At 38.6% G+C, this 61306-nt stretch overlaps 2 protein-coding genes across 7 annotated transcripts in view; one reads left to right on the top strand and one right to left on the bottom strand.

Annotated features, from left to right (window-relative positions):
• Window positions 1-4492: 4492 nt before the first annotated feature.
• Window positions 4493-44515, bottom strand: SLC26A2 (solute carrier family 26 member 2). Of its 6 annotated transcripts, none has more exons than XM_072630694.1 (4): window positions 43985-44107; window positions 18251-18328; window positions 15452-16106; window positions 4493-12602 (listed from the first exon to the last, which is right to left on the bottom strand). In XM_072630694.1, exons 3-4 carry the CDS (start codon window positions 16079-16081, stop codon window positions 11082-11084), a joined length of 2151 nt encoding a protein of 716 aa, XP_072486795.1. In that variant the 5' UTR covers window positions 16082-16106; window positions 18251-18328; window positions 43985-44107; the 3' UTR covers window positions 4493-11081. The 6 variants fall into 6 exon arrangements, with proteins under 6 accessions (XP_072486795.1, XP_072486793.1, XP_072486794.1 ...); XM_072630692.1 differs by lacking the exon at window positions 18251-18328 and adding an exon at window positions 40435-40649 and having other exon boundaries at window positions 43985-44072; XM_072630693.1 differs by lacking the exons at window positions 18251-18328; window positions 43985-44107 and adding exons at window positions 40435-40649; window positions 43892-43960.
• A 16126-nt stretch (window positions 44516-60641) lies between these two features.
• Window positions 60642-61306, top strand: part of PDE6A (phosphodiesterase 6A) — a 95414-nt gene continuing 94749 nt past the window's right edge. Inside the window, exon 1 of the mRNA XM_072630689.1 lies at window positions 60642-61115. Coding sequence (XP_072486790.1) covers window positions 60642-61115 — 474 coding nt within the window. The remainder of the gene's footprint in view (window positions 61116-61306) is intronic.

Genomic DNA, 61306 nt, shown 5'->3' with positions numbered 1-61306 from the left:
TTTTTCCCATTACAATTTTGGACCTTTTGTGAACAGGGATTTCCTGGCTGAGTCCCTTCCCCTATTCCTCAAACCTCAGTCTTCAGTTGTAATCATGATCCTGCCTATGGTATCCTAAAACTGAACTGGGAAAAGGAAGTCATTAGGAACTGGAAGGAAACAGTATAGAAATTATGGCTATCTAATTAATCTAGGGTATTTAAGGAGAATAAATAAGTATGTAGATGATGGGGAACTAGCAAAGTTTATTAGATTTTTTTTTAACTGTAAATGGATGTAATACATTTAGATTTCCAAAATGTCTCCAATATAGTTCCAGTAACAAAAAATTAAAATTTATTTGTTGGGGATTAAGGAGATAGCAATTTTTGTCATTGATAGTGAACTGATTTGGAAATAAGGAAACTTGATAGAGCTGAATGGACATTTCTCCAGGTGGAGAATCATAAAAGGCAGAATTCCTGAAGGCATAATCTGGCCTACACTTATTTTACAGTGGCAGCTCCCACCCCCAACCATCTAGACTGCTGACCTGTGTAATATCTACAGGATGGTTCCGATGTTCTGGGATATTGGCATTTCACGAATATAATTCCAGAAAGAGGGCTAGAAACTCATGCATAAAAAGTAATGGTAGTGCAAGCAATTTGCTTTCCCCTGCTTGAACCAGGAAGCAAAATATTTTTGTTTTCCAGCCTCAACTTAAATGGGCAGTAAGCCCTCATACTAAGCCCTTGGAAAACAACCACAAGGTGGCATGAGTAGAAAGCAGATGGCTAGGATCACTAGCATCAAAAGCATTTATGGCAGATTTAGGAGTTGGAGAGGTGGGGAAAGATGGACCCAGCATGTGATAAAATCAGAAAAGACCTCAAAACGGAAAGTTCTGATTATTCCTAGCAGCTATTTCAAACATTTGCCTCTTAAACCTCCAACTCTTAACTGCCCTGTCCTCCTACCTCCACTTTACCAAAAAGATGAGAGTACAACTGTCAGAATCTTCAGCTGTGTACTTCCACATTTCTCTCATCTGTTTTCTCCAATGCTTCTTTTTTTGGAAAAAAATATTGGCTCTCTTTCCATGAAGGCTAACCTTTCCAATCAGTCTATCCATCATTACTTGATTCTTTCTCTCTGCCTGTTGAGCTTACTTGTCAGTGCCACTCCAAGTCTTAGCCCTAAATTTCTTCTCCTTCACTGTTTTAACTTGTAGAAATGTGCCTATACTGATTGACTACCTCCACTGCCTTCAACCTCCTATCTGGTTTTCTTTTCAGTTTATCGAATCTGCTGTTTCCAAGGTTTGAGAATTCTTAAATGCTGGTCTTTTTCCAGGCTACATCCTTTTTAACTTGAATATAACATTTGACACCATAACCCTCTTGATAATCTTATAATCAAAATCTAAGAAGGGAGAGCAGAAGCAATATAATCTAACCTGTAGCTGAACGTTTATTATCCTTTCTAATAGTATTACTGATGAGCGATCGTTACAAAGACTACCTACCTATCTACTTGATGGATTGATAGAAATCTCCCTGTTCTCTAAAGGAGTCCTTTACTATTTGGCACATTGCTCGTTGTTCTTCCAAAAACTGAGCCTAATTCTGTCTTCAATAACTTCTACCCTTTGAACTTTAAAGCCAAACAAAATTAATCTAATCCCTTTTCTATATGACAGCCTTTTATAGACTTGAAGACAGCTATCACTCCTGCCTTGTCCCATCCTTCCCCACCCCCCAGTCTTATTTTCTTTACCAGGTTTATAACTTCAGTTCTTCCATGACCCCTAAGTAAAAGGCCGGAAGGGAGTTGGTGGTGAGTACTGCCACACCCATGTGATTTCATGCAGGCCATTGTGTGCTATTCTTTTCTGCCATTTGAAATTTTTCTAGGCCTAGCTATAGTGTTAGCTCTTCTGTGAAGAATTCCCTGATCCCATCATCTGTTTCAGTTTTTCATAACACTTTGTGTAGACTAATTTGTTATCCTTACCACAAACTACCTTGTACTCTACCTTTGTTCCTCTGACTTATCCCACTTCATTGTAAGGTCCTTAAAAATTGACTATCTTTTTTTTCCCTGTCTTTTTAACTTCAGCATCTAGCACACAGGTCCCCAGCATATAGTGGGCACTTAATAAATGTTGGTTAAATTAAACTGAATATGGTCATTGTGCTTACAGATGAGGAGTTGACTTGGTACTGGGCTGTCTGGTTAAAGAGATTTTCCCCATCTTTCTAGAGGGAATTAAGTGAAAAGAAGTGTCAAAATTGACCCCCAGCTTTGTATGTCATCTCTAGCATTTGCAAAGAATAGACTCGTTCTCCAGAAATGCAGGAGCAACATCACATATTTCTCCATTTTACACCTGCTGCATATCTGTCACCACTTTGTAACTAACTGGGAAAAGAGAAGTTCCAGCCAGGGGAAGGGAACATATGGACCTCGTGGCCCACTTTCTAGGTTCTGGGGTGTGGCCTTTTGACTGAGTCCAAGTTTTACAGAATGAATACTTTTATTAAAGGGATTTGTTCTGGGAAGTTTAGATTCAGTCAAAGGACCCACACTTGAGGGCCTAGACGGCCACATGTGGCCTTGAAGCCAAAGGTTCCCCACCCATGCTAGACCCTGAATGTTCTACATGCCCCAGGCTCCTTATGGAAAGGCTTTATCTATGAATGTAAAAGGAGAAGAGGAAGCACATGGTACTTAGTAAGTTCCTATAACCTTAGCCCTCTGCTTAAAAAACATCACCACCAAGAAAGAAAAGTTTAAAATACTATTCGTAATTAAGAGGTTATGAGTAGATCTACATGGATACCAACTGTTACTGAAAGCAAAATTTAACATCATCCTCTCTTCCAATGGCATTCATTTCTTAGTTTCTTCATTCCAGAAGACAGATGAGGTTTTTTCCTGTTTCAAAGCCTTCTGCTTTAGTAAACATTTAGAATGCCACATAGAGTTGCTTGAATAATGGTAAAATGTATTCTACATTGTGACTATGAATTTATAGTTTCTGGGGGCAGCATACTTTATAGTGAAAAGTTGAAAGATTGAGACCTGAATACTTGTCTCTCTGATATACATTCTTGATATATTACAAGCTTCTAGAGAAAAAACAGCAGACATCATCTTTAAAGGTCTCTTATCTACCATCTCTTGATGGTAGTTGACTTCTAAGAAGTGAAATAATATTAATAAAAAGACTCAACTTTAATTCATACTGAAAAAAAACTACTTGGTTCCAAGTGTATTTTTAACGTACTTTCCAAATAACATGAACATTTCAATATGCAAAGATGAAAAAGGATTGTATTGTGAAACTTTGTACTTCTATTACATAGTTTTTAAAATGTAATTTTAAACTCAATATAGTAGTAACAAAACTATACTGCTTGTCTGTGTCATTTTCTGAACTGCCTTCTCTCTTTTTCCAAGTGTATTTCACAGTTTTAGGGAAAATATTCCCAAAAGGGAATGTTTTGCTGAATTTCATATTATACATTTTTGGGTCATATGTTTATGTGAAAACTGCTTCAAGTTGGAAATAAAATTTGTTGTCTCTGTATCTTGACAAGCAAAAGCCAGCGGACTACATTGAATCATCTTTCTACTAAGGAAGGCTTTCTATCTGAAACTTTATAGCTAGCAAAACAAATCTCATTGGCATATATAGATGTGAGAAAGAATAATCATTGAAACATAACTTATGAGCTATACAACATAATTTGGTTGACCTTGAATCTCTAACAAAGGAGTTTAATTCATGATGTTTAGGAAGTATCTTGTTATATATAAGGCACTTTCATCTTCACAGTCATCTTTCTGAAAGCTGGTATCTGTGTAGGATTATTGTAGTCTCTTTCACCCCTGCATGACCCTTCCTCCCACCCACCCCAATCCTGGGCATAGTGTTAGTATCAAGTTCTGATTTAGGCTTATATGTAAGATATCTGTGTACAAGTGTTAAATATTTTTTTGCTTTGTTCCAGAGTTTCAGAATTTAATGTTTTACTTTGCATTTTATGCAACTATTAAATGCTTGCTTTTCTCCTTAAAGATCTGTAGCAGAAGTTGTCAACAAAAGAATGTCTGTAAATAGGTCTTATCAAGTCATATCATCCCCTCAAAATACTCCCCTTTTCCCCCAACCTAAATTCCACTGAGTGCCAGTTCTTGGGTTTCATTTGATCGTTGTTCTTTGTCCTTCATTCTCCAAGAGGGCCATGATATCAGGGAGGTAATGCCATGACATGCAAGTGAATTGGATTTAAGTGAGGGAAGGCTTTGCAAAGTCACCAGCCTCATTTGATTCATATCATGGAAACACAGTGGCTGGGACTTCTTTTATTGTGATGCTAATCCATAAAATGTTGCAACATGTAAATTCACACACACACACACACACACACACACATACATACACATACATACACAATTGTTCTTGTCCATTAAAAAAAATGTAGTATTACCATATCAACCAAGATTTACCTAAGCAGTGATTTTTTTATTTTATCCTAATGCATCTGGGTGTGAGTTTTAGCCTTAAAAATATAATAAAATTTTATTTTCAAAATAAACAGACCAAAGGCAATATCAAAAGTAATAAGCGTATGCTAAAAAAAAAAAAACAACCCTCTAAAAATATAGTACTGAACTCTGCTTAATATAAGTATACACTTAAAATCACGAGCTAATATTGTATACAACGGAAATATTAAAAGCATTCCCACTAAAAACAAGAACAAGAATAAATCAAATACTTTCATTCCTCCTAGAAATATTAGCCACAGTAATAAGGCATAAAAAAAGGAAATATGCATTGTCAGTAAAGAAATATACTTGCAAGTGACATGATTACATACCTAGAAAACTAAAAACCTTCAACAAAAACTGTGAAATAATTACTTTAGCAAAAATCATTTGCATTTATATACCACCAACAAAAACAAAGGAGAGAAACTACAGAGAAATATCGTTGATTATAAAGACAAAAATATACCAAATGTTTAGGCACTAACCTGCTATATAAGAGACATAAAGACAACTTCAAAGTGATTTTGACAGAAACCAAAGAACTGAGTGGAGCAAATAGAGTTTAAAAATCATTAATTCCCAAATCAAATTATGCATTCAATACAATTAATCAAAATACCAATAGTTACTATTTTGATAGTTGATTGCTCAATAGAATTTACTTCATAAAACTGATGTGATAACATGAATATCAAGTACTATGCAAAATGGATGAAGGGCCAGCATATTTTAAAATACGCATTGTATATATGAGGCAGCTTTCCATAATGAATAGCGAGCCAATCTTAGGAAGATCTGGGTTCAAGTTTCACTTCTGACTCACACTGACTTTGTGACCCTCAGGTAAGTCACTTAACCTTTAATACCTCAAGCAACTCTAAGACTGTTGTTGTTTTTTCAGTCATGTTAGACTTCATGACCCCACTTGAGGTTTTCTTAGCAAAGATACTGGAGTGGTTTACCGTCTCCTCCACCTCATTTTACAGATGAGGAAACTAAGGCAAACAGGGTTAAGTGACTTGACCAGGGTCACACAGCTAGTGTCTGAGATCAGATTTGAACTAAGGAAGATGAGTCTTCCTGACTCCAGTCTGGAACTCTATCTACTGTGCCACCTAGCTGCCCCAATGAAATTATAGGTTTAGTTTAAAAAAAAAATCCAGTATTTACAAAAATTGGCACTGGAAATAAAAATATGTGTGCATGCATCACACGTGTGCACAGACACTCGGAGTGGAAGAGAACCCAGAAATGCAATCTAATGTACAAGAGTTAGTGTGTGGGAAATCTATTAAAAAACAGTAGGGATGGAAGCATCATTCAGTAAAAACTGTAGGGAAAACTAGATAAATGGTGGAAAATGAGTTTTAGATCCATGCCTCACATCTTGCATCCAGTTAAGTTTATGGTAGTATAATCAATGTTGAGCACTAAAAAGAAGTTTCCATATTCCAACAGTATAGCAAGTTTATCAGATCTGTAGATATCATAAAGCTGATGTCTAGATAACATAATTGGGATCCAAACAGATTAAAGGCTAGAATGGATTGACAAGATGAAATTTAACAGGAATAAAAAGCCCTGGGGGGGAAGAGGGTGTGTGTGGTAATGTGCAAGGATAGGATGAGAAGACCTAAAAGCAGTTCAAGTGGAAAGAGTAGGAATTTTAGTAGACTTTAAGACTTTACTAGTCAACAGTGCATTGCTTTCTAAAGCAATGGTGATATTAAACTTCATTTAGTGTTATCCCAGATGACAGTAATGACTCTCCTTCCTTTGAAATGTCATAACCAGTCACGTTCAGCATTGATTCAATGCTTCCTATTTTCTCAGCACTGTGCTAAGTAATCCCCAGGGATACAAAGGAAGGCAAAAACTGACCCTTCGATCAGGGAGCTCACATTCTAACAGGGGAGAGAACATGCAAACAACTACATACATAGGGTAAAAGTAGAGTAAATGGAAGGTAACCTCAGAAAGCAGTAGCATTCAGTAGGGACCAGAGAAAACTTCTCTCAGAAGGTAGGATTTTAGCTGAGACGAGGGAAGCCAGGAAGACTAGGAGATGAAGATGAGGAGAATGTTCCAGATGTGGAGGACGGCCAGTGAGAATTGACTTGGAAGCTGGAGTGTCTTGTGCAGAGAACAGCAAGCAGTCTGGTGTGACTGAGTTGTAGAGTATATAGTGTAAGGTTTAAGACTGAAATGAGAGGAAGGAGCTAGGTTGTGAAGGGTTTTAAAAGCTGAGCAGATGATTTTATATCTGACTCTGAAAAGTAACAGGAAGCCACTAAAGTTTATTGAATAGGAGGGTGACATGGTCACAGAGCTGTGTTTGAAGTAGGATTTGAAACTAGATTTCCGTAATTTACTTTTTTTCTTTTTTGTTTCCTTGCTCTTATACCATAGAAAACTCTTCCCTGTAGAAGCTTATTCTGCCCCTGGACTTCACACACTAGAAGTACCCTCCCCCTCAGAGCTTTCCCTCTGATTATGGTTTCTCCCAGAATCTCCATTTTAAGAAGGGTGGCCTCTCCAGGCTATCCTCCAGACTCTTATGATTTTCTTTACCACACTGGATATCTTCCTCTCTTACCCCATCCCTATACATTACTTTTATGTTTTGAATATCAATACCTTGAGAGCAGAGACTGCTTTTCTTTCTGCTAGCATTTGTACTTCAGGGACTTAGCACAGTGCCTGGCATATAGTTAAGTGCTGGATAACTGTTGACTGACTAGACATGCTGCTATACATGCATAAATATGCATCAAGCTCTACTGTCCTGGGTTTGTGGTAATAAGAAATCAGCTTGAGTTCTTTGTAACCATTATCTACTCTCAGTTCCACCTCCAATTAGATAGCATGGGATCAGTGGGAGTCACCCTTTACTTGGGTTTGAGGGGCACAAGGGCTAAGAGTTTATTTTCTTTATGTTAAATTAGAAGGTTAAACATTAGCAACAACTAACAATGCAAACTAAAATTGTATCACAACACATAGTGGGTTTACTATATTCTGAACAATAATATTTAAACATATTTCAATAAATTTGAGAATTCATTGAAACATCAACTTCTATGAAATCTTTGCTGATAAATGGGGCTATGTACCAGATTACTTACCAATTGCCACTCTCCATAAGTGAGGGAGCTGCCACATTGGGAATTCCCTGTACTGATGAAATCACAGGGCTGGGCTGATTTTGATAAATTGTCCTAAACTTGTAAAGGAGAAATTAACTAACTTGATTGTTTTTTCCCTTTGAAGGATGCATAAATTCAAATGCATGAGAACTGAATGGGACAAAGGAACCATGAGTTAATATGTGCTAATGACTGTTATATCTTTCAAACACCTTTGTCTCATTGACTCTACTTAACTCATATAGCTCTTTAAGAAATGTAAGATCCAAGCTCACTTTTTATCGTGACTGACACAAAAAGGACTCAATAAATACACTTAAATTCATTCATTAGATCATAAATCCATTTTATAATCCCAGGATACACAGTATCCGATTATATTTATGGTGCTACAAGTATAAGCAACTAAGTACAATATTACAATCTTAACAGCCATTAAGATGTGGTTAAATTTTAAAATCTAGGACCCCATAAACTTGCATTAAGAGCTGAGTTAAAAATACATTTTTGCCATTTTTCCCTGATTAAAAAGGACTTGTTACAGTGTGTTCTTTCTAGACCACCCACTTCAGGATCCTTACTGCATTCATGCCCATCAGAGGAATAATTTAGTTAAGACATGCTTTTCTTCCTTTGCCATTTACATTTTTTTATTTCCTCACTAGTAACAAAATAAGTGTTCAAACGTTTTGCTACTCATAGTCCACACTTCTTATGGAAAAATGACTGAGTACAGTCTAAGGAAAGTCATAGAGAAAAGCTATGAGAAGAAAAACACCCTTTTCTAGGTTAATAACATTCTGAAAACTGTTATCGTTCAGTTTGTTAAATCAAGATATTTAAAAAGATAACTATTAAAATTCGGTGTACTGTTTAATTAAGTCATGATGTGGACCTGAACCACTGACATTCAATTTTTTTAAAAAAAAATTGAAATTTAACCTGTAATATTGGGAAAAACACTAGAGATAGTAACCAGGAAACAGATATTTTTCCCCCTTCAGTGAAGTCATACCAATCCATTACATTAAGGTAATTTGAGACATTTTCTAATTACTTCCCCAAAACTCCATTGGAAAAACTACCGAATCTTTTCTTTTTTAAGTGTGCTTTTAAAATACATCATCCCACTCTTTGTAAGGAAGTATTTGGCCTTTGCACACACAAAAAAATGGAACCAACCAAACGTGCTCCCTCTAGGTTCATCTGTTTAAGAAGTAACTATATTGGAAGGTTTCACTCTCATAAAGAAAACGGGCTATTCCTGAAATGTAGAATCTTCTATTTACCCAGCAAAAGTGGGTCAAACACAGAGCTACACATTTTTTTAAAAAGGCTCTTGCCTTCAAAAGGGAATAAATCCTCAATTTATATCTTTTAATCTTGGTAACAAAACTAACATAATGTTGTTTAATATAGTGCCGTAACCACATTTAAGAGATCTTCCCAATAAAGAGCAATTGTGGTCGTCATGAATTTATGAGGTTCCCACAGGGTAGATGCAAGTTCCCACAAAGCACTGTATTAGTTCATGCCCAAATACTTATAAATTCATTAGTGACATCATTAAGGGACTGCATATTTTTTCCCCAAAGCATACAACACAGTTAGCTATATGGTAGTTACTACTTGAAAGTATGACTTTTATCAAAGAAAGATACCTGTATGGCTCTTTTGCTTAAATACTATGAAAATTAATTCCAAAGAAGACCCAGCAAACATTCCCTTCTGCAAACTAATCTTACTTACTCACTAAAAGCCAACTTAAGGTGACAAACCAAAACATTAAGGCTGTCTTCATTTAACACACTGAAGGGTAATTTTCAGAAGAATACTAACATTATAGAAATGTTTAAAACTAAAACTTCAGGGTATATTTTTTTTTCCCTCAAAGCCTGAATCAGCATCACACCGTAGAAGGGTGGGGAGGGATGGGGAGAGAAATGAGCACCACATGTGACAGGCACTTAAATACTTGTTGGAATGGACTCAGGATTGTACCCTGTGGTCTAGACTTTTTTTTAAAGCTGTGTTACCAGATAACTAGAGGAAGATCATAGGATTTAGGACCAGAAGGGATCTTAGAGGTCTTGTAGGCTAACAGAGGCGAACATTCAGGCCCAGAAAGGTCTAGTGACTTGGCCTGCAGTTAGTAGTAGTAGGCAGGACAACTGAGACACAAACCCAGCTCTAACTCTAAATCTTGTGCTTCTCCCACAATATCATCCTCATCTGAAGAGATTCCTTGGAATCTAAAGTAGACAAAAAATTGTGAAAAAATATTCAGTGGTGATGAATTCCTAGGAATAAGCATGGATGACATGCCCACAAAAAAGAAGAGGTAGAAAATAGATTCCCTCACATCATTCTTGCTGATTTTGAAGACCCATATACTTAATCTAAACAAATAAGAAATCATCAAATCATACCACACACTAGGTTGTGTCTATATTTAGCCAGGCTCTTTGGATGCACTGGTTTTCCAAAAATGCCTTGTGTTAACCTAAGTTCCTGTGATATGTTAGCCCTAAATGAAAATTATTTCATTTAGTGGGAGGCATTTTCCTCCCAAGATGTATTTCCCAGAGTCCTGATCAAGATACAACCTCCTGAGAATCCCCACCTAAAAAAAGAGTGCTACTACTTTTTCAAAATTCTAGAGGTCATACCACTAAGGTTCTGGGGAGGTAGATAGAAAAGCAAGGCACAAGAAAAAGAACCAGTCCTAGGAAACCCTGGAAATCCCCAAACCCCTCAGCTCTTTGGTAGGAAGGAAAAATATAGACCTATGTAAAAGCAACTGTTGTATAAACCCCCCCCCCCACCATGTTTTTCCATTACCACAAAGTTCTGCTATAAATTTCAAGGTCATTACCCATAAGGTCAAAGAATTTTAAAGCTGAAGAGACCTCACAGGTCATCTGGTCCACCACCACTCCCCCATGCAAATGAGTAAACTGAGGCTCACAGAGTTTATGACTTGTCCAAGTTCACATAAATTGGTTGGCAGTAGTGGAACTGGAGCCCAGGTCTCTTGATACCTGTCAGTTCTTTCTACTATACAACACTGTCCTTTCTGGTATTTTTTTTAATTCCCCCTGGTGTAGCACCCTTGTTTTCAAAATAGGAAAAGTCCAAATATATTTAACCATTTAAACCAAAAAACTACTTCATAAGTATATCCCAAATGTTTTTATACTTTCATCTGCACCAAATGGGAGTAATTATTATTTTCCCCTAATTTTAGCTAATTACAAGCCCTGATATACCTGTGTGCCTCTCTCCTGTCATATATGAGAATCTCACTGACTTTATACAGTAATAGGAAATAATGTACACAGGAGAGAGAAAACCTGTTGCCTTTTCTCCCTCCAGCCCACTTTTCCCCAGTAATCAGTCAATAGAAGTGCTTAAGCCATTGGAAGCACCCAATGCTTTCTGTTTTTGCGAGTCCAGGGCAAAACATAATGCTTGGTGAATGCTGTAGAAGAAAAGGGTTTCTTCTTCCTTTGTGCAGTAATCTCCACGGTACAGAGAACTCCTCACAGAGGGATTGCATTGAGCCAGTAGAACCTGGATACCGATGTCTGCATAATCTTTGCGAACTTCCTTGAGTGTCTGGATTCCTGCTGTGTCTAAAAATTGCAAGGCACTGCAGTCAATCACTATGGTATGGAGCTCTGAGGGTTCGTAAGAGAGGTTCATGGAAACTTCATCTTGACAGCCACTGAAAGTCACCATTTTCTCTTTGAGTTTTTGCTTTGCTGCCTTCTTCCGTGCTGCCTTCACTAAGAGCGGGCTGACAGTCTTCTTATACAAGGCAGATTTAAAAGATTCTTTGTTGATGTAATAGAGGGGAGCTACAAAACGGAAAATCTTAATTCCTGCTTCCGTCTGAAGGTTCCTGTAGGCAGACATGGATTCATAGATTTCAGACTCTTCCACGTTGCCAAGTATAGAAATATCTGGCTTCTGAGTACGAAGGATGACACAAAACATAGAAAAGCAGACCCCAATAAGCAGACCAATTTCAGTACTTATCAGTGCAGAGGACAGCATAGTAACAAACCAAATAACTGTATCTATTTTGCTCAGCCTCCACATCTTGGGCAGATCACCAAACTTTCGAAGAGCTCCCCGAAGATTTACAATGGTTATCACTCCAAGGACACATTTTTGGAGAGAGTAGAATAAAGGTGCTATTACAAGGAGGACCAGTAAAAGAACCAATGCTGTTATCACACTAGAAACTTGAGTCTGACAGCCTGTCGACTCTTTGACTAAGGTCTTGGCAAGAGCTGCACTGGTTGTGAAGCAGTGAAAGAACGCAGGAATGATATTACAAAAACCAATGGCATACATTTCCTGATTGGCCTTGACTATGTAGCCATGCTTCTTGGCAAACATCTCTGACAGGGACACAGTGATAGCAAAACCAATGATAGAAATAGCTATGGCATCAACTGCCACATTAGGAATCAAGTTCCAATCTGGTGCTTTGGGGGGCAGGAACCCAGTAGGAATGTGTCCAGCTACACTGGAGCCATAATTCTCATTCAGTTTTCCAAAATGAGATGCCAGTGTAGCTGCCACAACTACTACCAATTCAGTGGGAATTGGTGCCTTAAGCTTGGATTTGAAGTGTTCGTTGAGTTCTTTGGTTGGCACAAGGACAAGAAGGCACAGAAGGCTAGTAATGAGGTCGCAGAGATTGGTCTTATGAATGTTTTTGAAGATGTATATCCAGGTAGTGATGAAAGAGCCCACACCACTACTTCGAGGGATGTTTAGTCCTAGAAGATATTTGGCCTGAGAAGTAAGGATAGTAAAGGAGGTACCAGTGACAAATCCACTCAGCAAGGCATCAGATAGATAGACGGAGACAAAGCCCACTTGAAATAGGCCCATCGCAATCTGAAAGGAATCACATAAAAGGTTAAAATGTGTAAACCTTTCTCAAATGGAAAGAAATGCTTGTAAATATTATAATTCTGCCTTCTCTTCTGTCATTTGTCTAGATATCCTTCTTCAGTACTTGAGGATTTATAGTTTTGTTGATAGGGGAACTTCCTTCACAGCAGAGATTGCAACTTAGTAAATTGTCCTTGAAAGTTAAGGAAAAAAGGAAAAAAAATCAGCTGTCATCTACCTGTTAATGAATTTTTCTGAACTTAAGCTAGGCTCCCAAAGACAGAAAATAGGCCACTGCAGGACCTGGACTAGAAACTTTTCTAGCCTTGATATGACCTGGCAGAGTCTGTATTTTTCTGCTGGAACAGTTTATGAAACACAGGGTATCAGCACAGAATTTAAACAGAAGTCCTACTAATTTTCAAAATTAATTGGGCTTTGTCACTTCTGAAGTTTTCTTATTTTTATTCTTTCTTTTTTCTCTCCTTATAACTTTGTTCTCTTCATAGAGATAACCCTGTTGAGATGGACACCAAGGGAAGGCAGAAACAGACCATGGGACTTGCCACCCCCACCCCCACCCCCCACCTTTGGTTCTTTCCCAGCACCAAACAAAACAAGTTACTTATACTATCCTTTATAACTCACATTTATACAACTGGCTTTTTTTTTTAGCTTCTTAAGTGTTTTACTCACATTACTTTATGAGAAAATGGTGCAAGTATTACTACTCCCATTTTACAGATAAGGAAACTGAAGCTCAGTGAGTAGAAATGGCTTGATCACAATCACAGGGAAATGGGGGGAAATAAAAATTTATATAGTGTCTACTATGTGCTAGGCACTGTGCTAAGTGCTTTGTAAATATTATCTCACTTGATCCTCACAACAGCCTTGTGAGGTGGGTGCTGTTATTTTACAGCTTAGGAAACTGAGGAACACAGAAGTTAAGTGACTTGCCCAGGGTTACACAGCTAAGAAGCGTCTGGGTCAGATATGAACTCAGGTCTTCCTGATTCCAGCTCTAGTGCTCTCTCCACTGAGCTAGGAGGGCTAGTAAAAATAGTAAAGCTAGAATTCAAACTAGGTCTTTTCAATTCTAAATCTACTCTTCATTTCATTATACTGTCTCTCCTCTAACATCTCCAAATACTTGAGAGAAAAATCAAGATTTAGAGAATCCTTGCTATAAACTAACAAGGACATTATGATAATCAGGGGACTTCAAGAGAACCCTAAGAAATCAAGAAAAAAAATCCTTTTTGAGACAGCCAGGTGGTACACCAGCCATGGAATCAGGAGGTCCTGAGTTCAAATAGAACCTCATACATTTGCTAGCTGTGCAATACTGGGCAAGTCACTTAACCCCAATTGCCTTCCTTGCCAAAAAAAATTCCTCTTCTAATTCCCATCTAATTCCTTTGTTCTCAGATGGTTTCTTTGCCAGATGTCATCTACAAAGGTTAATCTACATTAATATAAATGCCAGTTTAAAATTAAATTTTGAATTGAAATTAACTTTTTAAAATTAGAAATCCATCTTAAGTTAAAATTTTAAGCCATCATTGTTCATGTGTAATAATCAAGTATTGTTAACAAAAGAAAATCAGTGATTTTTCAACCAGTATTGGAAGAGGATCTTGTGGGAAAATTATAATTATGCCTAACACATATACAATAAATTAATATAATGTGGCCTAAAAAACTCCCCATTTTAGTCTTTAAATAATTAAAAGGGAATCATGTGGAAGAGACATTCAAAATATTCTGTTTGGCTTCAGGGGGCAAAGGGAGGACCAACAGAAATACAGATTTTGGTACAATATAAAGAAAAGCTCAAAAGCAGCATGGGCTATCTTAAGGAAAGTGAATCCTCTGTCACTAGACTTTCCAAAGTTTGGACAATCACCTATCAGGGATTTTGTGGAGGGGATTAAAGATTCTGGTAAAGATTGGACTTTATCCCTGGTATCCCTTAAAACTATAAGATTTTATGATCCCATGAAGTGGAATTAAATGAGCTTTATGAGATCTTAGCATTTAAAGCTGGAAGAGACCTAAAAAAAATATAGTCCAACTGCCTCATTTTCCAAATGAGGAAAAGTAAGGAGTAAAGAGGGAAAGTAACATGCCAGTTAAATTGCAGAGATGTGATCTAAACACTGGTGTGCTAAATCATATTCTAAATCAAGTGACTTTTCTCACATTGTCACCTATGACATGTACTTTTAAAACGTGGTTTAAATGGGGTAGGGGTGAGGGGGAGGAAATTCAAGAAGTGTGATAACTGGTACTTTGGTGGGTATGTGATTTTGTTGGTGATGGCCCTCCCTTCAGCAGTACAAAAACTGCTAACCTCACACCTTTCATATGCAATTCCTGTCCATGTTTTCCCATAAATCCATCATATTGAATTTATCCAACATGCTGGAGGCCTTCTTCTTGTTCTTTTAATAATATCTCAGAGAAATACTGCACCATTTAAGCTTACCAACATGAGTGGCCCCACCACCTTTTCAAGTCTATACACTTATAGTGTTTTTTGTGCACCAAAATCATCAGTGGTAATATGCCTATTTACACACCCACTAAAACTTTCCACTTCAGGAACAATGATTTCTCCTATCTGCAAAGCTTTTGATACATCAGCATCTCCTCAAGATGATTAATTAGAGACCACAAGAGGGCTATGACAATGAACAATAAGTTAGATTCTGGCAAACACAAACCCATAAAGCAAAGGATTTTTTCAAATGACAGTAGCTTCATTTGTATAATGCTCTACAATTACAAAGAGTTTTCTAGACATAACGACTCACAGTAAAGAACCTGTTTGTTCTTCCACTTCTTACCTGATAAACTCCAGCTATGAAAGTTACCGTTGAGCCAACAGTAATTGCATAGCAGCTTCTATCACAGATTTGTCCTGAGGTCTGGTTCACAGCTGAAGCAATGACACTTTCATTTATGTGATTAAAAAGGCCAGGTTTAGCTGTATGTTCCATTCCATAGCCAGCTTTGTGTACCTCCCGTTCCACCACTTCACCAATCATGAGGCACAACACTCCAAAAATACCCACAGAGATGTGTCTGGATGTCCCAAATAAGAAATAAATTATTCCAGCAAAAAAAGAAGTGTACAGACCATAAACTGGCTCTTGGCCTGCCAGAAGAGAATATGCAATAGACTGTGGGACTAACAAGATGCCTACAATCAAACCAGACATTATATCTCCAAGGAGGTTTTTTTTCAGGTCATACTTAGGGAGCCACTGCAAGACTGGCATGAACCCCAAAATCCAGTTTTTGGCTTTGGCTGGGCTACAGCAGCAATTCTTCTTTACCTTTTTGACCATACATTCTTTAAAGTCAATTTTCTTTTTCTCCTGAGGCTCCAGAAGAATTCTACAGTAATGACGGTCGTCACCTTTAGCAAGGTCACTGGATGAGCTCACATAGTGATCTTCTTCTTTGTCTGACATTTCTGGAGATGAGTCCTTCTGGTTCCTAATACAAAAGGAATGGTAATATTAACCAAGAAAGCATTTATGCACAATTAAGTATTTCAATTCAATAGACCTTCACTAAGCACTTACTATGTGCAAAGCACTAAGTCAGGTACTGGACCTACAAAGACAAAAGCAAGACAGTCTCTACAGTCTGTTGGGGAGACAGGACACATGCACAAAAAGGAACTGAACAATACCGTGACCAAAAATAATCCCAAAAAAAGATTGGTGAACATCTCCCAAATGATTGCTAGAAGTAGAACAGAATGTGCATTTCCAGACATGACCACAACCTAAAATTTTGTTTAACTATGTTTTTCTTACAAGAGAAAGTTTTTATTTGGGGGTAGGGTAGAGTAGTCATACTGATTGGAAAGGGGGGAAGATGGAAAAAAAGAACACTAAGAAACATTTTTAAAGTGTATAGGAAAGAGAGTGGGGTTCATACATTAATAGGATATACTGGATATGGAATAAGTTATTGCTGTATAAAATTTAATGTATAGTAAAATATTAAAGGTGGATGTGATGAATTTGTGGTTTCATGTACAAGTTCCATTTTCTAGCCTTATTTATTTAAGTGTGGAATGTTCATGTTTGTGTCCACACCCTTTGACTCAGCAATACCACTACTAGATCTACACTGCCAAAAAAGAGTTGATTTGTATGAAAATGTTTATAGCAGCTCTTTTTGTATTGTCAAATAAACCTGAAACTAAGGGGTGTTTCCCAATTGAGGAATTGCTATGAAAACAATTATGGTTTATGGAAGTAATGGAATATGATTATGCTATTGGAAATGAAATGGCTAGTTTCACTGACACCTGGAAAGACTCATTTGGACTGAAGCAGAGTGAAATAAGCAGAACCAGTATTTATATAATAACAATAATATTATAAAAGAACTCTGATCAAGGCAATGAACAACCATGATTCTAGAAGGCTCATGATGAAAAATGATACCCACCTCTTGACAACTGCAGTCAATAAAAATTTATTATGTATTAGGTGCCTGCCATATGCAAGCTAATGGCAGTATTGATACAAAGAAAGGCAAAAGACTATCTGGACGGTTCCCGTCCAAATTCACAGTCTGATGTGGACACAGCATGCAGACAGCTGTGTTACAAACAAGCTATTTCAGGATAAATAGGAAATAATCAATAGAGGAAAAATACTAGAATTAAAAGGGATTGGGGAAAAGCTTCCTGTAGAAGGTGAGGTTTTAGCTGAACTTAGCCAGGGAAGCCAAGAGGAGGAGACGGGAAGAGAGAGTATTCCATACATGAGGGATAGCTAGTGATAACTCCAAGTTGGGAAATGGAATGTCTTGTTCAAGGAACATCAAAGAGACCAGTGTCCCTACATAAAGGAGTATGTTGGGGGGGGGGGGGTTTGTGGTGTAAGAAGACTGGAAATTTGAAGGGAGGGGTGCTAGGTTATAAAGGGCTTTGAATACCAAAGAATTTTATATTTGATCTTGGAGGTGACATGGAGTCACTGGAGTTTGTTAAGAAGAGGAATGACATGGTTGAACCTGTGCTTTAGGAAAATGGAGGGTTAGCACTTGGGGCATAGATTGAAACATCTATTTTCTGGATATGTCCAATGTAGGAATGAGTTTTGCCTGACTATGCATACTTGTATCAAAGGTTTTGTCTTTCTTTTTCAGTGGGGTGGGTAAGAGGCAGAAGAGAGAAAAACTATAATTTTTGTTAACTGAAAAAGATTTATTTAAAAGCAATGTCAAGTTTGTCAATGATTTTCTAGTTCACAATAATTACACACACAAACATATGCATACAGAAAGATTGGGAGATGGAAGAGAATGTTAATAACCAGAGAAGTCTTTCAGAAGAAGTGACATCTGAACTGTGCTTTGAAAGAAGATGTCATGAAAAGTTGGACATAACTGAAACGACTCAATAACAACAAGGATTCTGCAAGATGGAGGTGAGGAGGGAGAGCATTTCCAAGCATGGAATTGACCTATACAAAAGCAAGGAGAGGGAGCGGTAGGATATTATTGTATACAGAGAATAGTAAATAGGCCAGTTCAACAGAAACAATAGTAAATCAATCTGAAAAGATAGATTTGAGCCAAATAATGAATGAATAAAAATACATTTATTAAGAACTTACTATGTATCAAGAACTGTTCTAAGCAGTAAGAATATCAACGAAAAAGCAAGAGAGTCCTCTTCTCAAGGTGCTCACACTCTAATTGGAAGAAACAACACATAAACGAGTTCAGCTGCTGGGTAGATAGAGATGTCCAAGAGTTCTAAGGGTATATCAGACGGCAAGGCCTAAGGACCTTTAGGTTACATTACTACTAGAGGACTGCAGAGAGTAGAGACCGAGCAGATGGTAAGGAAAATTGTGGACTATTAATAACTGCCCCTGGTGAGAAGGGGTCTCCCTGCTAGATGAGTTCTGGTCCAGCCCTGAGTCAAGGGAAGGGAGAAAATGGGCAGGTCTTCCAGCTCCCCAATGGACTAAAATGCCAGAGTTGAGTTCATGTTTTATTCTAAAGGCAGTAAGCTCTAGAATAACTCCCATTAAAGCTTTTTTAGTGGGACAGTGGTATGGTCAGATCCATACTTTAGAGATAGCAATTTGGCAGCTGTGTGTCAGATAAACTGGAGAAGGGAAAAACTAGAATCTGGGAGGCCAATTAGGAGACTATTTCAATAGTCAAAGTAAGTATAATGGCTTGAATGAAGGTGGTGGTTGTGTTGGGTGAAGAGATGAGGGAAGATGTAAGAGATATTATGAAAGTAGAATTAACAAACTTGGCAATTGCTGATATGGAAAGAGGGAGAATTTCTCATCTTAATCCTCATGAAGACTGTAAGGAAAATGGGTAAATTTTATAGAAAATACTCCTATTTTTCCTGGTCATCATAAGAAATCAGAACAGGCCCCTTCCCTTGGCTCAGAACTGTCCCAGAACCCATTCAACAGGAAGACCCACTGTCCCCATGGGTGTCCTTCCCCCTATACGTTCCCTCCTCACCTCCTTCCCCACACAGAACCCAAGAAAGGTGTCTTTCCTTCTCTCTCTAGCCCCCAGCCCATGGACCTTGACATGCCTTTGGTAAGATGGGAGAGCCAACTTTATCCCTTAATGGTATTACAAAGGACCACCAGCCCTTACCTGCTATTGCACCCCACCCCCCCTTAAAATAAAAAAATAAAGTTTTATTGATACTTTATTTTTCCCTGGCTAAAACTTCTCCCAGTATCTCTGCCCTCTCTGCCCCTTCCCCAGAGGGCCATCCCATACAATGAGTATTTTTTAAAAGACAAAAACCAGCAAAACTAAAAAGTATTACCAAAAATGTCCGAAAACATATGCAGTATACCACCATGGACATACCACCTCTGAAGAACTATACAGTAGCAGTGTCTTCTCATCTCTTTTTTGAGATCGTTCTTTTTGATTTTCCATTACTCACTTTGGATTACTTGGTGGTCGTTTCTTCCATTCACACTTTATAGTCATTGTGCACACTATCGTCTTAGCTCAGCTTACTTCATATCGGTCTTTTCATGCTTCTTTTCTTCATCATATTCATTATTTCTCACAGCATAGTGATATTCCATTTCATTCATGTATTACAATTTGGTTAGCCATTCTCCAGCATCTACTTTATTTCTAACTCTTTGGCATCACAAAAAGTGCTGCTTTAAATATTTTGGTGTATATGGCGGCTTTCTTCTTACCAGTGGCCTCCTTAGGCTACAAACCTAGTATTGAATGTCTGATTCAAAGGGTATGAACATTTTAGTCACTTCATTTGCATAATTCCAAATAGCTCTCCAAAATGGTCATACAGATTCACAACTCCACTAACAATCTATCTTCTCTCAAATCCTCCAACATGGCTAGTCCTGTCTTGTTGCTTCAAAGCCAAGATTTGCTGAACTGAGTTTGGATTGGGGTGAAGGGGTGGTCTTTGGAATGAGGAATTTTGAGATACACCAGGGCTGGACAGGGCTTCACATTGGGGTGAGGGCAGCAGAGAAGGCTCTGGATACCCAAAAGGAAATATAAGGGCAGAGAGCAAGGGACAGGGATATGGGGGCCAGTAAGTAGGACACCAAAGACACCATTCTACTTGGCAGTTTGCTTTGGACTCTGGTGGGTGTGCCATTGGCAAATCATCTGCCAGTAAGCATTTAACAAATCTTTTTATGAGTCACCCTGACCTCCCTTCCTGAGGTTCAGGGGTTCCCAGATCATAGCCTTCCAGCAGTTCTAACCTGATCTTCACTAGGCACAAAAGGAGGTTCCTGATATGTTGACTGCAGAGCAACCACCCTGAAAACTATAGGAGCAAAGGGACTTTTCCTCAGTCTTAGGTCAAGCCCAAGTAAACTGGAAAAAACAATAAAATAAATGAATGCAGCAGTTAGGTACAAAGCACATGTTAGCAATAATTTCGGGGGCCTTGTGTGTTCTCTTCTGTGTGCCTTTGGTGTTTCTCTTCCTTATCCCCTTTTTACAACCCTATTGTACCTGACTCTTAGAGGTTCATCTTAGGTCCCTGGAACTACCTGGCTACTTACTCTTCCCCCCCAGGCAATTCTCCTTCCCTTCCACCACCTTTTTCCTTTTACAATGGAAATTGTAATGATTTTCTAAAATTTGATCTCCTTGTTTATGCAAGGTCTCCTGCCCATCCAGAGCCAGGCTGGCAGGTGGGTAAGCCAACATAAATAGATCATTAGCATCTAGGCACTAAAACAGAGTCTTTTAAATTTATTTCCCGACAAGCACCTGGGCTCTCTAGTGAACTAATCAGTTATATTGCCAAAGGCACAGCCATTTAATAATAGGAGGCACAGAATATGATAGAGGAAGCATCTCACTGGGGTTAGGGAGTGGGAGTACTAAAAACCCTACCACTAACTGGCTGTATGACCTTGGGCAAGTTTACTTCCTTGGGTTGTGGTTTCCTCATCTATAAAACAGAAGGGGAGGGAGAGGACAAGAATTATTTCTTGCTCTTAAATTCTGTGATTATATCACACAGAGAGTTCCACGTAAGGGCACCAAAGGCCAGGGCTCCCCCATCTTCCTGAAGGACAGGTGGTGCTGTTCCTTTGAGGTCTCTTCCAGCTCTAGAGCTAGGACTCTATGATCCTTCATAACATGGAGTCTTCATATCCTGGGGAGTAGAAAAGGACCTCAAGAGAGGTCCTGAATTGACAAGAGGCCAGAAAAAGTTCCCTCTCCTGAAAAATAATTCCATAGCACATTCCTTTGTCTTCTTTTAACATAAGCAGCATGATGAAGGAGATAGAATGCAGGACTTAGGGTCAGGAGACAGTTTCTAATCCTATTTCAAACTCAGCTGTGTCCACAGGCAAGTCACAAAAATCTCTCAAAACTTCTGTTTCTTCATTTGTAAAAGTATTATCGTGATGCTTATATTACCTACCTTACATGATTGTTGTGATGAAAGCACACTGCCATATTACACACCAATGGGAGTTTTAAAATCCAATTACTCTTAGTACGGAAAAGCTCTAACACTCATGTGCAACTTATTATGAATTTGTTATCAGATAACCTTGTTGCTTCAAACTTGAGACTTGCTGAAATTTTGATTGAAGGGTGGCTGGGAGAAGAAGCTAACCTATCGGTGGGAAGTTTGAGGTACAGCAGGGCTGAATAGGGCCCCACATTGGGGTAAGGGGAGCAGAAAATGCTCTGGAAACTCAAAAGGATCTACAAGGGCAGAGGGCAGGGACATGGGGACTAGTAGGGAGGAAGGCACCAAAGATACCTTGTTCTACTTGGCAGTTTGCTTTGGACTCTGATGGGTGTGCCACTAGGAAATCATCTGCCAGGGGGCAGTTACCACACCTGGTCTACTGCATAAACATTAAACTGGGCACAAAGTAAGTTGAGATATTGGTCATATTTTTTATCTGGGAGTAAAATGTTAAAAAGGTTCAACTAAGTCCTATTTGCTGGCCACGAGGGAGCTTATTATTTAGTTGGGCAGATAAGACATTAGTGTGAAGCAATTAAATAATAAAATATTATGTAATTTTTAAAAACTGCAATATAAACAGAAAATAAAAATAGGAGAATCTAGAAAAGGGGAACATCTACATGACTGGAAATCAGGAGAAATGATTTCCTAAATGAGATGGGGCTTGAGCTGGGCCTTAAAAGGGAAAACAGATTATCTGCTATTTTAGAGCATTCTCTGTTCTCCACATCAACAGAGAAAATACTAAACTAACTTCACATGAAAAATAAAAAATAGCAAGCCATATATGAAACACTGGATTACCAAATATAATGCTGGAAGGTTAAATGTTCTGATGGTTACCTATAGCTATGACCATTATAATACAAAAACAATTAAATAAAAAGGGCTCCAAACAGAGCAACTAGCCAAGAATGTAGTTTTCTTGGGGATAAAAGTCACAAAGCTGGTTTGTTAAATAATGAACACAAAATATACAGAATAAAAAAATCCAATTTTCTCTTACTGGCTAATATCCATCATAGAAATACAATATCTATGTGGTTAAAAAAAAAACTTTCAGGTGTGGCTATCTTTCTCTATAATACAATGCAATCAAACCAGTAGATAATGAAAGTTTGATTCAGTTATCAAGAATTCAGATAACATCATAAATATTTACAAAGTATCATTGGAGTACCTGATTGAATAAAAAGTTTCAAGAACCTCAGGATCTTTTGAATGGCATGTAATATGAAGGGAGATGGATAAATTCTATGTAATCATGATTTGAGTAATATTCCAAACAAAGTTCTGAGACAGTTTCTAAACACAAAGGAGTTAAGCTGGACTCTAACTGTATGTGGCTGACTCTTCTTTCTTCCCATTTTCTACACTTACCTGAGAAATAAAATTTATTAGGTAAGGAAGAAATCTGGGATTCTTGTATAGAATTTTCAGTTGTGCTCAGCCTTTAAAGATATGGATGATTCCTTGCCTAGGGACATGTAGGTAACTTCTTTTTCCCTACTACAAGGATAAAAAGAAAAGATCTAGAATTAAGATTTGTACTTTGTGGGTTTTTTTAAAAGATGATTTTCATTTTAAATCTTCATTTAATTTATATAGCAGAAACTATTACCTTTTGCTGGCTGATTTGGTCTGGATTTTCTACAATAAAATTCCAAATCAATTTTTTAAAAAAATCAAAGTGAAACAGTATAACTTGAATCCATTACTTGGAGAATTACAATTAAATATAGTCATATCGTTACTATAAATTTGTACAATTACTTGATCATTAATATTTTTAAACTGATTTTTCAGTGGACTAATTTCATCTGAATACCTTTCATCAGTCTCACCTAGAAAACAGAACGATGGATAGCACTTGAATTACAAAATACTTGGTTCCACTGATCTGGTCTGAATATACCCAGTACAGGATCCTTAAACTTCAAATTCTCAATCAAGATTTGTATGTAGTTCTTAACCTTGGCTCCACTTGTGATTCTTAACCTCAAATGTATGCCTTTTCTTCTACCAATAAGTACAGTCCAGTGAATCCTCAGCTACCTAAAGAATAGACTTCCAAACTACTTCGGTAAATCCCTTTCCCCTCTGGACCTCATTCTTCTCATTTCCAAAAAGAAAGATTTAAACTAGACAATCTCAAAGTCCCACTTACAGGACTATAATTAAAAGTATTGGGAGGAGAGGTGCTAGACTTTGGTACTGATCTGTTACCTGGGAAAACTTCAAAGAGCTGAAGAGTCAGAAAGGACACTTGATATCGTATGACTGGTCAGTTTTCCATAGAGAGGCAAAGAATCACCTTTGATGATGGGGATAACCTTTCATTTCCAAAAAATAGAAGGGAAAAATGAAAGGAAACAGAAGTGGTGAAAAGCTGAGAGATGTGGAAATTAGAAATCTGGAGTGTAGTAGTAAATATCAATACAGATGAAAACCAGTGATCACAACAAGGTATATGAAGGAGTAACTGCTCTATACTCTGAACCAAGAGCAAAGCACATCAACAGTTAAGGGAGGAGTGGGGATGAATTGGATTTAAATGAGGTAGGGCTGGGCAAAGTCACCAGCTTCACTTTTCTTTCTCCTCTGGAGCCATCTGGGACCAGTGACAAGATATAGATCGGGACAACTAGAGATGGTTCTGGATGCACCTTTTTAAGCTAAGACCTTTAACAGGTCTCAGTCTGACTTCAGCAATGCCCATTCAGTGATTAAGGCTTGATAAAAAAAAAAAAATGAGGCAGAAAATGACCTCTTTTACCTAGCTAAAAAAAGTCAATCTGGGAGGGGAAGACTTTCAGTGTTTCTGACCAAAAAAGAAATAATTGCTATTTACATTCACACTGAGCCAATCAGGGCCTAAACAATGACGGAGTGAGGCTAGGCCTGGGACCCATTGTTGTCCAATCAGTGAGAGCCAGAGTTATCTGAGTTTAAGGCTTATCTACCACCATACCACCCTGAACACCCACTGTCATCTCATCTTGGAAGCTAAGCAAGGTCTGGCCTGGTTAGTGGGGGGTGGTAGGGAGGTAGTAAATGGTTGATGAATGCTCCCTCCAGGTAATTATGGGGTAGACTGGAGCCAGGGGTCATACAGGTTGGGTAAAGTGAAGAACCTGATGGTGGATGCTTGAAGAAGATGAGTTAGCGTAGCAGAGATAGGTGGGCACTGAACTTTCTGGAAGGAAATGTCAGCAACAAGATCCAGACAAGATGGAGAAAATTTTAAAGGAGTATACAAGATTCCTGAGTGACTGGGACAGAGATTCAGAAGTGGCACTGGAGAAACTGACCATGCCAACCTCTCCTTCTAGCCCTGTTCATTGACGGCATGAGAGAAGGAACAGCCAGGCTTGGGGAAGGGGCCAGGAGACATGATGTCCTCAGGAGAAGGCTAGGCTTCGTTGAATACCAGAAGATGAAAAGATTAATAGAGGAAAGAGATTTAAGATGAAATGGAGTTTAACAGTGGACTTCAGAGGGCACTATAGAAAGAGGGGGCAGAAGAGGACAGGATCTAGGAAGGGACGGGAATGTGGGTGGCATCTGGGTACACTTAAAGTCCTGTTGAACATCCCTAGGCCAAGAAGTGCATCAGGGAAATCTGATACCTTGGGTACTTAGGATCCTGGAGAATAAGAGAGGTGTATGATGGTCACAGGGTGCTGAAAGTAGCAGCCTCAGAGTTAGGTGAGAGAAAAGGGAGGGGAAGGTCCTAAAGCTAGTACTCTGTGGAAGAGAAGAGGAAAGGGGAAGGCATACTTTTCCAGAAGTCAGGACTTCAGTGAGGAAAAATCCTGATTGTAACATGCCAGTTCTAGCAAAGTCCATTTTTACAGTAGGAATGTACTTATGGAAAATTTGCTAACACTCTAGGTGATGGGAAAGGGGAGAGATATTCAGTATATACAGTAGTAGTATAGGTACAAACAAAATCATTTAGTCCACATCCCACACAATCTATATCTGCCTCTGCATTATAAAACAATAACTTAGGAATGCAGGATAATTTAAAGTACAGTTTCTAAAGACTTCTATCAAAGAAGTTCAAATAAAAAACTTCTGCTAGCCTTCAGCTTCCAGAATGACTCATTCTGATGGTGCTGTGAACTGATTCAACAATGCTAGAGAGCAATTTGGAACTTTGTCCAAAGTGCTATAAAACTGTGCATACCCTTTGACCCAGCAACACTACCACGAGATCTTTATCCCAAAGAGATCAAAGGGAAAGGACTTATATGTACAAAAATATTTATAGTAGTTCTTTTTGTGCCTTGAAAAGTGAGGGGATGCCTCTCAATTGGGGAATAGCTGAACAAGTTTTGGTATACAATTTGTGATAGAATGCTACTGTGCCATAAGAAATGATGAGCAGGATACTTTCAGAAAAACCTTGGAAGACTTATATGAACTGATGCAAAATGAAGTGAGCAGAACCCGAAGAACGCTACACACAGTAACAGCAATGATCAACTGTGAATGACTTGGTGATTATCAACAATATAATGATCCAAGACAATTCTGAAAGATTTATGATTAAAAATACTAAGCCTCCAGTGAAAAAAAATGATAGAGTGTGAATGCAGATTAAAGCATACTTTTTTATTTTCTTTATTTTTCTTGAGGGGGGAGTAGCTTCATTTTCTTTTGCAATGTGGCTTATATGGAAATATTTTGCACAACTGCACATGTATAATCTATATCAAATTGCTTGTCTTCTCAAGGAGTAGTAAAGGGAGGAAGAGAATTTGAAACTCAAAATTTTTTTTAAAATGAATGTTACATTTTTTACATGTAATTGAGAGAAAAAATTAAGGGAAAAAATTTAAAAATAAAATGATTCACTCCCAAAGAGTCCCAGATAGCTAAAGTTTTACCTTAGCTGAAACCTGATATTTTAGACTAAGAAAATCTCTATGTAGAAATAACTACATCATAGAACCTCAAGTAAAAGATTTAGAACTAGTAAAGATATGTAATTGCATAGGATTCAAGTAACAATAGGAATCAGGTAAAGCATTGTGAGAAAAAAATAAATAAAAATAACCATTAATAAAATGTTAGTAAATATTTCAATTTTAAAATTTAATAAATAAAAATAATCATTAAATAGAAACTGCAAGACTTAGGAGGTTCCACCAAGCTATAAAAACTTCTAGTCTAGAGGTACCATGGCATATGGTGAGGAAGGCAATAGACACCTGAGTTAGGATCCTGGACTTTGACGTTTACTAAGTGTATTACTATGGAGAACCTTTCTGAATGCCAATTTATTCATCTGTAAAAATAATAATCATACTTATACTAAATGCCTCACAGGACTGTTGATAGGAAAACATGTAGCTAAGTAAAAATGATTATTATGTGGAAGTATATTAATAACCTTTTTATTTCAACTGAAAATGTTAAGAAATATTTCTCCAGTCTTAAGTCCTTTGCAAATGTTTTCCCTTTACTTTATATCAAATCTCTTTCTTTGAGAAAAATGTATTAAAGATCAAGAATAAAAGCCAAGGACTTGGAAAACAAAGATACCAAATTTATAATGAGAAATCTCCCTGTGTAGCTAAGATCATTGCCTTCCCCCTTTCCCACAAAGGGGTTAATTATGACTCACTTAAAGTTAGGCCACTGGTTTTGTTTTGTTTTGTTTTTTCTCCAATTTCCTGAAGAGATTTGGGATTGATCAAAGGGAGGAGGACCCTTTGCGGGCATCCCCTCAATTTCGAATTCTTTGCCACCACAAATAGAGCTATTATAAATATTTTTCTACATATAAGTCCTTTTCTTTTGATCTCTTTGGGATACAAACCTAGTGGTGGTATTGCTGGGTCAAAGTGAGCACAGTTTTATAGCCCTTGGGATACACTTCCAAATTGCTCTCCAGAATGGTTGGAGCAGTTCACAACTCCAGCAACAGTGCAAAATGAGTCATCTGGATAGCTGAAGGCTAGCAGAAGCTTTTTTATTTGAATTTCTTTGACAGAAATCTTTAGAAACTGTACTTACTCTGCATTCTTAAGTTATCTTTTTGCAATGCAGAGGTAGATGTAGATTGTGTGGGATTTGGTAACTAGCTGGTAGAAAGACCTAGAAGGGCATGGTCAAAGAGATGAGTAGTTTTAGGAGAGGGATGTTCATTTTTTAAAGATCAAATGACTCTAGTTTTATTATATGGAGTAGAATATTAACTAAAAACTATATCTATTTTATCATGATGACATTTTTCCTTCAAGATTCCTATAAATGTTACTACAGAATGTCTTGTGTTAGAGAGATGTCCAACACCATGAGAGGACTCTTCTGGTGTGGACATTTCTCTCCAAAGAAGAACAATGCTTGAATTGAGAATCAAGATCAAATGAATAAAAATTGATGACAGACTTGTACCTAAAATGCAGAATACAGTATCAATAATTTTTCTTTAGCAATGATCAAACCACCAGGTCTAGAAGACCAGCCTAGCTATATGAGGAGAGACTTTATCACCAGAAAGTGGGCCACAAATGAATGATTTTTTTTTCTGGTCTCTTGAACCATGTAGGCATTGAGGAATTCACAATGATAAAGTCATAAATCTTGACACAGAAAAATCAGAGAAGTAACTCCATCTAGTCTAACTCTCATTTTTCTCCACTATAACACTGGCATGTGGACACTTTGGTTTCACTTGAAAACCTCCAGTGATGTGGTACCTACTACAATCTCCAAAGACAGCCCATTTTACTGTTAGATAGCTCTGTTAATTTTTTTCTGTACATTTAGCCTACATATGTCTCTGCAATTGCTATATACTGTTCCCACTTCTGCTTTGGAGGGCAAAGTAGAACCAAATCTAATCCCACCTTTTACATGAGGGCCCTTCATATAGCAGAAGATAATCAAGATGCCCCCACCCTGAAATCTTCTCCATGCTAAACAACCCCAATTCCTTCAAATGATCCTTGTAAGGCATGATCACCAATTCTTTCACAATCCTGGTCATTTAAGGAATAGTCTTTTGGCCAGACTATACAAAACAATGGTAGAAGTAGTAATGGGTTATTACTCTAATCTTTCATTAACTAATATACATTCTATATGAAGACCATCAATTTTACATGTTGGACTTTTCATTTCATCACTTTGTTTACAGGTAGGCTAACATCAAATGATTCTAGAGAGATAGCTGCTAACATTTTTTAGGAAAATGTTTCTTGAAACATTTGTTTCTTGAAACAAAATGCTCCAAATCTCCATATGGCAGAGATTATTACAAAACTTCTAGCTACTGTTTGCTTATTTTAAGTACTATTCAATAAAGCAAAGTTATATTTCAACAAAAGAATTAGGATGGTCCTTGGAAGCTCATTATAATGTCTTATAAATATTTTAACAGATGAACCTAGAAGCCTTGCTGACTTGTCTCAACTCTCAAGTGATTGCAGCATTTCTATTACAACACTCTTAAAAATTATTCTGGACTTCTCTCCTTTCAATAAGCTTCTAGTTTGGTCTGTGTGAAACCATAAATTTGAGCTTATTTTTCATTATGAATGATACTATGAATTGTCTTCATGCAAAGCCACTACAATTGAATTTTTGAAAACATTTACACACATACACATTTACATCATATTTACACATTTACCCATCACATTTACACATTTAAACACATTAACAATACCTGGAGAACCATAACTTATGGAGGAAATGGACAAATTATAACCATACACTTTCTCCAAAGCAACCCTCCTTGACTGATCCTCTTTACTCCCTTGGCTTTCATAATGATGAACTCTCTCCTGAGTCTTCTCTCTTAACTACTCTTTCTCTGTCTCCATCCCCTAACCTTAAGGGTTATTTATCCCCAACCTCTACTCTTATTGTTTCCACATTCTCTCTCAGAACTTCATACAATCTCAACAAGTCTCCTCTCTCACCTCTGCAGGTGACTCCTAAATTTGCATATCTAGATTCAATTTCTCTCCTGAACACTAGAACTCCATTTCCAGCTATTTCCTGGATATCTCTAGCTCAGTGGCCCATACAAACCTCAAATTCAACATGTCCAGAACTCCTATATTCTCTAAAAACTCCTCCATATTTTTTTAAATGTCTGTTGATGCCACCACAATCATTACAGTCACCAAACTCAAAACTTGGAGTCACCTCTAAGTTGATTTTTCCCTCCCCCTCAACCATCATATTCAATCACTTTCCAAGTGCTGTCAATTATACTTCTACCAGATTCATAATCCCCCTTGGATACATGAGAAAGGCAGCCATCTGAGTATAGATATTAAACATGTTTGCTACTTAATTTTAGTTCCTTGACATTGGCCTTGTATTATGTTTAAATTAAATATCTTTTGCTTTGAATTTTAAAAATTTCAATTTTTATTTTTTACTAATTATTTTTAATTAATTTTTTGTTTTTAATTTAAATGTTAAAAATTTAATTTTAACAAATTAAACTTCCATAACACCTCTTGCCTCTCTTCCATTCCCTTAAGGACCAGCCTCGTTCAGGCCTTTATCACCCCTCACCAGACTATTGTGACAGTCTCCTAACTGGTCTTCCTGCAGTCATCATATCATGTCTCCAGTTCATGGTTCACTACACAGCCCACATCAATGTCCTACTGCATGCACCATGTTGATATCACTTCTCTAGAAAACTTCAGTAGTGCTCCATTGCTCACAAAATAAAGAACAAGCCCATTCTGGTTTTCACATTTTGGTTTCAGTGTGTTTTTCTAACCTTATCTCATAGTGATCCCCTTCCCAGATTCTCTGTTTCAACCAAACTGTCCATCCTCTAGTCTCATTCCCATCTCTGTGTCTTTGAACTGCTATCATTTGAGGCTTCTTTCCCTTCCATTTTTTTCTTTTCCTTATTGATGCAGCCATAACTACTATTGGGGGTTCCCAGTGTGAGTCTCAGCTTCTCACTTCACTCCCAAGCCCATCCAAGACAGAATCTGCAGTGACAAGGCTATTGCAGTGACAGTGTAACCAAGGAACCAACCCCACCCCTCTCCCCACCCAATAAAAAACACCCCACTGTTGTGATCCTAGTTCTGGTTTCTTAGGTCATATCCCTCTGCTCCTTAGTCACCCATCATCTCAAACTCAACCCCTGCCTCTTGCTAGCCACAAATGTTCAAGACTCAAAAGTTTTAACTCCTATGTCTCTCCCTTGTATCTTCACACTTTATTTTGTATTATTTGTTTGAGTGTATATATCTTACTCCTCTGCTTCCTAGACTATAATCTCTTTGATTATAATCTCTTTGAACAGAAGGGCTGCCTTATTCATTCCTGAATGTCTTTTGGTGCCTAACAAAATATCTTACATGTAATAAGCACACATAATTCCTTATTGGATTGAAAAAAAAAGTGTCCCTATGAAAGAAGCAAAGACCTACTCACTACCATTCATCTCACTACACATCCTTCTAAGTGAAGGAAAAAGTGAGGGGCAGAGGAGGGAGACTTCAAACACAGTTAGCTGTCATTACTAGCAATGATAACACTGGAAAAAAATGTTTTCTTCTGAAATAGATGGGTAAGAAAAAGGCTAGAAAGCTGTTCTCTTTCAGAGTGGTGCTGAAAAAGAAATATTGGTGAGAAACAACAGGTGGTAACAGTAGAAAAGGAAGCTGGTTGGTCAAAGCCTATGAAGCCTCAGGGGGAAAAAAGAGTGAAGGGGGAGTGGAGGAGACAGGGAACTAAACAGGACTAAGAAGTAGCCTTGGAAATCAGCACTCAAAGGAGGTCCTGATCTTTGCATCTTCCCACCCTACATCATTCAAACCTGAGCCCATGGCAGCAGGAATCATCCAAAATGGTTTGAGGCCCCTCCCTAACTGCCCAACAAGGGGTAAATGGAGGTGCCCCTACCAGAATAACAGCTATACAGCAATAGTATACATTATGGATTAAAATTGTCTTTTATGAGCAGAGGCAATGTGAGAAGATGGGAGGACCACTGATTTTGTAATCAGGCAGCCTGGGTTCAAATTTCAGCTCTGTTCTGGTCCCCTGAGACAGAATCATTTCCCTTCCCAAGGCTTAGTTTACACAGTAAAACAAAAGGGAAGGGGAGAGGCTGGATGTGATACCTAAGGTTCCTTCTAGCTCTAAACCTGTGAGCCAAAACATGATCCTAAGCATGGAAATATAGACTTAACTGCTTGAAACTTAATAGACTGTTTTGTTTCTATGGGGAAATAGAGTCTAAAGTTCCAAAGAATGCAAGTTATTGACGCAAACTTTAAACAAACTTTTTTGTATACATCTCTTTCATGAAGTCAGAGATTGATTCTAACAGTAGATACTAATGAAGTGTAGAATCATATTTCTAAAAATATTTCTTAAATTGACCTCTTGTAATGCTGGCTATAAACAATAGAGATCTTGGAATTAGGGGCCTTTGGAGGTGATAAATTCAACTGTAAAAAATTTTACCCTGAAGAGAAGGAATACTAGATCTGATATAGCCTGTCTATGTTGACCATTCTGCCCATGTTATTTCCATTAAGTTTTTTAAAAGTACACATTGCTGAATTTCTTTTAAAGTCACTCAAAACTGTGACCTACAAAAGTTTGTATTTTTTAAAACTTTTACTTTATCACTTTGCCCCTTGTACTGATCACACTCTCTTCTGTCACATGATAGCTAAGTCTATATCTCCAGCATCTCATATATTATGCCTTGCCACATTACCTTTAAAAATGAAAACTTTTTCATGGAAGCAAATGGCAAGTGTTAATGCCAGATTTGTTTAAAAACATCTGGCAATGACAAAAACAACATAAGATACGTATTGCTGTGTTGTAAGAAAAGATGAATATGATGAATAGACAAGTAAAGAAAAGTAAGTGGAGCCCAGAAAATGACGGATCCAACGATTACAGCAATGGAAAGGACCAACCATGGAACAACGAAAGTGAATGTTGCAAAATTACGAAGAACAGGCATGGCTGCAAGGAAGAGAGATGAGAAGACACCCTCACCTCACACATTTGCAGAGCGGGGAGGTTCACAAGTGTAAAACACTACTTATATTTTCAGATTTTTTTTTTTGATGTTGCTAATTAGTTTTGCTCCTTTTTTTCTCTTCCTTTTTTTCTTTCTATCAGTATATAGGATGGCTCTCTGGAAGGGATACAAGGGAGGGATACTGGAAAATTCCGATGGTATACAAACAAAAGATGTCTATAAAAATTTGTTCTTTAAAAACAGGGAAAAAGCACGTTAAAATTCAAGAACATATAAACCATGTCATTATGGTAATCCCATCAATGGGATGGCAAGCTACCACAAGTCATTATTGCAAAAGCAACAGTGTTTATTCACCATGTATTTAATTTTACAAGATTATGAATTTAAGTTAGTTACATAATTATTTACCATTTAATTTTTGTACTTCTTTTTCCTTTTAGGGAATTATTTTCTCCAGTTAATTTTTGAACTTCCTTTTCCATTTGTTCAATTTTCCTTTTCAAAGTGATGTTCTCATCAGTGAATTCTTTTTTTATAATTTTAAAATCATTGGCCAGTTTTTCTTCTATTTCCTTCTTCAGCTGTTCTAGGAAAGCTAGTTGTGCTTGCGAGAAATTCATAGTCCCTTCTGAAGTTTCAGATGGAAGTACAGTCTCAGCTCTGACCTCTTTGGTGTTTGTGTTTTGGTCCTTATCCCCATAGAAAGATTCTATGGTTTTTTCACTTTTTGTCTGCTTTTTCCGATTCATGATGTTGGCTGAGTGTTGTAGCTTCTGGTTCTTTCAGTCAGAAGGTACAGAACTTTGTGTTGAGCTGATGTGTGAAGAAGCTAAAAGCAGGTTTTTGTTTTTTTGTTTCCCAGATCAACCCTGGAGTTAGCTTGTTAGGTGTGTGGGAGGAGTGGTCTGGTCACAGGAGATCTCCTCAGCTGACCTGAGGCAAAGGCAAGGTCAGGGGATGGTGATCCCCTATTGTCTTCCCTTTTCCCCTGGAGGGCTGAGGCTCGCCTAGATGCTAATGCGTGTTCCCACCCCTCCTGGGGCTCGTCTCCCGGCGCTGAGGCTTGCCTGGGTTTCAGTGCGAATTTTCTCTGCCCTGGGTCCTCTGTCCTTCCGGATTGCCTCTGCCACAGTAGGAAGAATCCCCCTTTGCTATTTTCCTAGCCTCTGGTGTTATGAGACTATTTGCCCCCTTCTGCTGTTCCCGCTGATCCAGGATTTTTCTGGGGAAATATTTTATGGTTCTTTCACGGTCATCAGGGGGGAGGAGAGAGCATTTACTGATCACTCTGCCATCCTGGCTCCTGGAAGTTCAAGTAGGTGACTTACCGAAGTTTAGTCTTCAGGCTGAAGGTTTCAAGGGCTGCTGCGCTGATATCTGGCGCTCAGCGGCTCTCACGGGCTCGGTTTGGCTTGTCTCCTGCTCCTCTGGTTTTGCCTGCCACTCTCGGGCTTCTCAGGTCCCTTCCGCCCTGCTGTGCTGACCGCGCTGCGCTGTGTGCTGGGGGCTCACCCCAGCGGAACAGATCCTTCCCGTGGACCTTCCAGTCTAACCTGGGCTCCAAATCCATCAAAGTCTGTCACCCACTGGATTCTGCACCTCCAAAGTTTGGTCAGATTCTCCTTTCAGAGGTATCCAGAGGAATTTGTCCAGGAGCTTAGGTGAGTCGTTGCTTTCACTCCGCCATCTTGGCTCCGCCCCCCTAGTTACATAATTATTCAAAAACCTGAAGTTTCTTCAAAACTATTTTCAGGAAAGGAGTTTGGGAGGTAAGGGTTCCAAGATCTTTTTTTTTGTATGGCCAACAATCAGTTTTACCAAAAAAAAAAAAATTAATAGTAGTTGACATTTCTATAGCTAAGGTTTATGCAGTTGTTTTGATTCTTTCTTTGTTATTTGCTTTGGCTCCTAAAGTCTTATGATAAACTGTGACATGGAGCCTTGAGGATCTTAAGAGACTAGAAAAAAGGACACTCTGACCAGGAAGCCCTCAAGGAAAAAGTAAGCCTAGAAAGATGGATGGTTTTTGAACTGTTAAGAGAGGGGGAAATAAAAAAACAAAGATGTAGAAATGAACATAAGAGCACAATACAGTTTAGGTAAAATGAAGGAATTTCTAAATCACTTACTGTGATCCAAGTAAATGGCCAAAACAGGAAAAGAGGTAGGTTGAGAGCAGAGAATCATAAAATCTACAACTAAAATGCCATCTAATGCAACTCCTTCATTTTACAAATGAAGAAAATGAGGCCCAGAGAGGTTAAGTGACTTGCCCAAGGTCACCAGGGAGTAAATAGCAGGATTTGACCCTAGTTCCCCTGGCTCTAGAGCTGCTGCTCTTTCTACAGTACTAGGCAATCTTATTAAACTCAAACCCATATGCAATATAAATCCATTGCAATTTTTGTGCAGGTCGTAACTCATACCAGTAATTTAAGAATTAATCATGCACTGCCTTATAACATTTGTTGCTGCTGGTCTTCTTGCCATCTGTTGTTGTTGTTTGGTCATGTCCGGGTGTTTTCGTGATAAAGGTACTGGAGTGGTTTGCCATTTCCTTTTCCAGCTCATTTTACAGATGAGGAAACTGAGGTAAATAGGGCTAAGTGACTTGCCCAGGGTCACACAGCTAGTAAGTGTCTGAGGCAACATTTGAACTCAGGAAGATGAGTCTTCCTAATTTGTGCTACCTAGCTGTCAACAGTTTCTTCTACTGTTATTCAATTTTCCATACATTTATGCCTTGTCTTCTCAACTAGATTATAAACTCCCTGAGAACAAGAATCATTCAATTCTACAAATGTTTATCATAACAATAAGACCCAGGGATTATAGGAACACAATTATAAGACACTTTTCACACAAATAAAGTCAGATCTAAGTAAGTGGAAAAACATCAGCTGCTCATAGGTAAGCTGAGTCAATATAATAAAAATAACAACTCTACCTAAATTAATTTACTTATTTAGTGCCATACCAATTAAACTATCAGATAATTATTTTCTAAAGCTAGAAAAAATAATATCAAAATTCATCTGGAAGAACAAAAGGTCCAGAATATCAAAGGGACTAATGAAAAGAAATGCTAGGGAAGGTGGCCTAGCTCTACCAGATCTCAAATTGTATTATAAAGCAGTAATTATCAAAACCACTTGGTACTGGCTAAGAAGTAGAGGAGTAGAGCAGTGGAATATGTTAGGTACTCAAGACACAGTAGTCAATGAATATAGCAGTCTACTGTTTGATAAACCCAAAGACCCCAGCTTCTGGGATAAGAACTCACTGTTTGACAAAAATTGCTGGGAAAATTGGATAACAGTGTGGCGGAAACTAGGCATAGACCAATGCCTAACATCGTACACAAGAATAAAGTCCAAATGGGTACACAATCTAGGTATAAAGATTGATACTATGGAAATTGGTGGACCAAGGAATAGTGTATTTATCAGATCTATGGAGAAGGGAAGAATCTTTGACTAAAGAAGAGATAGAAAGCATTATGAAGTGCAAGATGGATAATTTTGATTACATTAAACTGAAAAGTTTTTGCACAACCAAACCTCATGCAACCAAGATTAGGAGGGAAGCAGAAAACTGGGAAAGAATTTTAGCAGCTGGTGTCAGTGATAAAGGCCTCATTTCTAAAATATATAGAGAACTGAGTCAAATGTACAAAAATACAAGTCATTCCCCAATTGATAAATGGTCAAAGGATATGAACAGGCAATTTTTAGAGGAAGAAATTAAAGATATCTGTAGCCATATGAAAAAATGCTCTAAAATCACTATTGATTAGAGAGATGCAAATCAAAACAACTCTGAGGTACCACATCACACCTATCAGATAGGCGAACATGACAGAATAGGAAGATGATAAATGTTGGAGAGGATGTGCGAGAGTTGTAACACTAATTCATTGTTGGTGGAGCTGTAAGCTGATCCAACCATTCTGGAGAGCAATTTGGAACTATGCCCAAAGGGCTACAAAAATATGCATACCCTTTGACCCAACAATATCACTTCTAGAACTGTATCCCCAAGAGAGCATAAAAATGGGAAAGGGTCCCACATGTACAAAAATATAGTGGCTCTCTTTGTGGTGGCCAAAAACTGGGAATCAAGGGGATGCCCATCAATTGGGGAATGGCTGAATAAATTATGGTATATGAATGTAATGGAATACTATTGTGCTATAAGAAATGATGAACAGGAAGACTTAAGACTTATATGATCTGATGCTGAGTGAAAGGAGCAGAACCAGGAGAACTTTGTGCACAGCAATGACCACAGTGTGCGAAGAGTTTTTTCTGGTAGACTTGGAACTTCATTGCAATGCAATGACTTAAAAAAATTCCCAATAGTCTTTTAAGGCAAAATGCCTTCCACATCCAGAGGAGGAACTTTGGAATTCAATCACAGAATGTAGCGGATCATTTTTTGTGTGTGAGTGTATTACATTTTGGTTTGTTATATGATTTCTCCCATTCATTTTAATTCTCCTATACAGCATGATTATAGTGAAAATGTATTTAATAGGAATGTATGTGTAGAACCTATATAAAATTGTATGCCATCTTGGGGAGGGAGGGAAGAGGGAGGGGGAAAAAATCTAAGTTACATGGTAGTGATTGTAGAACACTGAAAATAAATAAAATTAATTAATTAAAAAAGAATTGCTCTGTTGAGGTTTGGGGTGCTCAGGACCCCAAAATACCAACACACCGGGTCCTGCTAGAATGAATTAGATCCAAGCTTTCTTTTAGCCAAAGTAAAAGAAAGTTTATTAAAGATTCACCATATTGGGTTAAGAAGCCTGGCCATTTGTGATGCTTGTATTAACAAATGGGCCAGATAGAATCTGAGCTAGATTGAGTCTGAGCTAGATTGAATCTCAGAACCTTCATGGAGACAAGAAGCATCTTATATACAGAAAGAGTGTGGGAGGGATCTGGGGGTGCTCTAGTAGTCTAGGGGGTTCCAGGGATGGTCTTGATGGGAGTGATCAGCAGCCCAGGGGGTGCAGAAGTCTTGATGGAAATGACCAGTGCCCTGGGGTGAATAAAGATGGAATCTAGGGGAGGATCTTGATGGGAGTGGCCAGTAGCCTGGAGAATGGGACTTTGATAGGCTCAAGGGTGGGAAGTATAATAAAGATTTGGGCATATTGACATTGAAAAACTTATGGGCCTCAAGAGAATGACATATCAAGTGGGGAAATCCAAGGAACTTTCAAGGTGAGGTTTCCAGGGCCCTTTAGATAAATGGGACTAAAACTCTTTTGGAGTTCCCAAAAAATCTTCACAAAGATGTGGGGAATGATTGAACAAGTTGTAGTATATGAATATAATGGTATACTATTGTTCTATAAGAAAAGATGAACAGGTGGGATTTCTGGAAAACTTGGAAAGACTCACGTAAACTGATGCTTAGTGAAATGAGCAAAACCAAGAGAACATTGTACAAAGTAAAAGCAACACTGTGCCACAATCAACTTTCATAGACTTAGCTCTTCTCAGCAATACAATGATCTATTCTAAGACAATTCCAAAAGACTCATGATAGACAATGTTATCCACATCTGTAAAAGCAAGCACCCTGACACATCTAGGATGGCCTATCACAAGTTCTTAGATCTGCTTTTTAAAAGGAAAGGAACTTTTGAGGGGTCAACAATCACTTTAATCAAGCACATATGTCATTCACTTAGTTCAGGGGAAAAAGTCAGCACCCTGAACTTCAGAGAAAATACAGAGAAACAAAGATCAACCAGGGCTTCCAAATGTCTGACCACACAACACAGATCAACAGATAACTGTCTGACTATACATACATAGTCACCAGAGAGAGAAGCACCAACATCTGGGTTTTCAAAGTCCAGGGGCTCCTAAACTGCTGCCCGGAGTCTCGTCTGGCCAAACAATCACTTCCAAAGAGTAAGCTCCCAAAGTAAAACTTTATCTCAGAAATTATACATTTTTCAGAACCAGAGGGCATCACTACCCCAGAGAACCAATGCTTCATTAGAAAATTAACAAAACGTGTGGGCCTCCCCTAGTCAAGCTTCCCTTAATGGACAGGCCCATTAATGGATGGGGAAGATCTTTAATCTCATTAGCATTACAAAATCCAGAAAAAGAATTATAGATCCTGAAAGCAGATCCAAGCATACTATTTTCTCTCTTTTTTTCTTGAGATTTTTCCCTTTTGTTCTGATTCTCCTTTCTCAACATGACTAATGTGGAAATATGTCTAATATGATTTTACATGGAACGATATTTAATACGACTGTATATGTGTAGTCTATATCAGACTGCATACCATCTTCGGGAGGGGTGGATATTTGGAACTCAAAATCTTATAAAAGTGAATGTTGAAAACTAAAAATAAATAAATTTTTAAAAAAGTTTCACAAAGAGAGACTAACCAAGGGTATAAAAGGATTTCTTGCTATACCCAAGGGAAGAGGTATATTACACGGCTCCCAAGGACACAGCTGGGATGTGATGAGCAGTAAATGTTTTTTTTTAAATAATACTTATTTTAAAAATATCTAGGATCAGCCCAGCTCTAGATTTTTTTTTGACAGAAAACATCTATACTACATGTGGGCAAGCTAGGTGATGCAGTGGATAGAGCACTGGGCTTGGAATCAGGAAAACCAGAGTTCAAATTCTGTCTCAATACATTTCCTGGGGGCAAGTCACTAAATCCTGTTTGCCTCAATTTCCTCATCTGTAAAATGAACTGGAGAAGAAAAATGGGAAATCACTCAAGTATCTCTTCCAGGAAAGCACCCCAAATGAAATCACAAAGACTTGGACTTGACTGAAAAAAAACAATGAAAAATGAATATATTCAGTTGTGAATATAATTGTTTTAATTCAATGGTTTGTGAAAAGAAAACAACAACTTTGTCCAGTATCTTCATAAGACTAGAAGGTTCATATCAGGACCACCTTTGATTTTATAGACTAGGAAAAAGACCCAAGGAGGGAAAGTGACTTATTACAAGTGTAAGACCTGGTAATTAACCTGTCAGGGCTTCAAAAGTAGACAAGCTGAAGCAATGGTGCACAGTGGAAAACGCACCAAATTCAGCCACGGGCCATTTGTTCAAAGCCTGACTCTGCCACTCACTACCTTTGAGCTGAATGACTTTCAGCAGATAACTTAACCCCTTACGACCTCAGTTCCCTTATTTTTAAAATAAAAGAGTTCAACAAGATGACCTCTAAGGTCCCTTCCAATTTTATAATGCTATGTAGTCTTCTGCTTCCAAATGCTATGTTTTCAAAAATTTTTTTACAGTGTCCCTTCCACCTTTAACAACATTCAATATAATGGACCCAAAGAATAACTGGAGTTGAAAAATTGACAAATTTCATTAAGGATCCAGGCCACATTCAATAATATATAAGTACTAAGAGTAACAAAGACAACTCATAAAAGACTTTTGCTTTCAAGATTTATGGTCATTTTAAAGACAGACACTAGACCTCTGTATGTACGGCTTACAACTGCCTTCTTTATTTATCCTAAAAGGATCATTCACCCAACAGGCACTGAATTAAGGCTACTGTCTCAGCTCTTTTTTCACACACCCTTCTGGTTGAGCTAATAAGAAGCAAGGAAACTACCTCAAAGCTAGACTCTTCCCTTATATGGAAGAATCAGAGTGAAACAGGGTTGGAAAAGGTGTGGAGCATGCAGTTTGGAAGACAATTTTAAAGTATTTTTCTATCCAGGCTTACAAGTCAATATTTCCAGTAATTTCTACTTTAAAAGAGACCTTTTAGAGGTGTACTTACAATTCGTATGATTCTCCTTGTACCACATATGCACAAGATACTGGTCCAGTGGAAAGAATACTGGCTTTGAAATCCTGACTCTGTCACCTCCTATCTGTGTGCCCCTGGGCAAATCACTTCCTCCCTCTGAGCCAGTTTCTTCATCTGTAAAATGGAACAGCTGGACTATAAGACCTCTAGTGTCCCTTTCAGTTCTATACCAAGATCCCATGAACCTACAAAAAACAGTGAACAAAAATCTCTCAAGGTGTTTTCTTAATAGAGAAAAAAAAGGTTTATGTTAAAAGCTTTTCTGGTATCCAAATTACCTAACATGACAACTCTCTTTTCTACCCAAATAAATCATTCCGTGGTTGAGATCAACCATAATCAACGAAGACAATCTTAATAAAATATAAAGGAAAAACAGAGTAAGATTGGGATTATCTGTTTTTAAATCACAGGTCCAATATTTTAAATAACCAAATGGATTACCACAGAGTCACAGATTTAGAAGTGAAAGAGGCCTTAGAGAAGACATAGTTCCAACCCCCTTATTTGACAGACCGGACACTGAAGCTCAGCGTCTCACTTGTCCATAGACACACGTTATGTCCAAGACCTTTTCTTTTCAATCCCCAGTCCAGTATTCTATCCACTGTCATGTTGCCATACTCAGAAATTTTATGTTATAAACTGTTTTAGGTTATAAATTTTCCATTTCTTTATTCAAGAATGAGACTTCATGTTCACCCTTTTATTGAGTTTCTTCAGATGAACAGTTTATAGCCCTGAGAGTGTTGTTTGTCCTGTTTTCGAAGAGGACCAATGACGAAGGGGAAAATGTCTTCTCTGGAGAGTGAATTGGATTTAAGTGAGGCAGAACTGCACAGAGCTGTCAGACACACTCTCTCTTTCAGAGTCATCGAAGTCCAGTAGCAAGACAAAAGTCAAGACAAGCAGCGATGCTCTGGGATGCAGTGGATGATCTTGGCTACTTCCATACCTGACTAAGATCTAAGCTCTCCATCATATTGGTCAGTGGAACAAACTGTTCCTATCCTCCCATTAGGCTGTGGGAAGTCTTCCCATGCTTGAAGGAGACACCCCCTTAACTCACTGATGGGTTTGAGGCCCTTCAGTTAGCCCTGAGATAGTACCCAAAAGGAGTCCTCCATCACATTTGGGAGTGTCCTCAGCATCACGCAGATTCAGAAAATTCCTCTACCTCACTGAGGACTCCCACCACAGATCCCAAGATCTAAAGCTGGAGAGGACTTTAAAGATTACCTAGTCCAGCTCTTTCATATTTCCAGATGATGAAACCAAGGCAAGTGAAATAACTTGCACCAAGTCACTCAGTTGAGAGCAGAACCCAGGTCCACAATACCAAATCCGTTTCTTTTGACCAATACCACAATGATCCCTCCTCTAACTAAGAGACATCTAGTGGCTACTATATTCACAAAATACTAACAACTGCCTGAAGATCAGCACCTCCTCCACAATGTCCATGAATCAATAGCAGTAAGAGAGCCCCACCTAGACTTACATATAAATACAACTAAATGAGGTTGCAAGAAAATGAGGAAGTATTGGTTTCAGCCATTTTCAAAGTGTGGTCTGGGGACTCTTAAAGGTCTCTAAGACCTTTTCAGGAGGTCCAAAACCATTTGCATAGTGATATTAAGATGTTTTAATTACTAATATGGTAACTAGACAGCTAGAGTGACAGGCCTATAGTCAGGAAGACCAGAGCTCAAATCTGACCTCAGACACTAGTTTTGTGATCCTGGGCAAGTCCTTTAACCCTGTTTGCCTCAATTTCCTCATCTGTAAAATGAGCTAGAACTGGAAATAGCAAACCGCTCAAGTATCTTTGCCAAGAAAACCCCAAGGGGTCACAATGAGTCATATACAACTGAACAATACCACCAACAAAACATCAAGCTATAACAGATATAATTTGTTCTTTGGTGAAGGACTGCTCAGTAATTGTTTAAAGTATAAAAAGGTCCAGAAACAAAAAAGTTTGAGAACCACTGCCCTAGTTAACTCCCCATAGGATTCTAAACAGTCTATCTTCACCCTGGCCAGTATAAGAGCAAGATGAAGGAAGCCCTAGCTATCTCCTAACATGAGGGAATGACAATGCCAGAACACTTTGCTAGCATCATGAATTACTACCTCAGATGATAGCTGATGTTAAGAAAGGAAGGCTCATCACACTTGTGGCAGAAGGGGACGCACGAATAGAGAAGGAAATTTTTTATTGCATATCCAACTGAAGAAGCTCTTCTAACACCAATACATATACATACAGCAGACAGTTCATGGAATCAGTACCCCCAAAAAAGGGGGGGGTTGTTTCTTCACCCCAAATCATCTAATAAACAGCCCAGCATGAATCTTCACCATATCTCAGGCCCTTTAATTTGTTGCTCTTTGCCCTGTTCCTTGTCAGATTCCTCCATTCATAGGGAAAATACCACTTCTTCTTAACTGTCTTAACTTATACTTTTTATCAGAACAAATCCTAAAGGAACACTTCCACTTGGATATTATGTACTCGGATGTTTTTCAGTGAAAGATAGCTAGATGTGAAGGAAAGAGCACTGGACTTAGGAGTAAGGAAACTGGAGATCAAATCCAGCTCACTCCCTCTGTTACTTAAATGGTATCTAAGCTCTAATAACTCACTCTATTTAGTTCCAAGAATCTAAGAAAGGAAGTCCCTTCTCTTCTCTGGGCTTGTTTTGTCCACGTTTTTTAAAATGAAAGGGTGCGGTAGTAGAAAAGTCCTGGACTTGAAGTCAGAGGGCCTACTTTGAAATCCTGACCCTACTACTCACTACCTGTGTTGTGTCTTTTCCTAATCACACCAATTCTGGCCACGAAGATAACTGGCGTGGTTTGCCTTTTCCTTCTCCAATGGACTAAGGCAAACAGAGAGTAAGTAACGTGCCCAAGAGCTCCACAACTATTAGGTTAGACAGAGAAGTTAGATTTGAACTCGGGTCTTCTTGACTCCAGGCCCGGCACTCGATCCACTGAGCCATCTAGCTGCTTCACCCGGCGCGTAGTGAGTGCTATATAAATGTTAGCTATTATTATTATTATATTAAATAGTATGAATAAAGCATTTTGCAAACCTTAAATCTCTAAATAAAGGCTAGCTATGATTATTACTAAATGAGACAGAGTTAATAAAGTCCTTTGCAAACAAAGCTCCACTAAATGCTAGCTATTACTAAATGAAATAAGATGAATGAAGCCCTTTGCAAAGTGTCAGGTTCTATACAAGTGCTAGCTATTCTGATGAGGCGCTCTGGCTCCCAGGTGAGCAGCATTACCTACGGGGAGAACTTGATAAACAGATGTTGAAGGAGCCAATCCACGGGTGTCCGCCTGGTCTAAAAGGTCAGTCACTCTGAAGACCGGGACTTCAGACGCCCTTCAGCACTCCCCTACCCCTCACCTAAATACGCGCAGTTCCCCCAAGCAGAGAAGTTTCCTGGGTGCCCCGCTCCCTTCCTTTCCCCGGGCTTCCCGGAGCCCGCAGGGCGCGCACCTTTCCTCCGGCTCTCACTCCCGCTCTGTCTCGGTGCTCGGGGCAGGCTCGCCCGGGAGCGCCCGCGCTGCCGGAGCTGCTGCCCTCGCTGTTGCCGCCGCCGCGGCTCCCGCTGCGAAGAACAGCCGGACCGGTGGAGGGAAGGGGTGGGGAGAGCCCGCGCGGCCGGCACCGCGTGGACACAACGCGGCAGAGACAAGCACCGAGCGCGCGGGGCTCGGCCCGGCCGGAGACTTCCTTTAAAGGCGCCCGCCCCCGCCCTCGGCCGGGCCAGGCCGGCAGCCAGTCGGGCTCTCGCACGGTGGCAGAGGCCCAGCGGGGCTCGCCCGGCTCCTGGCCCCGCCCACCCCTCGAAGCAGGAGTCCCCAGCCCAGTCTGGGCGGAGAACGAGTGTGTGTGTGGCGGGATGAAGGGGGTTAAGGAAGAGTGGCACCTTCATGTCTGGCTGCCGCAGCCCAGCGCAGCGCGGGTGCCCGGGGGCGGGAGCGGCGGACAGCGGCCGAGAGCCGTGCGGAAGGACAGATAGCCGAGACAGCCAATGAACTTGCTCCGTGTGCCGCACCGCCCCGCTTCTCATTCCTTTCGGTTCCTCGTTGCCCTTCAGAACTGGGCTCGTAGGGCCTCGTGCCAGTGAGGTACCCCTCCTCGGACCTGCATCTTTTTTCTCCCCTGCCTCCTGCGCCCAGCAGACTGATATTCTTTCAGACTTAATGCTTACAGCAAATAAAATGCCCAGCCAAAAGGAATATGGAATAAAATTTGAAACTAAATAAAATTATAAAATCAAAACTACCTGGTATAAGTAAGAAAAAAAAATCAAGGACCATAGAGCACAGATATAGAGGACGAAGAAGCCGTGGAGAACGAATAGCCCAACATCTACCTCACTTTGCAGATAGGCAAACAGCGAACAGGGGTCGCCCAGGTAGAACGTGGCAGAGCTGGGATTGAGACCAGTTCCTCGAGATAGTAAAGCCAAGACTCCTTCCAGTGCCAGGAAGCATCATCGTAGGACAGTGAGCTCGAAGGGATTTTAGGGAATATAAAAGCTGTGTCTTAGGGACTGTTTCTCCTGGGGCAAGCACTGTAATCCCCAGGAGCAAGAAAAGTACCCTTAGCTCTGGGAAAAGACTGGGACTTCAGGAAACCAGGCTGCTGATGTAGAGGTTTCCTCACTCTCCCATTAAATAACTTTTTCTTATAACGAGGTGAGGGACAGTTTGGTACACTCAAGCATTCCCTGGCTCTCTCACAGGGACAGAGATGCTGTGATCCTCTGCCTTTTTTCTCAAGGGCCTTCCACTTTCTCCTTGTAAAATCGACATAATAAAAGTACCTACCTCCCTGGGTTTTGTGAGGATAAAACGAAATGAATACGTATAAAGCTGTTGAGGGCACGAAAGAATTCCTAGGCATTTCCAGTCCCTGACCCCTGCCTGAAGTGCTACTTCTACCGTCACCCACCCCAGTGAGGGTTCCCCACTACACTTTCAACCTGACAATCTTTCCCAAGCCCCAGGGGAAGAGCAAAATGTATTTGGAGAGTGGCTAAACAAGACGTACTACATGAATGTAATAGAATATTACTACACCGTAAGAAATTACAGATATGAAAAATGCAGAGAAGCATGAGGAGACCAACAAACAGGCAGAATGAAATAAGCAGAACCAGGAAAACAATGTAACCAGTGTCTCCAATAACGTAGATGGAAGAAAACAATCTCAAACCTAGACTGAAGAATCTGTGACTGTAATGACCTAGATTGTACTTCAAATAAACTCTGAGAAAGTTCACCTCCATTCTTTGCAGAGATTGAGAACGGTGTAAATCATTGTCATGCTTTATTGATGTGTTTGTTGGATTTCCTGAGCTGCTTTCCCACCCCTTCCCAACCCCCAGTTAATTATTTTTTTATAGGGAATGGCTCTTTTGGTAGGGGAAGTGGAAGGGCTGCATTTGGAAAATAAGGTCATGTGAAAATAGAAGGTATCGATAATTTGTAATATTTCAGAGAAAAGAAAAGGTTCCTGGAATCAGGGAGGTTAATGTATATATGCCTAGAGAGATAGCTCTGTGCCCAGAGCAAAAGGCAGAAGGTAGGGGAGGTTCAGAGGGTGACTGATAGGAAGACTGACCATACCCCTAGATGCCTTTAAAATCTAGCTTTTGAAACTTGGTACTCAGTCACTTCATAAAAAGTAATCCAACAGAAACAGGAAGATTTCCTCCCTCTCCCTGCCCCCCCCCCACCCGTATTAATTTGGTTACTCAATCCAGCTAACTCAAGTCTTTCAAGACACCACTACATCCTGCAGGACTCTGTTCAAGGGAGTTCAAGGCATAGTTGAGATGCATCCAGCAGGGAATATGTAAATATAAACACGTAGAAGATAAACCTGCGAGGCAGGAAGCAGCTTCGTGGAGTTGGCCTTCTAGCAGCAAAGAAGAGGACCTACTATGACCTCAAAAGAGATGGAACTCTGGCTGTGGGGAAGAGAAGACCCAGGGAGCCCAACTGAGTGACCTCCCTCCGCAGAGATGCTACACTCAGGTGGCTACAGCTTTAAAAGTAAAAAAAAGGACAGAGGCCTAGTAGATACAGTGGCCAAGTCCACCTTTGTTCCCTACATGTTTGCCTCACTAACTATAAGTTTGGGTTTTCCTACAAACACTGTGTGTATTTATGAGACAGTGTGCCCTAGTTTTATTCGATGGAATGTTTTATAGCTATTGTTAGAAACACGCTTGACGCTAATAAGGTATCAAGGAAAATTTATTGCAGCAGAGTTCAAAGGAATTGAACACTTTGGCCCCACCCTCTTTTTAGGAGGAGAGAGCACTGAGTACAGAAGTGAGATGAGCTACAGTCAATTCAAAACAAATTCTCCCATCTGGGGATGGATTGGTCCTTTCCCCTTTAGATCACCACCTTCTTTACACACTCATTACATATCTCCTTCATTTGTTTCCCCTGCCTTCTCTAACATATGAAATGTGTCTAATTTTGTGCTTTTTCTCCCACCCTGAATGGAGAAGTTAATATTCAAGTAGCTTATTAAGCAAGTACAAAGAAGAAAAGCTTTCTCGGGCTTATTCCTGGTCATATTTCTGAACCAGTTCAGGCCAGATGGGCCCCTATGCAGATTTTCTGAAGGCCACTGTCTCTCTCCTGATTGGTTGAGTCCACCTGTAATCTGCTAGCCTTCATATTATCTGATTTATTCTCAATGACTCAATCAACTAATAACAACTTCTGTGGAGACTTAACTCTTTGCTGTCTCTCATACTGTAGAGCTCTTATAGTTAATATATAGTTTTATATAATATAAATATAATATAATATATAGTTAATATATAGTTTTAATATATAGTTAATATATGGTTTCTCCAGTTTATGTTTCTGTCCATCTCTTGTTGTTGTTCAGTTGTTTCAATCCTGCCTGACTCTTCAAGACCCCATTTGGGGTTTTTTTAGGCAAAGATACTGGAACGGCGTCCCATTTCTTTCTCCAGTTCATTTTATTGATGAGGAAACTGAGGCAAACAGGATTAGTTGACTTGCCCAGAGTCCCACAGCTAGGAAATGTCTCAGGCCAGATTTAAACTCTGAAAGATGAGTCTTCATGACTCCAGGCCCAGCTCTCTGTGCACCACTCAGCAGCTCATGGCACCTAAGTAAATGCCATTGTTTTGAGCTAATTATTTCTACTGACTGATAATAAAGGTTAGTGAACTGGTAGGAGTTCATGAGTTATGGACTTCAGAGTTCAAATCCACAAAGTATGCCTAGAACCTAGAAGTGGTCACCTGTCTGGGGACCAGACCTGAAAACCTGTGAGTAGCAAGTAGGTGAAATAGAGCAGAAGGGTGCTATATACCAATCCCTTGTCAATATACTTATATTCTGTCAAGGAAAATAGCATATAAGCATAAACAGAAATACAAAATAATGGGGGAGAAAGGTGATACTTGCACCTGGGGAGGTAAAAGGAGGCCTCATGTCTGAAGTGGGTTTGATCTGAGCTTGAAAGGTAGCCAGTGATTCTAAAAGACTGAGGTGAAAAGAGCATTCTAGTTTTGGAGAACCACCTGTTCAAAGATAAGGAAACACAAAGTGGAATGTTGTATACCAGGATGAGCAAGTAGTCCAGTCCGGTGGAGTTTGTAAAGAGAGTAATAATAGGACTGAGAAGGGAGGCTAGAGCCAGACTGGAGGACCTGAAATGCCAAACAGAGAAACTGTAGTTCATCCTAGAGTTCACAGGGGTCCACTGGAACTTTTTGAACAGAGAATTGACATGTTCATACTTGTATTTTAGGAATAACACTTTGGTAACTGTATGAAGAGAAGAGACTAGAGACCTCAGACAAAAGAGACTTAAAACATGGAGACTATTGTTTAATGAGGCTATTATAATTGTCCATGTAAGGGGTGATGAGAGACTGAACTATGGAGATAGCTGAGTTAGTGGAGAGAAAGGGATGGATGAGTGATCTTGTAAAGGTAGTAGAGATATTTGGCAATTGATTAGATATGGTGGGGTGGGAGAGACATGAAGTAGTGCTGAATGAGAGGGAAAAGTCAAGGATGACTATGAGATAATAAAGAAATAGGAAAATTAAGAGGGAATGTCAGCCTAGGGAGAAAATAATGAGTTTTATTTGGGATGTATTGAATAAGATGTTTCTAGGACTCTAGATATAGAACTAGAAAGAACCTTAAAGGTCATGTCTTAATGTTATTTTATTGTTGTTTGTTGATGTTCTCTTTTTTATTACTTTTACAGATTATTCCTATCTCTTGAGAGGTCTCTTAACGTAACAAAATAAAACTGTTAAAACAAACTAATAATAGAGACTTCTTCTGAAAGTGAATGCAACACTTCACATCTGTATCAACACCCACCTTTTAAAAAAAATCAATAGCAATCTATTTTTTCTCCCTCTCACTTCAAAGTCATTGCAAAAGAAAAAGGAAAGAGAAAAAATTATTGTGACAAATATGCATAGTAGAACAAAATAAATTCCCTGGAATGGCTGTACATTTTACAGACAAGAAAACCAAGGCCCAACAAGGTTAAGTGACTTACCCAAGGTCACACAGATAGTAAATCTCAGAGGTAAGATTTGAACCCTAGAGGTAGTGTGCTTTCCATTGTACCACGGACATCCAGGTGGAGCCATGTGTCAAGCTTTTAGTGATCTGGGACCTGCCTATGGTCTCACAGGAAGTAAAAGCAAGAACTTGGATTAGAATGTGTGCCCTTTGACCTTAAATTTAGTGTTCTTTTTTTCTGGGCTTCCGCCTGACTTTATTGACTCTTGGTCCACTGGTTTCATATCACTGAAGTTTACAGAGACCTATAACACAAAGATAATTAAGCTACCCCCTGAGGACTTGTCTTGGGAGGAACTATACTTATACATCCTCACTTAGGACACCTCCCACCTTCAGGATAAGGGGAACCAAAAGCAGCACTGTTTAAAGATTTTTCTAACAGCCATATGTCTAATTGAAAAAAACAAAACAAAACAGAAGCAATCTAAGCCTAAAGAGAGGGCAAAGAAGCAATTCATGAAATAAAATATGACTACGTGCGTTCAGTCATATCTGACTCTTTGACATTTTCTTGGCAGAAATACTAGAATGATTTTCTATTTCCTTCTCCAGCTCATTTTACAGATGAAGAACCTGAGGCAAACAGGGTTAAGTGACATGCCCAGGGTCACACAGCTAGGAAGTGTCTGAGGCCAGATTTGAACTCAATAAGAGTCATCTTCCTGACTCCAGCACTTCTAACTGAGTCTCCTAGCTGCCTCATGATGATATAATTATGAATATGAAGAATATACAGATACCCAGAAAAAAGGAAAATGTTACAAAATAATGCAAAGTTAAAAAAAAAAAAGCAGAACCAGAAAAAAGAGTATACCCTAATTAAGACCATGTAAGAGGAAAAAAATGAATAAGAATTTATCAAAGGAATTGAACACTTTGGCCCCACCCTCTTTTTAGGAGGAGAGAGCACTGAGTACAGAAGCGAGATGAGCTACAGTCAATTCAAAACAAATTCTCCCATCTGGGGATGGATTGGTCCTTTCCCCTTTAGATCACCACCTTCTTTACACACTCATTACATATCTCCTTCATATAGATAGACCAAGAATCTTGATGAATATTAGAACAAGTGACTGAAATGTATGACATTTGATATATTATACTCATTCATGCAGGTGTAAATATAGTATTTGCAAAGCAAGTCTGTGTAGCTTTATTGATATTTAATATTAAATCTGCTTCACTTAGCATCAGCACATGTAAGTCTTGCCAGGCTTTTCTGAAATCCGCCTGCTCATCATTTCTTATAGGACAATAATGGTTCATTACATTCATATACCAGTCTGTTCAGTCATTTCCTAATTGATGGGTATCCCCACAATTTCTAACTCCTTACCACTACAAAAAGAGCTGCTATAAATATTTTTGTACCTGTGACTCCTTTTCCCTTTTCTCTGATTTCTTTGGGATACAGACCTAGTAGTGGTATTGCTGGATCAAAAGGTTTTATAGCCCTTTAGGCATGGTTCCAAATTGCTCTCCAGAATGGTTGGATCAGTTCCCAACTTCACCAGCAATGCATTAGTGATCTAATTTCCCCACATCTCCAACATTTATCATTTTTCTTTTCTGCCATATTAGCCAGTCTGATAGGTGTGAGGTGGTACCTCAGAGTTTTTTTTAATTTGTATTTCCCTAATCAATAGTGATTCAGAGCATTTTTTTCATTTGACTATACAGTTAGTCCTTTTTAAAATTCAAGGTAAAGAAATTTCTGATAAGCTCATACAATATGCTGGCATGCTCTCAGTGCCCTATCTTCGCAAATGTGACTCCAAGAGGTAAATCTTCCAACAAGCCTGACAACTTCTGCAGAGTACGCCAAATGAGTACAATCCACTATGGATTTATTCTGTATATTCATTCATTCATGAAACAAATATGAACAAGGCACATACTCTTCAATAAAGGAAGTAATTTACCTCTGCCATAAAAAAAATGTAGAGTTCAAGGTTCTAGGCACAGTATACTCTACACCTTTGAGGGAGGGAAGGGTTAGAGAGGGTTAACAATTTACACAGGTTGATAAATTCATCTAAAAATAAATTTTGTTCCTGTGAAAGAAAAAGCTTATCTATAATGTGTCGTCTGTCATAGGCACAATTTAATAAGTAACTAGATCTTTCAAAGAAGTTATTAAAACATTCAACCCCTAGATTACTGTGGGCAGGAAGTTCTAAATGACCACTTAAAAAAAAATTTGTAGGAATTCCAGAGACAAGAAACTGAAATGGTCCAGGTGACAGGAAGGCATCTGAGGAAAGACTAGAAGAATTTTGAATCCTTAAAAAATAATGGAATCTTAGAATCCCAGAATTGGAAGGGACCTCAGAAGTCATAGTTCAAATTTGACCCAGTGCTAAAAATTCCCTCCATAGCTTCTCTGAGAGGTGGTCAGCTACCTCCACTTGACCACTACCAGGGAAAGGAAACATACTATCTGTGTGTAGAGGCAGCTAGTGGATAGAGCACTGGAGGCAGGAAAACCTGGGTTCAAATCTACCCTCAGATACTTACTAGCTGTGTGACCCTGAGTAAGGCACTTAATCACTGTCTGCCTCAGTTTCCTTAACTGTAAAATGGGCAGTAATAATAGCACCTACCTCTCCAGGTGGTGGTGAGGATATAATGAGATGATATTTATAAGGTGCTTAGCATAGTCCCTAGCACATAGTAGGCACTTGATAAGTGCTCATTTCTAGCTACCTAAGGAGGAATTCCATTGTTGGACAGCTCCAGAATTCGGAGCAGCATTTTGCTTCCATATGATTTGAATCCATTAATCCTCATTCTGCCTTCTGAAAGCCACACAGAAAAAATCTGTTTCCATTTCCTTATGACAGCCAGAGTGACATGGGGAAAGAACTCTGAATTGGGAATAAGGAGACCCAAATACTATTCCTGACTCTATTGCTGATTCAGTTTATGATGTGGGGCAAGTCCCTTAACTTCTCTAGGCCTTGGTTTCTTCATCTGAAGGACTAGATAATCTTTCCCTGCTCATTCCTGATCTTTAAGATTCTAGCAGTTGAAATATTTAGAAAAAAATCGCCTTTCACTTCCATCACTAATGCTTCTTTTTTCCAAGCCAGATGTATCCTATACTTTGAACCATTCCTCAAATGATGTTCTTTTGAACGCCTCATTATACAGATCATCTTCTTTTAGGCATGCGCCACGTTATCAATGCCCCTATTAAAAACTGCCCAGATATTCACACCAAGGTGAATGACAAAAACAAAGGTCCAGTAATAGCAAAATAATCACAACAGCACTAGTTATAATAGCACAGAACTAGGCAGGAAAAGTAGATAGCCATTGATTAAAGAATGGCTAAACAAATTGTGGTACATGAATGTAATAGGATACCATATGAAGAGACAAATATGAGAACTATGGGAAAGCATGGGAAGACATATGAATTAATACACGATGAAGTAAGCGTAAACAGGAAAATATGCATAATGACTCCCATAATGTAAATGGAAAAAAAAAATAACCAATTGAAACTGAACGCTGTGCAGTTAGAATGGTCAAGGGTGGCCCCAAAGAAAAGGTAAGAAAACCTCCCTAGATGTTTTCAATGTGTTGATTAGTTTTGATGTACTTTCCTCCTACCTCTTTTTGATTCCTCATTATGATGGCTCTCAGGGACAGGGAAATGGTAGAGATGAATATGAAATGTAAGCTATGTAGAAACAAAAAAAGAGCAATACAAATTTACTTTTTAAAAAATTTATTGGAAATTAGAAAATCTCCATTCTTAGAATTTCTAAGATCAGGGGGGACAACAGTATGATCTAAAGGGCACGGAACTGAGAGTTTAAAAACCTGGTTTTGAGTGCTGGTTCTGCAATTAAATATATGTGTGACCTTGAGCAAGTTTCCTCTCCTATCTGGGACTTATTTTTCCCATCTATAAAATGGGATTAATATATCCTATATCATAGGGTTGGTCTGAGAATCAAATAATATAACATGCATAAAGAGATTTGCAGACTTTGAAGCATTATGTAAATGTATTATTACTAATTAATTACAACTATTATCTTTTTAGAGTAAGGGACTGGTCATTTTAGTGCTAGCATTTTATAATTCCAAAGTATGAATGAAATCTACCAAAAAAGCATTCTAGGATGTATAAGCTGAACATGACTAGTTGTTGTCAATAATCAATAAAAATAAATTGTAAGCACAGCTATTAATTATTTTTCCTTAAACTACAAATTCAATAAAGGCACAATAGAAATTTAGGGGGAAAACTATCTACATGCCATATACTTATTAGCTTTTAAAAACTTTTAACCTTTTCCTAGTCCCAATTAAAGGATATGTAGCATAGATGCCAAATTATGACTTTACCTCTTACTTTAGAGATGATTCCATTTGGTTATTTGGAAATGATCAAAATATTTTGGCTGTGTCATTTAATTTCTATGGGTATCAATCTCTTCATCTTTAACATGGAGGAGGTGTCAGACTAGATGCTCTCTAATATCCTTTGTAGTTCTAAAGTTACGATCCCAGCATCCTAGGGCATAACAATGCCATGGAAAGAGCACTAAACTTAGAGTCTAAAGATTTTTTAATTTGAATTTGAATCAGGAACTTTCTGACTTCAAAGTCAATATTCTGTTCATTATGTCACACTAATGCTAGTGATAACCAAGGGGCCATCAAACCTTAAGCTCACTCAGAAGAAATGGATCTGGCATGACAAGAAGCTCTAGTTTGTAAGGATGGATGGCAAATTATCTTGGGTTCTTTTAGTTTGGACCCTCTTCATGTTCCCAACCTGGGAAAATTTTACCTGAACCTAAATGTTCTCTCTTCACTTATTCCTCAAATGTTCTTGATAATATGGTACCAATTTACTCTTCTGATAGAGACCCTGCCTCCCATCTCTGATCCCATTTCATTTTCCTGGAAATTGATCCCTGGTTTTCTATATTATTTTATCCTTTCCTATTGTTTAATCGTGTTTTGTCCTGTCCTATACTATTCTATTCTGTTCTGTTCTGTTCTGTCCTGTCCTGTCCTGTCCTATCCTATCCCATCCCATCCCATCCCATCCTATCCTATCCTCTACTGGCTCATTTCCTATTTCCCTTTGTAGCTAAACTCCTTGAAAAGCCTGGCTACAATAGGAGTTTCCACTTTCTCTCCTCTTAATCTCTTTTTAACCCCTTATAATCTGACTTCTAACCTTATCATTCCATCAAAACTCTTCTCTCCATTTGTTAATTATCTATTAGTTGCCAAATCCAATGGCCTTTTTCTCAGTTCTTGTTCTCCTGGACCTCTTGGAAGCCTTTAACACTGTTGATAACTCTTTCCTCCTTGATATTCTAGTCTCTCTAGGTTTGCAGGATATCACTCTCCTGGTTTTTCTCCTACCTATCTGACCACTCCTCTATTTCCTTTGCTGGATTGTCCTCCATATCATGCCCTCTTACCATAGGTGTCCCTCTGGGTTCAATCTTGTACCCTTTTCTCTTCTTGCTCTATACTATTTCACTTGGTCATCTTGTCAGTTCCGATGGATTTAATTGCCATCTTCATGTTGATGATTTTCAAATCTACCTAAACTGCCCCTGAATCTCTGCTGACCTTTGATATAGCATCTTCAACTTCCTTTCAGACATCTAAAACTGCATAGCCAGTAGAGATACCTTAAATTCAGCATGTCCAAAATGGAACTCATTATCTTCCCTCTGAAGCCCTACCCACTCCCTGGCTTCCCTATTACTTTAGAGGGTGACACCATCCTCCTAGTTCCCCAGACTTGCAACCCTAGAATTCTCCTGGATTCCGGACCCTCTCACTCCCCTTATCCAAGCTGTTGTCAAAACCTGTCAATTTCACCCTTGCATATCTCTTGAGTACTCCTTCTTCTCTCCTTTGATGCTGCCATCACTCTAGTGCAGGCCCTCATCACATCACACCTACATTATTACAATAGCCTGCTGGTGGGTTTCCCTGCTGCAATCCCATCCATTCTCCATTCAGTCACTAAAATGATTTTCCCAAAACATGAGTATGATCATGTCATATACATCCCCTACTCAATATACTCTGGTGGCTCCCTATTAACTTCAGGAGCAAATACAAAATTCTCTGTTTGCCATCCAAAGTCCTTCATAACCTAGCCCCCTCTCACCTTTCCAGTCTTCTTTCACCTTATTCCCCACTTTGATTCAGTGACACTGATTTCCTGACCATTCCACAGACAAGATACTCCATTTATCAATTCTGGGAGAATTTTCTCTGACTGTCTCCCATGCTTAGAATGCTCTCCCTCCTCTACTCATCTACCCTGGCTTCCATTGTCTACTTAAAATAAAAACAAGCTTCATGTGCAATGCAAATACACTAGAAGTTTTCCCAATACATAGAAAAGTAAAGTAAGAATGGCCAATCTTCCCACTAGTGTTTGATATATTTCTAGAAATGTTAGCATTATTAGTAAGATAGGAATAAGAAATTAAAGACAAAAAGATAGATAAAGGAGATAAAACTGTCCCTATTTACTGATAATATGATGGTTTACTTAGAAAATTCCAAGGAATCAGCAAAGATAATAGTTGAGACAATAACTTCAGGAATGTTGCAGGCTACAAAAGAAGCCTACAAAAATCAACAGCACTTCTATACAATAATACGAAATTTGAGAGGCAATAATAGAGGAGAAATACCATTCAAAATAACTATGAATTGCATAATATGCTTAAGGACCCATCTACCAACAAACTTAACAGAGTCAATTACAAAGTGCTAAATAAAGATTAGTTAGAGGAATATTCAGTGCTCATTGCTTAGTTATACCAATATAGTAAAATGAAAACACTACCAAGGTTAGTTTAAAGTTGTAATGCTATACCAATTAAATTGTCAAAGGGGTGCTTTACAGAATTCATTAACAAATAACAAAATTAATTTTAAGAAATGAAAGATCTAGCATAGCAAGGGAAAATAATGAAAAGAGATAGGGATAAAGGAGAAATAACACTTCTAGACCTCAAATTGTATCTTTTAAAAGCCATTTCTCAATAGATAAGTGGTTATAGGATATGAATAAACAGTTATCAAAAGAACTACAAATTATTAACCAACTTAAGAACACTATAAAACACTAATCATAAGAGAAATGCAAATCAAAACAATTCTGGAGTTTTACCTCATGCTCTTCAAATCGACAAAAATGACAAAAGATGGAAATAGCCAATGTTGGAGGAGTTATGGGAACTTGGGCTTGATAGTTCATTGTGGGTGGAGCTGTTAATCAAAACAACCATTTTGGAAATCAATTTGGAATTATGCAAATAAAGTGATTAAAATGTTCATAATTGTTGACCAACTACTAGTTTTATACCCCAAGGATTTCATTGATTAGAAGGAAGTTCCCATATTATCAAAATATTCATAACAGCATTTTTTGTGATAGCAGAAACAAACTTTGGAAACAAAGCATATTCCTATAAATTGAAGAATTGATAAATAAATTGTGGTACATGAAGGTAATGGAATATTATTGTGCTGCAAGAAACAACAACTATGGAAAGGTTTATACAGTCTGCCACAGAATGAAATATGCAGAGCCAAAAAACAATAATTATAGCTATAACCATGTAAAATGAAAAGAGCAACCACAAAAAATCCAAATAAATGTTGCAAAAATTGTAAAGAACAAGTATATCCTCAAAGAAGAAATATGACATTTCCAACCCTTTCCTTTGCAGAAGTGTGAGGTTCAGTGGTGTGGAATATTGTGCATATGTTTAGAGTTTTCCAGTGTACTAATGAGTTTTGCTGCTTTTTTCCCTTTAAAATACTATTTATTATATGGGCTCTCTGGGAGGGGAAAAGGAAGAATACTGGGAAAATTTTTGATAATGTAAATGTAATTTTTTTTACAAGTTTTTAAAAATTCAGTAATGGCTGCTAAGTTGTTGAGGAGAGGAGTAGAACTGTAACAAAACTCCAGGATCTTGCCATCCCTGTCAATGATGCATCCAATAATCACAGTTATTGGAATACCTTCCTTCAAACTATAGACTTGGCATCTACATCTAACTCCTTTTGTTTCTACTTCCCTTCCTGGGTGACAAAGCAGTCACCAAAGTTCTTAGCCTCATTTTTTGTCACAATACAGATTATGCTCAAGCATGGATGGTTTATTAATATAGGGATGCAGTGATGGATAGGAGCCAATGTGGACTTATTAAATCATGCTAGACTAACCTAGCTCTCTTTTATGATGAGGTAACTAGACCGTATGTTAGAGGAAGGTCATAACTATAGTATACCTGGATTTCTGCAAGATATTTAGCAAACTCCCTCTAGATACCTCTGTGGACAAGATGTGATATAAGTTTGAAGATCAGTGGGCTTGGAACTCATTAGTGTATCAATCTGAAAGATAGTCTCTAATGGACTTCTTAAGAATGGACTCTTGTTCAACACTTTTAGCAGTCACTAGGCCTTGGTTCTAATGCCACCTCTGCTACCTACTACTTGTGTGAGTAGTTACTCAAGCTCTCTGACCCTCTATTTCTTAATCTGTAAAATGAATGAATTAGACTAAATGATTAGTAAAGTTCCCTCCAACTCTACATGTTGTGCCCTCTGGATAAATAAAGGAATAACAAAGAGAGATCGCTAATAAATTAGCATGACCAAATCATTATTTGAAAAGATCTTGAAATATCAGAACAATGGGCCAAAGACACTAAGATGAAATTTAAGATGGATAAATGTAAAATCTTAGACTTGGGTTCAAAAAAATCTATTGCACAAGTACTAAATTGGAGGGAGTAGTGACTGATTTTCAGTCTAAAAATTTCAGGAAAAGGAGAAAGGGTTCCATCAAACATAAAGTTCAACATAAATAGTGAAGGGGGATTATTGAACAAAGGCAATTCAACAGTAAGTGGCATTAAGGGAAACAAAGCCTCCAGAACAAGGTCAAGAAATCTGGGTTCTACCAATATTGGACCTTGGGCAAATGACTTGCCTTTTCAAGATCTCAGGATTAAAGTTTCACAAAATTTCAGAATTGTAAAGGACTTCAATGTCCATCAAGTCTGACTCACATTTGAAAATAAATTCCCTCTGCAATGTATACAGTAAGTTGTCATTCAATGTTTCCTTGTAGATGTCCAGTGAAGGGGGATACCAGGATCTTCAGAGGCAGCCCATTCCACTCGGGGAAAGCTCAAATTTTAGGAAATTTTTTTCTTTTATCAAGCTTGCCCCTCTTGAACTTTATCCCATTATTGCTCTGGCCTTTGGTGCCAAACAAAGCAAGTCTAATTTTTTTGTAATTGCCTAGACTTAGACATACATATACTCCCTTACATTTATCTTGTCTAACAAGATATTGATGAGAGCAGCAAGATATTCCATAGTCAGTCCTGATGGTTAGTTGACTTAGTGATGTTTCAGACCTACAACCACACCTCCCTGTAACCCACTCACCCCCAGACTATTTCCCTGATGAACTTTGGGTAAAATACCTGCACAGTAGATACCAAAAAGTGCATGTTCCTTTAAGAACTAACCACTCCTTAACCACTCCTTAATCCTGCCCTGAATCACCTAATTAGCATATTTGACATATGTTTTACTATAGGATATCCTATATAAGCTTTACCTGTTTACCTAAACCTCTAAGGTTCCAGATTCTCTAAGAACTCTTGCCCACTGAAAAGCATAATAAATCTTTACCACCTTGACCTCAACAATGCTTGAGTCTGTGAATTCTTTTCCAGACAACTCACATAGGGAACTCCAGTTTTGGGGCTCCTGTATCTCTGTCTCTCCAGTCCTCATCAAGACCTTTGTCAGTATTAGGGTATGCATGTATATATATATATATTTATGTATGTATGTGTGTCTATGTATGTATGTGTATATTATATATGCTTAGGTATGTATATGAATATATATGTGTGTATGTGTGTATGTATGTGTGTGTGTGTGTGTGTGCGTGTGTGTATAGAGAGAAACAGACAGACAGACAGACAAACAGAGACAGAGGGCATAGGGTGAGTTGAATATGAAGGGAGGATACCTAAAAAATAAAATTAAGTGTTGAGGGGAATGTAATGGGAAAAAAAGTGAACGGGGGAGGTAGAATGTAGTAAAGCATCTCACATAAAAGAGGCAAAAAAGAGCTTTTACAATAGAAGGGAACAGGGGAGAGGTGAGAAGGAATAAGCGAGCCTTACTCTTATCAGATTTGGCTTAAGGAGGGAATGATACACATTCAATTGGATATGGAAATCTATCTTACCATGTAGGAAGGCAGGAGGGAAGGAGATAGGAGAGGGAGGATAATGAAAGGGACAGCAGATTGAGGGAAGGGGTAATCAGAAGCAAACGTTATTGTGGGGGGACAGATCAAGGAAGAGAATGCAATAAACTGAAGGGCAAGATAGGATAGAGGGAAATGTGGTTAGAATTTCACAATATGACTGTTATGAAAGTATTCTGCAAGGCCACACATGTATGACCTATATTGAATCTCTTGCTTTCTCAATGAGAGTGGCTGGAGAGGGAGAGAGACAATGTGGAACTCAAAGCTTTAAAAATGTATGTTAAAAATGTTTTTGCATGCAACTGGGAAATAAATTATACAGGCAATGGGGTGTTGAAATCTGTCTTGCCCTACAGGTAAATAGAGTGGAGGGGGAGTGGAGAAGGTGGATGATAGAAGGGAGGGCAGATTAGGGAAAGGGGTGGCTGGGGTACACACTGTCCTGGGGGGGAGAAGAGAGATGGGGAGAAAATTTGGAATTCAAAATTTTGTGGAAATGAAAGTTGAAAACTGAAAATAAATAATGTTAAAAATAAATTAAGAAAAAAATTAAGTTAAATTAATTTTTAAATTTAACTTCTTTTTAAATTTTGATTTAATTTTTGATTTTAATCTTTTTTCTGTTTTTGTTATTTCTGAATGCACCCCTCTCCTCTCTTATCCAGTGAGCCATCCCTTGTAACAAAGAATTTTTTTTAAAAAGAGGGATAAAAGCTATTCAGAAAAACTAACCAACACACAACCCAAGCTGAAAGTATATAAACGTCCAGGAGTAATTTACTATAAACTAACCCTCTGAGGAAATTAGATCTTATGCAGGTCAATTAGGGGCTTTCTGGGAGAAAAAAAATCCACATATCTTTGATCAAGAAGTGTCAGGGTAAAATTGTTGTTACCAGATCAGTGTCAGTAAGGGTGCTAGTGCTATCTCTGATTCTCCCAACTGAATATGACAAAATGGCTTGCTAGTGTACCCTACTGAGACATAATCCCATGAAATACCTGGGAGGAATTAGTGCCCTAATCTGTGCCCCCCCCCCATTTCTTGCCCTAGATCTGTCCCCCTCAAGGGGACTTATAGCTGAGACTGTGTAAAGCAGAGCTAAGCTTGTCAGAAAGGAAACTGTTTGGTTCCTTATAGACTGATTTTGTCTCTGAAACTACTCTCTGAAAGTGAGCCTCAGTCTCTCCAAAACATCATAGATTATTAACCTCAAAGATGGTGGAAGTGACAGCAGAGGAGGTGGAGAAGTTCCTGGATGCTAATGTTGGCTTTGCTAAGAACTACTACAACCACCAGTTCAGGGCGAGAGTCATCTCAGAGCTACTGGGTGCCAAGGAAGCAGCTGTTGATTTCAGTCACTTCCACTCTTTGACCAGTGTGGAAGAGAGTGAAATTGTCTTTGACCTCCTCCGAGACATCCAGGACAACCTGCAACTTGAGAAATCTATGCTCAATGTCATGAAGAGGTTATGCTTTCTCCTTCATGCAGATCGAATGAGTCTATTCATGTACCGGGCACGGAATGGAATTGCAGAACTTGCCACCAGGCTTTTCAATGTCCATAAAGATGCAGTCTTGGAAGAGTGCTTGGTGGCGCCTGACTCAGAGATCGTCTTCCCTCTGGATATGGGTGTGGTGGGCCACGTTGCACATTCAAAAAAACTTGTGAATGTCCCCAATGCAGAAGAGGTATCTTATGTCCCTTGTGTCTAGGGGTATCCTGGGTCAATGGGGATGGGGATGGAGTGACAATGTGGCAGTTCTTATTCCTTTAGGAAGCAAAAGGGGAGTTCTTAGCCAGGGGTAAGTTATCCAGTTGGCTTCCTCCATGAAGAGGAGTTCTGTAATGTGGAAGCTGTTTGTAGAGACTGGAGTACTCT

Source organism: Notamacropus eugenii, chromosome 1 (assembly GCF_028372415.1).
Source record: "Notamacropus eugenii isolate mMacEug1 chromosome 1, mMacEug1.pri_v2, whole genome shotgun sequence".
In the NCBI taxonomy this organism is placed as follows: domain Eukaryota; kingdom Metazoa; phylum Chordata; class Mammalia; order Diprotodontia; family Macropodidae; genus Notamacropus; species Notamacropus eugenii.
Note: the sequence above shows the minus strand (reverse complement) of the source record. Positions and strands in the feature narration are given on the sequence as shown.

What these genes read in the sequence shown, in the direction of transcription:
- SLC26A2 (XM_072630690.1), bottom strand. Translation starts at nt 30,528, where the DNA reads ATGGCTGCATCAATAAGGAAAAGAAAAAAATGGAAGGGAAAGAAGCCT. An exon ending in GGGGATCACTATGAGATAAG is followed by an intron (nt 16,107 to 30,379) that starts GTTAGAAAAACA and finishes CTTTTGTATTAG; the next exon opens with GAACCAGAAGGACTCATCTC. An exon ending in TCATAGCTGGAGTTTATCAG is followed by an intron (nt 12,603 to 15,451) that starts GTAAGAAGTGGA and finishes GATTCCTTTCAG; the next exon opens with ATTGCGATGGGCCTATTTCA.